At 39.3% G+C, this 71703-nt stretch overlaps 4 protein-coding genes, 1 long non-coding RNA gene and 2 pseudogenes across 7 annotated transcripts in view; 1 reads left to right on the top strand and 6 right to left on the bottom strand.

Annotated features, from left to right (window-relative positions):
* Nucleotides 1-466: 466 nt before the first annotated feature.
* LOC149110798 (polycystin-1-like protein 2) lies at nt 467-10105 on the bottom strand (annotated as a pseudogene).
* A 4360-nt stretch (nt 10106-14465) lies between these two features.
* On the bottom strand, nt 14466-16348 carry LOC149110797 (uncharacterized; the record flags this gene model as incomplete). The annotated part of the gene is made up of 3 exons (XM_089292331.1): nt 14466-14894; nt 15621-15711; nt 16126-16348. Coding segments are annotated over 3 exons (615 nt in total), but the record flags the coding sequence as incomplete, so codon positions are not given.
* Nucleotides 16349-26444: 10096 nt separating this feature from the next.
* On the bottom strand, nt 26445-29043 carry LOC149110796 (polycystin-2-like). The gene is made up of 2 exons (XM_089291161.1): nt 28881-29043; nt 26445-28401 (listed from the first exon to the last, which is right to left on the bottom strand). Exons 1-2 carry the CDS (start codon nt 29017-29019, stop codon nt 26753-26755), a joined length of 1788 nt encoding a protein of 595 aa, XP_089147287.1. The 5' UTR covers nt 29020-29043; the 3' UTR covers nt 26445-26752.
* Nucleotides 29044-29831: 788 nt separating this feature from the next.
* Nucleotides 29832-49988, bottom strand: LOC110063125 (uncharacterized; annotated as a pseudogene). The gene is made up of 17 exons (XR_016208072.1): nt 49641-49988; nt 48724-48848; nt 48473-48534; nt 44515-44663; nt 43587-43891; nt 40858-41157; nt 39974-40270; nt 39122-39415; nt 37019-37600; nt 36455-36639; nt 36207-36344; nt 35577-35732; nt 35196-35447; nt 33658-34392; nt 32812-33048; nt 31333-32405; nt 29832-30171 (listed from the first exon to the last, which is right to left on the bottom strand). The product of XR_016208072.1 is annotated as an uncharacterized LOC110063125 (transcript).
* A 7122-nt stretch (nt 49989-57110) lies between these two features.
* Nucleotides 57111-67098, bottom strand: LOC110063155 (lysophosphatidylserine lipase ABHD12-like). 2 transcript variants are annotated; one of them, XM_089291200.1, is made up of 15 exons: nt 66878-67098; nt 66670-66714; nt 65118-65227; nt 64879-64981; nt 64137-64250; nt 63560-63590; nt 63018-63063; nt 62794-62829; nt 61620-61713; nt 61113-61150; nt 60947-61026; nt 59964-60037; nt 59748-59826; nt 59323-59444; nt 57111-58570 (listed from the first exon to the last, which is right to left on the bottom strand). In XM_089291200.1, exons 1-15 carry the CDS (start codon nt 66976-66978, stop codon nt 58549-58551), a joined length of 1095 nt encoding a protein of 364 aa, XP_089147326.1. In that variant the 5' UTR covers nt 66979-67098; the 3' UTR covers nt 57111-58548. The 2 variants fall into 2 exon arrangements, with proteins under 2 accessions (XP_089147326.1, XP_089147325.1); XM_089291199.1 differs by lacking the exon at nt 57111-58570 and having other exon boundaries at nt 59280-59444.
* A 25-nt stretch (nt 67099-67123) lies between these two features.
* Nucleotides 67124-71703, top strand: part of LOC110063117 (DNA replication complex GINS protein PSF1-like) — a 6607-nt gene continuing 2027 nt past the window's right edge. Inside the window, exons 1-5 of the mRNA XM_089291251.1 lie at nt 67124-67257; nt 67872-67936; nt 68204-68299; nt 69385-69475; nt 70652-70723. Coding sequence (XP_089147377.1) covers nt 67183-67257; nt 67872-67936; nt 68204-68299; nt 69385-69475; nt 70652-70723 — 399 coding nt within the window. The 5' untranslated portion in view covers nt 67124-67182. The remainder of the gene's footprint in view (nt 67258-67871; nt 67937-68203; nt 68300-69384; nt 69476-70651; nt 70724-71703) is intronic.
* The window catches only part of LOC149110795 (uncharacterized), an 11712-nt gene continuing 10757 nt past the window's right edge, over nt 70749-71703 (bottom strand). The window contains exon 3 of the long non-coding RNA XR_016207766.1: nt 70749-70933. This is a non-coding gene — a long non-coding RNA (uncharacterized LOC149110795). The remainder of the gene's footprint in view (nt 70934-71703) is intronic.

Raw genomic sequence — 71703 nt, 5'->3', positions numbered from 1 at the left:
GTACTTTTTGTACCATTCCAACTGCATAGCATCCGGTAAGGCTCCGTTATAAATTTCAGGTGGTACTTCATCCTCGAAAGACTGTTTTTCAGTTCCTGTAAACCTGCAAGAAAATTTTAAAAACATTCTTAAGCAGGTTACTGGATGTTGCACACAACACCAACTAAGTCGTAAGATGATTTTAGTATTTTTTGAACTATAGTAAGCGTACGAGTTACCGTAGCTATATACGTTGTAAGGTGTGTATATTCACCGGAAATGTGACAGTCTTGATATGCAAGATGTATCGAGTGGAAAAGCGGCAGAGAGAAAAAGTGGCACAAGAACCATGAATCCCTAAGACCTTCATTTAACTTATTAGCTCCTGTTGAGTACCACAATTGAAGTCACAAGAAACGTTATATTATGTGACTGGTACTTCACGTTGTCATCTGGATCTTCATCTTTTCAATTTTTTTTTCGTAGATTTTTTTAAATTCTAAACTGTTTGTAAATTTCAAATCCATGCTGAACGCAATATCAAAAAAACTTCAAACTTCTCAAATGTCTATACTAAAAAATGTAGTTCTCTGAATACAGGTTTGTAGCCAGTTTATTTTTTTTAATTGTAGAAAAAAAAAGTTTCAATAATGTCCAGATACATTATTTCTTGCAAACTGAAATGATCAACGTGAAAACGACGATGTTTTAAAGTTTCAGTAACGAAAAATCATTAATTTTTATGTCGCTTTCTGTGTACCTTGTCTTCCCCAAGAGTTTAAGCCCCTTTTTACGTCTTCGAGATTAAGAATAAAACATGTAACAAAGTATGGGTATACCTCTTTTTCGACGAGAGTCTTTCTTTTGTCTGTTTTGCCTTTGTTATAACAATGGCAGCCACAGCTGCTAATATAACATGACGCACAGGTTGAATGGCAAAGAAGTCCATTGTTATTGACATAACGATTGATGAAAGCCATTCATCAGCTGTCTCTTTATGCCACATCAGGCTGTAGAAGAATACAACTGTGGCAGAGGTTATGGCGGTGGCGAAACAAAGAAACCAAGCAACGTAGACAAAGACGTGGTGTAAACGTTTGTCATCATCATCTGAACCCTGTTCTTCTGTTACTTTATATACCTTGCCACAATACCTGCCGACAGTTGGCTTTGAGTTTTTAAAGATTGCAACGATAAGAAAATTGATGGGGGCTATAATCAAACAGCTCTGTAATGTTATTATGACTTGTCTCATCGAAACCTTCAATGGACCAATTTTGATAGCACCCTCGGCCTCGCTACTCAAATTGAAAAACATTGCATTGACAAGCATAGTGGTGGATACAACGCAAAAACAGCACGTGACACGTTGTACACGAGTAAAAGAGCTTCCCGGACGTTTAGTAACTGACGACATCCACAAATGACTCTCATAAAGAGTACCAGAGAGTGTCTTGCGAAACGCCTCTTGGAACGCAGGAAGTGAATTTGTCTTTTCTACTGAGAGCTTGCGGACAATATTCCCATCATCTTTGTCGGAAGAAAACCACTGATTACATATCAACTTCCATTCTCTACTAGTCTCTATTTCCCTGACAATGATATGGTCCAAGAACCAAGAGGGACTTTCTCCAGAGTTGTCATGCCAGATATAAGCGTGGTGCAACGTTCCAAGGGACGTTGAAAGGGGCATAATATACTTGTCAACACTGCCGCGGGCAAGGAGAACTCGTGGAGGATCAAGGTCTCGACACACTGTGATCGGTCCACTATTACCAGAACTGCCATGAAACACCATGGTAACCTTGGCTGTGGTTCCACTGTCTGGCCACACGCCGGTACTAATTGTCAGCTCATATTGATGGGAAATTAGGTTCCCTTCTGTTTCCAGTACAACTTTGGGACCAAGCTGGTTAAAATAAAGGAATATCCTATCAGGAAACAGGTGAAAGAGCCGCACGTTTTGAGTAAATAGATGAAAGCGAATCCGCTGATTCAAACTTTTGCTGATAGACAAAATATATTTACATCGGATAAAGTTTTCTAAGCACTCATATGATCTAAGTATAGTATTTGAACTAGATAAAGAGAAGTTTTTGAAGATTTTTGAGCTTCTCGTTACCTTGGCTTGATCTCTCCTGTCTGCTCTCTTGGCAACGACGATAGCCATAAGATACAACAAAAAGACGAAGATGACAGTAAGAAGAACGCCAAAATTACCAGTCTCATCAAGGCGACTGAGCTCTTTGAAAACCGTGTCCATATCAATGGGGTTCGGTGCTACCAGAAGTCCTCCACCGAATGATGTGAGGTGGTTACACAGACAGAGAAGACGATGTTTGGTAGATTGAGGTCCAACCTGTAACGTCAAAGAACGTGAGTATAACTGTCTACGCTGACCTGTAGAATTTCACCCTAGTTCAAATATACATGTGACATATCTAATTCCATATCTTAATTTTTTAATGGTATATTGCCAAACCACGGTGACCAGTTCCCTATTGGCATTATAGCTTTTTTGGTAAAGTGTATTTTTTCAGGCATTCATTTCACAACTGCTTAAGGTGGCCGACAATAGCTTTCATCACTTTCCATCACTTATAATTTGATGGATCAATACTACCACTCTTTGTCACATGATCTTACAATAATGGCATCACACAAATAAAATTCTAATCAGGCGGTTGAGGGCCACCTTAAATGTTTTGGAAAAGTAAAAGTTTGTCTTTGTTGTATTGTTACATTAAGGACCAGATTATTCCGAAAAAGGCACTTTCTTGTAAGGACAATAACATATGTACCTTGCAACCTTCTGTTATCCATTTCTCTTGATCATGAGACCAAAATCGACAGCTGAGTTCAACCGTTTCAATTGTGTAGTTCATGTCCACAGCCGGATCATAAGGTGGGATGCTGCTCTCTTTGTATACTCCTAAAGGAGGTGGAGGGGTTCTTGTCTCGACACACGACCGTTTCGCTCTGGCAGTACTAAAACAAGACCTCTTCTTACGCAGAGGGTAGTTATCAGCAGAAATATTTCTCGAGTATAGGATCCCCAAGTAATACACTCCAGGTATTTTGAGAATATCACTTGCCAAGAATAGCTGGTGTGGATGACGGGTGCAGTTGTATTCGTCCTCTTCGTCTGTACCGGTGCTTCTTGTGCATGAAGAAAAGTCTGGGACAGTGTAATTCCTGTCATGATCTTCTACTGATGGTTTGCTTCCGAATTTCACAAAAACGTTTAAACTGTCCTTTGTTGTTATTGTTATCTGGTAAGAGGCTTGTACTTCGGTCACGTCTACTCTGTGGTACTGCATATGCTCAGGCTTTACGAAAGAAGCTATCTTGGCGGGGTTGAAGTCAGTTCCAGGCGCTTCTTCACTGAGTTGAATTCTTAACTGTATGTCCGATGTAAGATTTTGTACTTTAAGGACTTCGCCTGACTCCCCTCTCAAGTCAATTTCAAGAACACGCGATGTGATGAGATCTGCACTGGAATCCCAATGGTAAAAGTTAACAAGCGACGAAACTACCTAAAGTGGAAGTACAATATTGCCATTGAGACAAACCTACTCACTTTTCACATATAGGTTTATAAATTAATAGTTAGTTCTTGTTGACCTAGCGGGAGTCTCTATGGGAGAATCGTAACCAAAGTTGTGAGTATGGACCAAAGTATGCATTCAATTCCTTTAACCTCTTTACAATGTTTACAAATGTTTACAAACGTTCAACTCACTCTTCGTCTTGCATTGACTGCTTTTGACTTATGGGCAAGCGAAGACTTCTAATCTCAATTCCATACAGTTTGGCCGGTGTTAGCCGAATCGCACTATGTTTTGCCCTTTATTGCATCTTTTTCTCAGACAATGGGGATTAAAAGTTAAAACAAAACGACCAAAAGAATTCAAGGCTTGTTCAAGGGCCCATTAACCGATCTCTTCGAGCCGTCGCTAGGGAAGATTTATTCTCATGTAACCTCATCGTTTTTGGTTAGTTCAGAGTTATTCCACGGGTTTTAACTTTTTCATGATCAGTAACACTAGTGATGACGTCTCAGGCCACGCCAGGCTCCCAGGCAAATTACTTTATCGGTTTTTTTTTTTTTTCATCGATTTAATATCTTAATTTAAATCCTCATTACGCTATGCATAGATTTTGTTTCATTTCCAAAAGGTCAGATTTTTAGAGAATTTCAAAATTTAAAAAAATTCGTAATTTTCTAAAAAAAAAGCATGATTTCGGAAAGGGAATGCATAACTATGTTTCCAACGTTGGCTTTAATCGAATTCCGTCGAAAAAGACAGGATTTAGTGAAAAACCGAGTTTCCTTTAGCATTTAAAGAGACCGGAAGTGCGCCCGATATATATTGGAAGTTACCCTATCAGCGCGTGCGAAATTTACATTACCAGCGCATTTCGGTAAGATCAAACAAAGCCACACGGAGTTAGTTTTTCTTCTTTCTATTGCTCTTGTTTTTCTGTTTTTCCCTCATTTTGTCTTTGCTTGTACTTTTTCTACTTTGCATTTTGTGAAACATAAAGAAAAAACATCTTAAATGTAAACGAATTTGCTAGTTATTCAGTTGTTTTTATTTTCCGCGCTCAGGCTGACGTAAGTAACCGGAAGTGAAATTTTCACCTCATTAGCAACGCCTGCGAGCGCGCGCATGAATCGGTTTATGGGCCCTTTAAGTAGCCAATCAAATTGCAAGAAAGCCAGTGAGATTTAATTACAAATCGCACAATTTACACTAAGTCATCATCACATCATTTTCTGTTTTGCATATAAAATGAGATGTAAAAGCGTTTCCGTTCTGCTTTTTTAAGAAATCGGCCTCTCGATCAATAAAATATTGTTACTGTATTTCGGCGATTAAATTGTAGGATTTCAAAATGGATGTGATAAAGTGGCACTTGAGCCTTGTGTCTTGCAGTTTTGGTCTGTAATCATACTTGTGATTTCAAATTCAAAATGATTTTAGACCAAATTGCGCTCTACTCAGTTCAATTGCCATTATATATAGGTGGGTCTGGATTGGACTGAGCACCTGCAGGTGCGACCTCAAACTTTCATCAGAATACCTCTACGTCAACGAACTTCTCAAATCCCGACAAAATCCGTTTGAAATCGGCTGAGTCGGGCAACTGAACGGACCCGGATTCCAGAGTCAGCCTGGATCCAGGTACTCCATCAGGATGTAGTCTGGCAACCAATATTTCAATGACTTCAGTATGAATAACAGTAGCTTCTTCGCCGATCAATTTCTCCTCTGCCACGGTCCTCATTACTCTGCGAAGAAGCCTCAACGAAGTGAGCGTCTCAACACTGAGAGCCTACAGCGAAAAAGCTCCCGATAAGTATTTAACAAAGAAGTCAAAGTTAAGTAGGATGAAAGTCTTGTATGTTGTTTCACCCAGCTAGCAAATGTATTCTGGACTTTTGTAAAAGAACTATCACTTACAGTTATATTTGCTCCGCTTCTACTTGAGGAAGCTTGAATGTGTTTACCCAGCGCATAAATAAGATTAGTCTCGGCAGTCTCAAGGTACAACAGGTCCATGACATCTCTCCTTGAGCTAACATTGAGCAACAAATCTGTCAGGTCCTGCAGCATCTCCTTGATAGATTGCTGCCAAAGAAGAACGGAATTAATGTCAGGAAATTCTCATCGCAATTTCAATTGCAATTAAAGAACTGTGCGCGTTGCCAATGCAGTACTACATCAACTATCTTTGAAGGCAGATTCATTGGAGCTTCTCATCCAATGGTGAGGTACTGGATGCTGTCCAATGGCAGTATAATACATAGCATCCGGCATTACTTTTCACAGTCAAGTGAAAACCGTTCTAGTAGTTAGTATATCTAGACTGCCTCGATTCTTCTAAGAAAAGATGATCCATTTTGAGCGCACTATAGATCAGAATCGATATGGAAAACGTTTTGAACGAAAGCAGAGTTTCTTTGGCAGAGTTTCACACACTGCCCTGAATGTCCGAGCCTCTGGCTTGGATATTGAGTGAAACTTCATGTCGCGCATTGAATTAATAAATTGATTGATTGATTAATTGATTGATAGATAGATTGACCGATTGACCGATTGATTGACTAACCATAACTTCCTGTTTTAAGTCTGTTGGATCGTCCATCGCGAGCGACATCACAGAAGAAATCTGGACAAGTTCTGCCAGGTCATAGATTTCAACTTCGCGTAGTTTCGTTATAATCACCTGCTTAATCTGAAACACATCACAACTTGAATTCAAAACGATTTACTCTCAGTACACGCAATGATTGATTTCTGGTGTAAGTGATGTAATGGTTTTGCCAAAATTTTACAAAATCGCCTAAGACAATAATGAAAAGAAAGAAAGAAGTGTTCTTAGATGGATATTATCTAGCGAAGGTGCTAAGAAGGGGTTTCTACCTGGCTTCTCTCCTCTTTGTTAACAATCTCGCTCTCCTGTAGTTCCAAGGATTTCAATACACCAATAGCCAACTGAGTGGCTCGTTTCAGATCTCCTCTGTCAATTTGCGCGCAAAAAGGACCTTCCAGAAGACGAAGTGTTTCAACAGACGCCTCTTGAGTACTTATTGAAGGCCAAGGAAAAACCTGCAAACTCAAAGCAAAGTAGGTTAAAGTCCTAGTCTATTTCATTTGTAGTTAAGATAGCACCCTAAACACCACAAACCTGGACGTCTAACGAAGTGTTTTCCTGAGAACCAGTAGGGCTCGTTGCACCGATATGGATTGTTAGAGAGTTATTTTTCAAAGGATCACCCGGTGGTAACACAACTTCTGCGTGAGAAGAGTATCCATACCACAAAATGGTAGTTAGTCCTTCTGCTGAGAGAAGCATATAATCGTAAAGAAGCGGCATGTTTAGATCATGCCAGTTGGTGCAAGAAAGAGTGAAGGATGTTTCAACAGCTACTCCTGATGATGGGTTTGCATTACATGTGATCGTTTCTGTTCCCCTAGACTTGTCAGTAGTGACATTGACAGGGTTACTCTGTACTCCTCGTCCTTTGACAGTAAATCCTGAAATAGAAACTTGGTAAGTTGTACTTTCCTGTAGGTCTGAGATAACCATATCTCGTGTTTCTGCTGAGGCGATAAGATTGCTTATTATGTTTGAGTTCCGTATCACAATCACACGATATCCCAGAATGATTCCATTTTGAAAGTCAACTGGAATAGATCCCCAGTGAACTTTGATCTCCGTGGAACTTATATTGTATCCCAACACATTATCTGGTGGAGCTCCTGGAACTTAATAATAACCATAGTTATAATTGAAACCAAAACCCGACAGACATCAAAAGATGGTATTTAAACACTAAAATCACAAAGCATCATAAAACCTAACAGCTAGCCCGCATGCAGACGTCAACTATTTGCTGTTACTTTCTGTCAAGCGAGGTAGTTTATCGTGCTGCTGCATCCATTTGTTTCTCTGGAATTCAGAAACCGTGCACTGACTGGTTGCTTGACAATAAAGCATTGTTAGAAGTCGACTGGCTATCACCAGGGGTATCTAATCGATGACATCAATGACATCAATGAGTAATCGATAGGTAATCGATGGGTGACCAGTTGATTAGGCATTGATTATTGGGGATGATAAATGAGTAATCGATGAGTAATCGATAGGCCACAAAATTTTCAGTCATCGATTAGTCATTGATTGCATCGATTAGTCATCGATTGCATTGATTATTGGGGATGATGAATGAGTAATCGAGAGTAATCGATAAGCCACAAAATTTTCAGTCATCGATTAGTCATTGCATCGATTAGTCAATGATTTCATTATAAACTCAGTGATATAATCTCGTGTGTATTTATCGAATATGAACAAAGTAACAATAACTTATTCAATTTAAATAGATGTTTCTTGCTTTATTCTTTGTCATGTTTGGAACTCATGCATTTGAAGCACCGGAAGACGTGTTGCTTGCACTACCTCTATTATTATCTCCGGCCCATTCCTTTTGTTGTTGAACCAAACCTTCACGGTACAAAAAAGCAAGAAATTTGTAATATTAGCGTAGAATGATAGTCGATGAGTAATCGATGGGTAATCGATGAGTAATCAATAAGTCATCAATGAGTAATCAATAATATCAATGGCTGATTAATGTCATCAATGAGTAATCACCGACATCGATGAGTAATCGATAGGCCACCAAATTATTGGCCAGTTGATTACCCATCGATTACTCATCGATTATTCATTGATGTCATTGATCATCGATTAGATACCCCTGGCTATCAACTCGAGACGTTTGACATGATGTATGCGGTTTTATGCAATTTCCAACGTGAAAGAAGGTAGTACACGTCTGCACGTAGAAAACATAAAAGTCAGATTGTTAGTGTAAATATACTTCCCGCACAAGATATCTCGTCAACTCTTAGTTGTAAAGGCCAACAGTCCAAGCCTGCTCACGCTGTCTCGCCCCCAGTCGCGTCTCGTCCACTCCTCGACAATAGTCGAGGGAGACTGAGTAAGACTCCTCGGGGACTCAGGAAGATCACTCCGCGTTTCCGTGTTTTTTTTTTTTTTTTTCATGGAACTCTCAAGAGACGACAGAGTACAAGTCAACTGCGAAGTGAGATTGTTCGCCTAGAAAACAATCTTGCGTTCTTATCGACTTCGTTGTTCAAATAATGATTTGAAATTGTGTCTTACCATCTTGTTGAGTGCGGACAACAACACTACTGCTATTCGTTTCTCCTGCCATTGTAAAGGCGCCTACTGTCACATTATACTCCGTGTACGGTTTGAGATTAGTCAGCGTTACGGACGATTCATTGGCGCCTGTTGTAACCAAAGGAAAGCTTCTACCGTCCTGTCTGACGTAGTAAATGTGAAATCCTTGCAGAACGCCAAACACATTACTGGTGGAGTTATCAAATGTCCACTGGACAGAAATAGAGGTGGAATCGTGAGACTGCCCTGAGACATTGGGAGAGTTGGCAGATGCTGTAATGGAAAACAATTTCAAAAACTCTTTTAAAAATACATACTAGTAAACTGCATATATCAAAACGCTATACACGTGACGATATAGAACAAAAGGAAAACATTTATGGTTACCAAATACCTATCTGTCTCAAGTATTTAAGAATACTCCAACGAGATACATACAAGAACTCCCCTAGGAGCTTCTAAAATTTATCTCTTAATAATAATTGATATCAATTAACTGCATTTAATTGATTGATATCAAATATTGATGGTCACTCAATGACATGTGGTTTTGTTATATCATATTTGATTCCAACAACCAATTTCTTAAGCCAATCAAGTAAAAAAATGTTCCAAAACAAGGCAAAACTACACAAACATTAAAGGTAAGCGATCAGTGAAAACATCACTCTGACACTCAACAGCACTAACTCGGCATATTAAGGAAGATCAAGTTTTATATAAAAAACGCTCAAGTCTATATGTTATAACAATTTTCTACATGCACATACGGTCCAATAATTGTTCACATGGTACTCAGAAACGAACTATGGTCACTTGTTAGATGAGGAGTTTTAAGACAGGCATATGTTTGTATACAGATGTAGATACATCTGTCTGTATTTGCAAAAACGTAGTCACATAATCTGACTTGTCACTGATAATCCTGATTCAATTCTGTCGTAGAGCTAGCTTTCCACAAGGCTTATCGTAGTTCAGGTAAAAGGAAATAACTCTCCTGTATGTCTTTTGAGGGCAGGAAGAATAAATTCACGGTCTTTTCATTGAATCCTGAATTGTATAATTTAATTAAGAGTGCTTTTAACATGAAATTCGAGTCTAAATCAACACAAACGAACACATGACAAAACCGCGGCGGAGAGCTGATCTGTAGCTTCCTACATCGAAAATCGATTGAACTTCAAACAAACTAGGCCACAATAAGAATAAGCGAAGACTCCACATGTTGTCGTTACGTCAATTATCGACCGGAGGCCATGCAAATAAATTTCTTCCGCGTTTGCGAATCAGATTAAGTTCTGATAGTTAATTAGCTAGGCCGAGAACGCTTAAAATGGATAAAAACAAGGTGATGCTACTCACGATCAGCGCTTGACGTGATGTTCTTGACTCCGTTCGTAGCCATGTTTTGCTTAGAAATAACAATGTCCCAGATTCACTTGAATTTCATCGAGTGTTAGCCGCATCAAAGTTCAGGCCAAATAACATCAAAAGCAGCTAGAAATGTCGGGTTCATTGTATTTCTAAGCCCTAACTGATGCGGCTAAAGCTCTTTGCTGTCTAAAGCAAGAACAACATTATCGCCACAGTGCAAACGGCCTACTCATTACGGGACTAAGTGTCGACCCGTTTATAGACATCTCAGGGCCGTTTCATGTACGACAATGGACGACGCTTGCTGGCAAATCGTTAGACTTGCACCTTCATTGGACTTAATGATGTCCTCGAGCAGACTTCCTTTAGACAGCAGTTATAGAAACATAACTGATTGAGCGCCCTCTCCGAATCACCGCGCGAACTAAAATTCAGACAAGTGAAGCCTGGGCTAAACTTAAGAGTGCCTGCCTGTAAAAATCAGACAAATTCTTAATTTCGCGGCAAGGGTCGAAAATTCGATTTCGCTCATATTCTTATAGTAGATAGGCTAGGGCATGACAAAAACTACTGGATAGTTTTTTTGGCAAAATATCCTTTTATTTCAAAGAAATATGCAAATTACCAAATTCCGTTAAAATCGTCATTTGACGCACCATTTTATTAAACAAGTTTGAGAGCCTCGCATGCAAAACCACATCATTCTTCCGTCTTTAAAACACTCAAATATTTTTGTGCAATGCTTAAATGTGTACTGGGTTGATTTTAGGGAATGTTGCGTTGTCTTTTTGGGTGCAAAATAATTAAATTTCGAAGACATGTATTTCATTCACTTAAAAGTACTTCGTGAATATAATTAATTTTCACCATGTGCGAAACCTTCAAATGGATTAAGCTTCTGGTGGTTGAATCGCAGAAGGATGGTCTACAGATTCCTGTAAAAATTTCTTTGGGCAAATGATTGTGAGCGACGCGAGAGCTTTTCAAAGTACGTTAAAAATGCAAATATTTGACCATCAGTCGTCAAATTTCAAGTTACGGGTTAGGCGTATATTTTAACATGCGCCCCATGACTTACCTATAATAAGTTGAAATAGACACAGAACTGATAATTTCGAAATTTTCTAACCTCGTTTGCTGTAAAAGGCAGGTCCATAGACGATTTGACGTGTTTCTCTCACCATTCGTTGCACATAAAGCAGAAGTTTGCTTTTGTTTACATAACGTCCGATGTACATCGCCAGCTGTCAACCTATTATTGGTCGAATACCATGAATCTGTGACCCTCTTTCTGCGCATATGAACATCACTGCCTCTAAGTCAGAAACGACTGAGTCATTTGTAGATAGTTGCTTGCTTTGCACTGCGCCAAAATATTACGTTTGATCGATTGCTGACCATTGCTGAAAAGCGTGTCAGCGCATCACAATCTTACAGCCGTTATTTGTTCGTCACACAATGCTGTCGCGGCATATGCTGCACATTTTGATCTATTTTGTATAGAGCACTCTCAGGATTCAGGGCTCGAAATTGCGACTCACTGGTCGCCAATGCGACCAAAAATTGAGCACTGGCGACTAAATTTTCAGAACTGGTCGCCAGCTGGTGACTCGCGTTTTGTCCGATAACTAAAGAAAACCACGACACAACTTTTGTTTTTAAATCTTTATATTAGGAAATCAATCGGATATGGTAGCTAGTATACAACTCACCTTTCCGTCCCCAGTAAAATAATGTCTGAATATTACACGATAATCGAAAAAATTGAATGTATTTCAACAGGTCGATACTGCGTTCACGGCGCGCCATATTGTTTCAAACTGGCATCGCAGGCGCACTTCAACGCCATGTGCTTTTCATTTGCCGCGAAAATGGCGGCAGATACCAATCAGTTGCAGATTTACGTGAGTGAAACGCGTCGAGGCAAGCAAGTACAAAATAAAGAACGGCATTTCGAAGAAGTAGCAAAGGGAAAATACGCAAGGACCCGTGTTTGTCTCACAATGAAAACCACGCTCTTAAAACGTTTTATACTTCGCTTCATTTAAAATGACTGTGGAGACAACCATCACCTTCGGAGCAGAGACATATCACCTGAGAACAACGGTAGCTTTATAACTAAGTGTTACTTGTGTTGTTTCTAATTGTTTTCGCTCTTCAATTGTGACTTTTCTTGCATGCAAAGTAACGTATAAAATCGAGTTCTTGTGTAAGTTATATATAAAATAAGTTGGCGACCAAAATTTACGATCTGGCGACCAAAATTTTTCCGTTAGTCGCCAGCTGGCTCCCGAACGAAAAAGTTAATTTCGAGCCCTGGGATTAGTGAAACAATTTAATCTTTGTTCATCTGTTTGTTCATATATATAATAATAGGTGTATATTTATATAATCGTCACTGATTCTATAGTGTGCGTGGCCTCGGTCCAAATCACGTTTGTTGTACGGTCTGATGTTTCAGACAACAGCTGCTAAAGCTAGTGCCTGTACTCACTAGAATTTTAAAAAAAATCGCCACAAACAAATTATGGATGAATGAAGCAAGAACGAGCTGAAAAAAAAAAAAGGAAATCACAACGTGTCTAATTCGTGAGAAAAACAGACTAAATTTAATTAGTAATTACGTCAGTAAATAGCCCTGGCCATGCCATTTTATTTGGCGTATTTTGTTTACCTAGTGGTGAGGCATTGGTATGTTTGTAACAGAAAATAGAGGACTGTTGTCAATACAGTCCAAAATTATTGTCAGTAAAATATTGTAAATAAAACACCAATTGACCGGCTACCTCCGCGGCCACCATTTGGTCGTTCCGATAAGGGTTTCATTATTGTCTTTACCCCTATTAAGCGGCCACCCGAAAGTTAAAAACTTTGTTTTGGAAAGGACGATGGCAGATAAGAGTCTGAAATTGAAGGTGCATGACGAGTGATAATTCAAACACACGTCTATCATGATTGCCTTGAATTGACTCCATGTTCACCAAGAAATTTATAACCCGATAGTGAAAAATTAAATATTCAAGGTACACCAACCTCTATTTAAGCGGCTAGCCCCATTAAGCGGTCACCACCCATTTCCCCGAGGGTAGCCCACTGTATTACATGTAAACCAAAAATAATTGCACAGCGCGAAAAGACCTAGGTATGAGTTCAGCGTTACAGTATTACGCCGGGCATGTAGGTAGCGGTGGTCGAGTAAAAGATAACAACAGGGGCAATGGTAAACTATTCATTCTTTTCATTTATTAATTTAGTCTCTTCCTACTCAACACGATTGTGTGCTCCCAGTGGTTCCAAGCCTTACTGAGCCTTACGTATTAGAATAGAAATTGTCCTACCCCTACCCCCTAAAATGAGATGACAGCATTGCGTGACGAACAAGCAAGGAACCGCTGCAAGCAAGGATTCAAGCAGTAATAGATCAAACGTAATATTTTGGTGTAGTGCAAAACAAGCAACTATCCACAAATGACTCAGCCGGTTTTGACTTAGATGCGTTGGTGATCATATGTGTCGAAAGAGGGTCACAGATTCATGGTATTCGACCATTAAATAAGTTGACAGTTGGCGATGTACATCGGACGTTATGTAAACAAAAGCAAACTTCTGCTTTATGTGCAACGAATGGTGAGAGAAACACGTCAAATCGTCTATGGACCTGCCTTTTACAGCAAACGAGGTTAGAAAATTTCGAAATTATCAGTTCTGTGTCTATTTCAACTTATTATACGTCAAGTCATGGGGCGCATGCTAAAATATACGCCTAACCCGTAACTTGAAATTTGACGACTGATGGTCAAATATTTGCATTTTTAACGTACTTTGAAAAGCTCTCGCGTCGCTCACAATCATTTGCCCAAAGAAATTTTTTGCAGGAATCTGTAGACCATCCTTCTGCGATTCAACCACCAGAAGCTTAATTCATTTGAAGGTTTCGCACATGGTGAAAATTAATTATATTCACGAAGTACTTTTAAGTGAATGAAATACATGTCTTCGAAATTTAATTATTTTGCACCCAAAAAGACAACGCAACATTCCCTAAAATCAAACCAGTACACATTTAAGCATTGCACAAAAATATTTGAGTGTTTTAAAGACGGAAGAATGATGTGGTTTTGCATGCGAGGCTCTCAAACTTGTTTAATAAAATGGTGCGTCAAATGACGATTTTAACGGAATTTGGTAATTTGCATATTTCTTTGAAATAAAAGGATATTTTGCCAAAAAAAACTATCCAGTAGTTTTTGTCATGCCCTAGCCTATCTACCATGAAAATATAAGCGGAATCGAATTTTCGACCCTTGCCGAGTTATTTCCCATTTTTATGGACAGGGACTCTTAACACCAATTGCAAAAATGCAGAGGAGGGGGGGGGGGGAGTGGGGGAGGGTTAGCGATAAATAATAGTAATAAAAAATAGTTAAATAAATGAAACATACGGCAAGAAGTTCTCTACATTTTATGCTAGGTAAGCTCTACAAGCCGTCTCCATTAGGAAACCAGACCAAAACAAAAATCACAGGTTACATGGATGAAGGGGTTGAAATCTGCGGACACGTTTTTGGAACATCACGGAGTCATATATATATTTACCTATCAGTGGAACTGTTAAAGAGATCTCGCTGGGTCCCTGGCCCCTGTCTGCCTGTTGCTGAGTAACCCATGACGGTTTGTTAATCCCTGAGTAACCAGCAAGAGCATAAGATACTCGGTAGCCTGTCAAGATGGGATCAGTAGCGCCTAGTCTCTTGAGAGCATCAAATGCTGCATGCCCGTATCTTGAACCTTCATCTTGAACGGCGACCAAAACGATTTTGCTGCAGTAAGGACAAAATTGTATGAATATTAACAGATAATAAGACAAAAACGTCTTAAACTATTACTTATTTACATTAACGAGGACCATACTTGTTCCGAACTAAGGTACATAAGAAGCACTCCTAGCATAAGGGAACTGAGGGGTTTCGGCTTCATAATCATAATTATGGATTCATACTGCGATGAACAGCAGCTTGTGTGAATAGGCCAGTTTGCACAAAATGTACCCCTAAGCATAGTTAGTAGACTATGCTCTAGGCTTCGCATTCTCTATGTTCCCCGCACACCGTTTTCACGTGGATATATTATTCATCTTGTTGCTTTGGGAATTCGTTACTGGCTTTTATTTGTTTTGAATAGCCTTGAATAGGAATGTTTTGACTGCACTTCAAGATGGCGGATCAAGTAACATTTTGAGAGGATCCATCAGTGCTCCCCCAAGTACGGACATGGGAGACTATAAGAATTAACTGCCATGACACGAAAAGATAACATACAACGATAGCAACACCAAATCACTTCCACCCCTAACCCAGCCTCCGCCAACCTGTGTAAACTGAAATATACACCATGTTGTGGGCTAAAACGGAGGTTTGTTATCACAGAAAGACAGCGAAAGAGTTAACAAAGTGGATGAAATTTCATGCCTGCGGCCAATCACCCGATAGAAGCGCAACAGACCTACCTATTGAAAAATAACTTAAGTGTCACAAATTGATACTTACTATCCAAGTATGCCATTAAGGTAATCCCTCAAGCGGTTACCAGCGGAGCCATCCCCATGAGTATCGAAATACCTTGCCTCAAGCACGGCCCCTAAATTGAAATAAATCACTGAGTACTCGCAGTGTTATTGCTTCATTTTGGTTTTTTTCTTTGATACTTTCTTTGGTTATCGCTGTAGACGTAACTAGATGTTTTATGGCTGTAGCTATGGTTTTGTTTTGTTTTGTTTTGTTTTTTCGCGTTTAAAAAGTAATATATTTTCCCACTAAATCGAATGCTATTTGCCATGGTTACATAAAGTTCTTTATTTTTGGCTTGCTGCAGAGAGCTTACGGGCAGGAGAACAACTCATTTATAGTAACTACCGATGCGATTGTCCCTATGACAAACACTTCTCACAGGTTAGGCTGCTGCATTCATTCAGAGTTCCCAGATTGTCAGTGGTACTTCAGATTACTCTAATATAGTAATAAGAATACACTGTACACTTCGTTGTTACATTACCTGTTGCAGCGTCCACAACAGCAACGTTATGCCCCCTCCCGTGGGGAGAGTGATCATGTCCATTCACCTTGATGTAAGCGGTACCACCTCTGTTTGCTATACCCGGATCATCAAAAGCTTCGCTTCGGATGTGAATATCCAAGACGAGACCTGTAGGGAAACAAATGTTTAAAAAATGTTCCCGGTTAATTATCACTGAATGTGATAGGCCATTACCAGTGGTATATTACATTGTTTTGCCGGTCCTACTTGTAATAATGTAAAAATAAAAATAAAAATAAAATAAAAATTATAATAGTAATAATAATAATAATAATAATAATAATAATAATAATAACGATGATAATGATAATGACAATGACAATGACAATGATAATGATAATGATAATGATAATGATAATGATAACGATAACGAATATCTATACAGGTGAAATTTCATTTCAAGGTGCTGGCGTCAGCCTGAGCGCGGAAAATTTACAATTCAACAACTTCCAAATGTTTGATGTTTTTACTTTGTGTTTCACAAAATGCAGAGTAAGAAAGTACAAGCAAAACCAAACTAAGAGAAAAACAGAGAAACAAGCCCAACAGGAAAACGAAAAACCGTCTCTGTGTGGCTGTCGAGTGCTTCGTTTGATGTTATCGAGCCGGTAGTGTGTACTGCACACGCGCTGATAGGGTAACTACTGATAGATATCGCGGGCACTTTCGGTTTCTTTATTGCTAAATGAAATGCGGTTTTTCATCAAATCCAGCTTTTTTCGACGAGTTACGATTTAAGCCAACGTTGGAAACATTCTCTAAACTTCTGTAGAATCATAGCTCTTTCAGAAAATTACGAATTTTTCAATATCGAAAAATCCCACGTTAAAGCCCTGGGCTTATATAACTTCATAAGGAGTTTGGGTGGGCTTATAAACGTAGGGGCGTACATCCAGGGGGAATATAAGCGGAATAAAAAAAAAGTTTCGAAACGACGAGGTGAAACGTATCCGAGAAACGAATTTTAAAGCTAACACACCATTACATTTAGGGCTATTATCTTATTACCCTATTAGCTTATAACTTTCGATTAAAAATTTTGATGTTTGTAAAGAAACGCAAAAGGAACGCACGTACACATTAGATGGGCTTATATCCGGGGGACTTATATCTGGGGGACTTATATCCGGGGGACTTATATCCGGGGGACTGATATCCGGGGGACTGATATCCGGGGGACTTATATCTGGAATAATATCTTTGTTAGCAAATAGAATGGCTTATAACCGGGGAGACTTTAACGTGGGATTTTACGGCATTTTGATATTCTCTCAAAATCTGATCTTTTAGAAATGAAACAAAAGCTATGCATAGCATAATAAAGATTAAAGTTAAAAGATCAAATCGCGGAAAAAATCCGAATGAAGTAATATGCTTGGGGGCCTCTACATGTTTTCAGAATTAGTCACATGACCATGGGCGTGGCCTGATGATGTCATTACTGGTGTTACTGATCATCAAAAAGTTTAAACTCATGAAATAACTCTGAAATAACTTATAATGACAAGGTTATATGAGATTAAATCTTCCTTAGCAACGTCTCAAAAAGATCAGTTACTGGGCCCTTAATACGGCCAACGGCAACATTCTAAAATCCCAACCTGGATAATCCTTTATGTTTTCAGCCCGTTCATACGGGGTAAAATGTTATGTTCCTCTTTCCAATGTTCATATTATATGAGCTAATTGAAGTTGCAATTTTTTAACATTATACCTGCTTTCCCGATGCTTATTAAAGAAGAATTGTTTAGAAGTGTAATTATGATATATCTATGAAAACGTCACTCAATTTAGACCAGTCATGAAATTTCACCTGTTTATGAAAGACAGTTGTTTTTGCTCAGGGATGGGGTTTCTTTGTTTCGTTTTCTCTTGTTCTAAGGGGAATATGTGATTACTATAACTGATTAATGCCTAAACACATCAAAATTATTTCAAATGAAGGGAGCTAATTACGTTCCATAGCGTCCGAATGCAATCGCCATGTATGTGAAACTGCCTACCACAAAGGTCAAAAAATTCTACAAAGAAATGTTTGGCCTCTTCACAAGTGGTAATTAGCACTTCCCAGTAAAGCAATTCTAATTGTGACTATTGTTTAGGATGTGATTATTTGCATTGCGCACAAATTCGAACTGTGGGTGGGCGAATTAAGACCTTGGCGGTGTTAACGCAAACCCTTGATCACGAGATATTTCAATATCTATTTTCAAATGACAAGTAGGCCAATACACATGAACTGAGTCATACATGCGAACTGCGAGTGGAAAAATTAAAAATGAACGTAGGCTCTACAGGCTTCGTTGGAAGACACAGAGTATGAAGAGTATTCATTGCTTGCTTCAGCTCTGTGAAACAACTTGACCCTAGATCTGATACTAAGTCCACTCATAAAAAGGATTTAATTTGATTTTTTTTTCTTTGCTCTAATGTTTACTACCAATAATTTTTTTCATGTTTTAATCGTCTGGACATCGGGCGTGTCATGAATTTTAGAATTCGCTCGAAACATATCTCACTATAATGATCTGACTCTCGTCTTTTTCGCATTATAATGAAATCGGGCATATATGCTGTAGTCATCTAAATACCGAGGAAAAAATAGAAGTTCTGTCTGTCATAACAGTTTAGCAATATGCCCTTGACGTGAGCTGTATCTTTAACCTCAAGTTACAACTAAATATCTAAAGATATACAGGGAATAATGCTAAACTCCTTACAAAACAAAAGTAAAAACGGGAATAATGCTAAACTCCTTGCGAAACAAAAGTAAAAACGGGTACGGTATTCTTTTTAACAAATGCTGTCTCGTGATGGCCGCAGGAAGTTCATAGGTAGATCTGTTTCTGCATTGAACAATTTTACAGACTTCTAGATCAGAGCACAGTTTATTCCAGTTATCTTTTTTAGCAAACGCTGACAATTTTTGCAACAATGCCTGAACGGCAGGTATTGACAATGATTTATGGGACAAATTTGAAAGAGAAAGCTTTTTTGCACCTGTTTGCAAATCACCCGTTTGTTCATCAGTAAAATACCTCTCATTTTACATTATGCAAAACGAAAGCACTATTCTTCGACGGTTTTTTTTACTCTGAAGGAAAAAAATAGTTATTAAAATGTAAAGGATCGAAACCTTCTTACGAAAGTTCACAATGGCAACAAAAGTTCATCTTCAGTGATGTTCAACACGTTGCAAAATTGAAAAACAAAACACCCTGCGAATTATATCGTTACTTCAAACCTTCGCGGGTGTCCTCCAGAAAATTCGTACGCGCGCTGATTTTATGGAAACCTCCTACAAACTATATATCAATAGAAATGTTATAAAATGTTGAATTCGATAAAATTATATCCTTTTTTGCCGACTGCTTTCCAAAGGCGGCAGAAGCCGTTAACACCAAAACGACCGACTGCAATTCCGGCGAATTAATCGGGTATCAAATGCGATCGTTGGTGCAAAATAACTATACAGTGTTAATCACAAAGCATCAATCTCTCAAAGCGTGTCAGCATTTTCTTTCATTTCTATTGGTTATCTTTTTACAGATCTGTCGAGTTCCACTATCGAAAAATTCGCGTAACGTGTAGCGTTAGAGACCGCAACGAGAAAAGTATTTGAAATAAAAGAATTCGCAGACAGCTGTTTGTTCCGTATCTATCAATGAATGTTCTGGCCAAATTTCGAGGAAAACCGTCGATTCGACATACCCTGTTAATTCATTTAAAGAGGAGGGATTCTCTCGAAAAATGAGTGCAAGTTTTCAACTTCTAGAGATTTATAAACATGTCACGCCCTCTCAGAGGGATATGTCAACTCAAAATGCCACCAGCCAATGAAATAACAGAACCCCTAGCGTTCACACCGTGAGGAAAGTTGACCTTCGCGGTAAAGCGATAGTGTTACAGTCACGTTTTAGGCGCATACTTTTTAGGCCGGTGGCCAACAATAAAGGGCAAAACGGAGAAAAGCGATGTGCAACAAAACAAAACGAAACTGAGGAGCAATTGCCGAAGCGTGATGACAAAAAGGCACTCTTGACGGACATGAAATCTCAAATTGAAAGTATTTGATATAGGATCTCTGTATTAAGCCGTTTGCCGCGAAATGGTCGCTGAGGAGTCCATGCCTTTTGGGGATTATGACAGCTTGACGGTTTATTAACTTAAAAAAGCTATTTTTCCCAATAACTCGCGCGCGTTTTAATATTTTATTTTCATTTTTTGGAAAATGTTACCTTGAATAATGAACTTTAATTTGATTGGAAAAAAGAAAATTTGGAAAAAAGTAGCCCCGCGAAGGTTTGGAGCAAGCTTAAGATATCAATTGATAATTTTCTCAAGGGTTAAGCTATGCAGAATTCGTTTAAAAAAGTGCATCAGTTAACAGACTTCGTGTTTTTAAAGAATCAATATTCAAACTTTAAGCTCGCCATAAACGTGACAGCTGAAGACACATTAATTGCTTGAAAACATCTTTTGTACAATTTCAGCCAAACAAAATTCGACGATTTCTCACGGACACAAAAATATTTTCCAAGCACTTCATCCGGTTCATTTAACTGGCTGCCTGGCTCTGCTAGCCCCTATGGTTATTCCAGGCAGCCAGCACTCTAATTTTTACCATTGATATTTTTCGTAAATTTTGTATTATAGTGTGAGAGAGTACAAATAAAGATTGTTGTTGTTGTTGCTGTTGTTGTTGTTGTTGTTGTTGTTGTTGTTGTTGTTCATAATGTCGAAGACGTCAACGCACTAAAGTTACAGGCAAAACCTAATCAAGTGTCACATCAATGGCGTAATAATTATTGCACAACATCAGAAGTCTGTCAAATCATATAACTTTTCAGTTCTTATTAAACTCGTTGATACGCGAAGGGTAGAAACGTGTTTGTTGCGGGGACTCCAATATGCAAATGTTTCACTCACTTACTAACCCACTCACTCACTCAGGTGCAGACACTGTTCGTAATTAGTCGGCCCGAACGAGAGCGCCCGAGCCCGACGCCATGTTGGAATAGTAACCGAGCCCGACGCATTATTGGAATAGTAACCGTCCAGTCAGCGCGAGCCTCGCTATCGTGTTTGCGCGGTTACCATTCAAAGCGTGCATCGTGCCAGCTCGAATTGATGATTTTGTAGCTTTTACACGACCATTAATGTTAGGTGTTGCGCTAAACTGAAGTGGAGTTGACTTCGAATGTTCGAATTAGTACTATTGCCAACTTGAAGGCTGAATTTCATGAGCATTTGACTCGTCCAGGCGTTAAAATGACCAGGAGATGAGCATTTGTTTGCCGGAAAGTGACCTGTCTCATGTTAATGTGGTAAGCTTTGATGAGAATGTGTCTTATGCGACGACCTTAATGAACTTATGAGCGAAACGAACACTTTTCAATGAACGAAACCAGGACTAACATCTGGCACCATTATATAATATTGTAACTTCATTTTTATAATTTAGTAACATCTAAACCTGAGGCTAGCCGAAATATTGTTTAACATATACGACCTTGTGTCAGCCTTGCAGTAGTCATTGACTAGCTTATTATCGTTTTACTTTTCAAGTTTGGTTGATTAGATCTCCTGTGAGATCCAACTTTCAATCAAGCTGGACCTTCATTCACAACTTTGCAGTTTATAGTACTTACGTTTTGTCATGTTGAGTAGTCCACGTTCAACCGACATCGAGTTAAGTTTAGATTAACGTTGTGCTCTCTACACTTGTCTTGTTTATTTTAGTATATTGATCTGAACTCTGGATGGGATGTGAAATGCACATAAACTTGGAAACAAATTCCCAAATACTTGATTTTGATAAGCTTAAACGATTTTTACCCTGTCTTGTGTTTACACTTTTGCGTCCTGATTGAAAAGATAACAAGGGAAAGAAACCCCCTGTGAGTTCGTAGGAGCACATGTTTATGCGTGGACAGACTTTTTGGACCAAAATGCTTGCAGAAGAGGCTACTTATTTTGATGTATTTTACGTGCAATATATACAGAGACAAGCAGTTCCACATTGGAAAAGAAGTGCTGTCTCATAAGAAACCTTACCTATAGCGTTGAGTGAAATGCAATGGAAAAGGTCTGTAAGCTCGTACGACTTGAATACATGCAAATCTTCCCAGCAGGCAGACAAACATCAACATCAAGGTCTGGGTGAGTGTGGGTGTGTGTGTTGCGGGGGGGGGGGGGGGGGGGGGTTAGTTTATTAATTTTTTTGGCAGGAGTATCCTGTGTGACCCAAGACCCCTTAGCCTTTACCATTCCATTTTCAGCTGCAATTTTGCCTCCCTGGCTATTCTGTAATATGTGTGCAACGAAAGCCAACGAAAAAAGCCTACGCTTTCTGAGATAAGTGCGACCTTGCGTGGTACGAACCCCGCTTGTTTTAACAGCCTTTAAAAATACACCAATAATTGCAAGTTCGTCAATATATTTCATCTCTAGATTACTTCAGTAATCCACGAGTTTGACCATAGGTCTCCCTTGATTTTTTCTTCAGTGCCTTTCAGTACAGATTTTTTATCAGTGACCACCCTCCTCAGAGCCGATTAGACTGAGGAAAAAGCTTAAGCCACACAGCTGCTTCGGCAAACATTGACAATGTTTTAAAGACTGTTCAAGGCCAACTAAAAAGATCGTCCAAGACTTTTCAATGAACTAGCACATTCCGAGATGTTTTAAGACAAAAGTCTAAAATTAAAGAGTTTTTCCAAGCTGTTAACTATAAAATGTGTTATGTCAAGGATTCCAACAACATTAGCAATCCTATTTTAGTTTAAAGAACTTTGATCCAAAATAACTTCTCCAAAATGGGAATGTCATAGATAATACATACATGTATGAACTTTTGTACATCAAAGATTAAGTAGTTTGTACGGGGCCAAAGAATATCAAAATAAACACAGACCAAACTAAGCGAATACTTACCGGCAGTCATCACCAAAGCTGTCGACCACAGAGTTCCGCAGAGAACTAAACACACCTGTCAGGATGAAAAAAACTCGCGTTCTTCAATTTAAACGTATCAAGGTTGCTCAGATCAAATATTAAGTTTCAGGAGACTCACCAGCGTTCGTGGAGAAATCATTGTTCAATCAAAGGCCAAAGAGGCCTTAAAAAGATGCACAAGTCATCAAGGCCTTTCGTGTTTGATGAACTGTTGTTTCTCTCGCTCCAGATACAAAAACAAGTGATCCAAGGGGGATGGTATTATATTGTTAAGGTACTTAGTATCCTGTTGAGAAGTTTGTTTGGATTTCGTTTGTAAATTCATTTAAAATACACCTGCGATTACAAGGTTTCAGGCATTCAGGTGTAGTCACGAAATCAAACGCTAACTCTCTCTAGGCTCGGTGTCTCTCCGTCTGGCGGTTTTCAGGCTCTCGCATTTATCTCGTTTATTTCGCTGTTATCAGCACAGAGAACCCGGCTTGCAGAAGGCTGAACCATTGTACAGCAGAATCAGTTTGATGTATCGGAATTCTCCTTTTATCATGCTGTAAGAGTCGGCCAAATGAGTCACTATTCTTGAACGCAGACTTAACCAGGACGCCAATTACATCAAGAAGCCATGAATCCTTTGTTTTCTTTCTTTTCTTGATGTATTATGGACCACAATGGAGCCAACTAAACTTGGCATCAATTCTCTAATTTTACTCAGCACTTTGTGCCTCAGTTCGGCAACGCCCCGAAGATGACTCGCTGCAATCCGAACACATTTTATTGTATAAATAAGATCTGTTTTTTTCAACCGTTGTATTGCAAGAACAAAACCAAAGCAATTATAATAGTCAGTCACAACAAATGGGCTAGGCACAATAAATCAGTGAGAACAAGAAACAAACTGAATGCGTGCGTACGTCGGCAAACACACGGAAAAACAAGCAAGACCAAATTGCAAAACACCTTATAAACGTCGCAATAATCATAAAAGTAACATAGTAAATGGTTTAAATCCAGGACTATCAGTAGTTCGTATAATGTGATCGTCCGGACGATGACACTATACGAACTAATCATGGAAGTGTTTGTTTTAACATTCAATCCAAATTGGGCACTGATTTCTAAAGGGGAAAATAAATTAAGGACGGTGCCTACTAAATACAAAGGTTTTTGTGCCAGGTTAGGACCTTGCGGAAAAAGTAGATCTTTGCCAGGTCTATCGGAATCCACAAAGAAAAAATAGGGTAGCCACGCATTTTTCCCGAGATAATTAGCCTTGAATCTCAAAAAAATGCTGACATCAGCATTTTTCTGAAAAAAGAAGGAGAGGATATTTCTTCACAGCTTTCTTAAGAATTCGCCTTTACATACAGAAAAGCAAACACATTTATAAAGATCGGAAAACTACATGGTAAATGGTAACATAAAAACCATTTTTGGTATGTTTTTAATAACAAAATCGTTGCAACAGCACTTTTAGCGTCTCTGACAGCCTTCCTCTGTTTCAGCTAAAATACAGTCTAAATATCTTTTGCTCACAACCAGAAACTAATCACGTGCTGAATAGGCTTGCCACTTCCACTTCATAACATAAAATATAGGGGTAACCACGCGTTTTTTAAAGTTACTGATCCTTTTTTAAACTTTTTACGGTGCCCGTTACATTTTTTCCTGTCACCTCCCCAGTAAGTAAAACATTTGCGTATCTCACACTTGTTTTGCGCGCGCACTGCGCCATCGGCAGGTACATGTTTACAGTTGGATTTCAGTATAATTTTCGACAGATAACAGCTAGTTTTTCAGCTGGAAGACGTCAACAGATAGTGGTTAGCGATATGCTGCTGTTCTGGTGTTCCTGGTTTAAGTACAGGTTCATTAAACTTGATTTGATCACAGTAGGAAAATTTTGCTTTCAATTTAGTCGTGTACTTGGTAACGTAGTTGATTGCGTCATGTCAACCCAGCACGCGGCGTGGCGCTGAAACCATGACTTCCGTGATGCGCAGAACGTGTGCGCACAAACAAAAGTAGGCACCGTCATTAAAAGAGGCAATTTTAACTGGTTTCTTGTTATCTCTGTTACGTAGCTATGCTATTCTTTCAATATTGTAGTTAATTTAAGATCATTCGGGGTAATGGAAGCCAGCCGCTTAAGAGGGGTCAGCCGCTGAATAGAGTTCCGCAGGAATTAGCATAAAGTTTCGTAGAAACGCCAGTTTATTTAAATGCAAACATGCTTGAAGGCTTGAGACTGCTGTTGCACATAATAGAGACTATCACTGTTTTCCTAATGCACTTGTCGCAAAAATACTGTCCTTTAAAACGTGAACGTGTCTCGAACGTGCGATTGAGTGTTTTCACGAGTGGTCACTTTTCATTTCGGACTCCTATCTGTCATAGCCTTTTCCAAACAAAGCGAAACTACGTGTATTAAACTCTTATCGGGACTACCAAAAGGTGGCAATGGCCGCTTAATAGAGTTGGCTTGTTAAATGGGGGTGTTATTAACAGTATTTTGCAGACAAAAATTTCGGGACTGATAACTAGCCGCGTAATAAGGGGTGGGCGCTTAATACATTGTAGTTCGACTGTAGTCTGAATTTTGGACAGTTTCGGCGCATTTCTGGAATAAAAAATGACTTGCCCATGCAGTGAACAATTCAATATTCCAAAAACCATAAAAAATAAATTTGGCTCTAGAAATGATTAAGGTGCTAAAGCCTCACTATTAAGACGAGCTGTTTTTCCGAGAATTAATCAATCTTCCGTACTTTCTATGTTCAACATGGAGGAAAACACTTATCAGTGCAGCTTTTGTAGATTGTTACTGAACAGCGGATTTATCGCTGTTACTAGCACATTCATGTGCAGTTGCCACAGGTACGAAGCTGCTTCGCAAGCATAAGTGTATCTTTTGGCTGTCAAAAACGGTTTATTCCCCGCTATTCTCTATTTACGTATTTTGATTTTGAGTGTTTCTTCTGTCATTCGAAAGTGGCGTTTGAAATCTTCCAGGAATAACTAACTAATAACCGTTATATGGGTTACATTTCTTCGCATAAAACATGCGTACAACTCGCGGCACTAAATCCGACAAATCTGACCAACAGTGGTAGTACGCCACCACCCGCCATCTTAAATTAGAGTGTGAACTCTTTTTGCGAGGGAAATTGAACGAGATCGTCCGGACGCGTCGCGATCCATTCGCCCCCAAGAAATTTTCGAGCCTCAGCCCGGAAATTTTGGCTGAATGAGTCGCGCCCTTACCAAATCATAACTGCTTCCTTGTTTCTGTTGTACTGAAAATAATAATACTTACACCTCACTGGTATTTAATAACACTTATATTTACCTCCAACTAAACTAGAAATGGTCTTTTAAGTCATGTATTCTTAATCGCATCAATACAATAAAAGAAAATTTCAATTTCTTGTACTTGTTCTTCTCAGTTCATGGTGCCTCCTCGCACTACCGAATGTGAGAATTGCACTAACGGACAAGATCTTCAATTCTAAATTTTTCTGGCTACGTTAAAGCGTGTTTCACACAACAAGTCATACAATAACATTTTGCGAAAACTAAGGGTTTTTTTGTAGAAATGGGACTTGCTAGTCTGTACACAATTCCGTTGCCTCTACAGCCAGCTGTTTAGATCATCAGATTTCAAACTGATTTCGGAGGGCAAAGTGAGGTTATTTCTCTCCTCGTCTGTTTCTTCCATTTCCACAATTGTATATAGTGCCATACAACACGAAGGATTTAACTCATCCTCCATTACGTCTCTTTCAGAGCTGCTTGTAGAGGATACTTCAACAGAGCTCAAGGTTTCCTCCAAGTCCCAGATGACATTGCTGTTCTCAGTTTGCTTTTCGCAATGGTCTGGTTCCGGTTTCTTTATCTTGGGCTTTTTCAAACAAGCAAAAGCTTCTGTTGGGGTGCTTTCAGCCATTATGGACATTCTACGGCTGATCTCATCAAGACGATTCTCCACGTAAGCGCAGTCGTCTTCAAAGGATATGTTTTCACAGTAGAGTTTCGAGTTCTTCCCTTTTTTCCTGCAATATATGTTTGAAATGCCTTGGGTCAAATAGAGAGTCATAAAATTGGCCAAGTCGAGCTCGTCTGTCACAGTATCTACATTGTCCTTGACTTCACCCAGAGCATAGTTTAAAATTGCTATGAATAGATTCAGGAAGAAGACAGTCATGGAACAAATGTAAAGGCTTGAAAACAAGAAAGCTAAAAGAGGGTCAACTTTAGCCATTTGAAAATTGGGCACCGCCTTGCCGAGTAGAAACTCAAACTGGGAGACACAAACTCGAAGAAAGCTGGAATATGACTCTACGAGAGCCCCGAATGCCACCATTCCTGACATGGCAAAAGAGCAAAATATAACAACGAACACTACTGAGAAAGAAGCCAAATATTTTGCAGCTAACCGAACAGTTATAGAGAGGAATATTATCTGCCTGCTGAAGCGCAGAAGGGTCAAAAACTTGAGTGTCGCCAGGAAGATCACAACCGAGAGAACGGTGGTCTCAGTGTCTACCAAGCTCAAAGCTTTGTGGAAGCTTACATTTGCATAAAGATTCTTGTTTAGTTCCCTTACGGAATCGCTGGTTGTCTTCTCTTTGACAATATGCAAGACTGCAGCTGTCACAGATGTAATAATAAGGACAAGGGCTATCCAGTTCCAAACATTTTTAAAATACGATCCTTTTTGACGACACATTTTAACAAGCTCATTGACAAAGTAAGGTATCATCATGACAATAACAAGGAGGCGACAAAACAGGATAAGCTGAACCAAACCCGTTTCTGAACCATGTAAGTCCAGCATTTCTATTCTTACATTACTGTAAACACCACCAGCAGGCAGGAACTCAAAGAAATAGTTTGCTATCACCAGGATATTCATGTTGCTATTAAAAATACTGAATTCCACAATTAGGGCTCGAGTTCGCCGATCCATCCAGTTGTTTTTACTTAAGTCTTCCATGACCCCCCTTGCTGCCTGCAGATCGTACCCAAGATCGGCCACATAACCACCACCTCCATATGCTGCTCGAGGACTTGACCTTGGTAAGTTACCCATGTCATCAGATGACTGGTACCGCCAGGGCTTTGGACATAACTTGTCGAACAAGGACGGGGAAGCATCATATGGGACTTGTTTCCATTTTGGAAGATACATCGGTGTCTTGTCCTCACAACTTACGGAGTAGTACGGGTAGCACTCCTCGGTCACGTTGTACCTTTGCACAAGTCTCTTGGGACAGGAGGCTGTAGGTTAAAAGACAACAACTGGAAATTATCTAACTTGTAACTACAATGACTAGTCTGGGAATGGCCAAATAATCAAATTAGTCCGAAATCAAAAAGTTAAAAAATGCAAAACATACAGAAGTAACTATAAAATCTTTCCAGCGTTCGCATCAGTTCAGTATACTGCTACCAGTATGAACTTCAGGGACAAAAGTTTAAGCAGTAAGAATACGGAAAATATAAAATCGTTTCAAGGTGTGCGGTTGTTCTAAAGTTATCAATATATAGAGACAGCCATGCAAATGTCTGTAAACTGAAACTCAAAAAAGCAAGAAAAGATAAACTTCGATTTTCAACTCATTTCACTCTTACATGTATTTAACACAACTGGTGTCTGACAATTTATGGCCTCGTTATATTTGTCATGTATTTTTTGCATGGTTTATGCTAGTATTGAAATTATGTAAAAGAAAAACATCACTTAAAACGATATTTACCTTGTCGTATTCTCAACTGCCTGATTCGTGGCATGCCAATCAAAATGGAAACTTTGTCACTAATGTACGCTGTGTTGTTTTGGTCGTCACCGTTGTACCAGTTTGTCGTATAGATACCAGGAACGAAAATGTTGGTCATCCAAGTCCAGAATCCTAGGGAGTCTCCAACCTGAAAATATGTAAAAACGAAAGTTGGATGAAATTGAAAATAGGCAGCCATCACTGACTGTGCACTTATGGGTACAAAACCTTGAACATCAATGAAAAGAATCTTAAGGAATCTACAATTATAATGATAATTGAAAGAGATGTGAAAGGGGACTTGACACCATCAATAAAGTCACTTTTGTAAGATGCAAAATCAAAACATCAAAGAGATAACGATTGAACGATTGAAAGATAGCAATTAATAACTTTGGAGTGGGGAAGATTGAGATGGTCTGTATTCAGTAAGTACGAAACATTTAGGCATCCATTGGCATAGGTAAAGTCTGCATACGAGCCAAGTGGCCCATCAGGCCGGAGCTTATCCCGGTTTCTGTAGCATGAAGCGACTAGAAGTATTTCTACTCCCCCCTGGATGGGATGCTAGTCCATCGCAGGGTTACCCCCAGCATTACGTTCGCCGGTACCATTTATACACCTGGGTGGAGAGAGGCACTGTGAGAGTAAAGTGTCTTGCCCAAGAACACAACACAATGTCCCCGGACCACTCGATCCGGAGTCGAGCGTACTAACCATGAGGCCACCGCGCCTCCCCATCCATTGGCATAGCTCCTTTAAAATGGTAAAGGAACTATCAAGAGGAAAAGTCATGCTACTCATCACTATTTTTGTGTATAATTTATTGTACTTGTTCGGACCAATGTGACAATTATCTGCAGCGAATGAGATTTTCCGGTTAAAAACCTCCCAGTTTAAAATAAAATTAGTGCAAAATTTATACCTGGATAATCGTTGGCCAATGAAAGCACAAAAGATTTTAATTATTGAAAAGAGGTCCCGTGTGCGTTGCGATTAAAATTTACTTGCCTCTTCAGCCCGTGGGAAAATGGCCCTTACTTCTTCAACCATCAGGTAGTGATGATAATCACGACTGCCATAGCAAACGATTCCCAGCACCAGCATAAATAATGTAAAGAACGTTAAGGACTTGAATGCTGACAAGGTTCTAGTCTCCTTGTCTTTGTACTTTTTGTACCATTCCAACTGCCGAGCATCCGGTAAAGTTCCGTTATAAATTTCAGGTGGTTCTTCATCCTCAAAAGACTGTTCATCTCTTCCTGTAAACCTGCAAGAAAATTAAAAAAAAAACTCTGAAGCAGGCTCCTGGATGGCGCACACCTCACCAACTACGTCGGAAGACGATTTTAGTTAGTTCAGTTTTAGTTATAGTGAGCCTAAAAGTGACTGCAGCAGGTTGTTAGATGTGTATGTTCAGAGGGAAAGTGGCAGTGTTAATATCTAAGATGTATAGATTGGAACAGCGGCAGAGTAGGACCATGAATCCCTAAGACCTATCTTTTATCTACCTACAAGGTTGAGTACCACAATGGCCAATTCCATCTATGAGGTGTGCCTGCAGGCAATCCTGGTAGTTTTATTCATCATCAAGGCCTTTATATTTTATTTTGATGAATAGAACTACCATGTTTTCCTGCAGGGGCGTCTCAAAGTGGGAATTGGCCATTGAAGCCACAAGAAACGTTATATTATGTGAGTGGTAATTCACGTTGTCAGCTAGATTTTCATCTTTTCACTTTATCTTCGTAGATTCTTTTCTTCTCTGCACTGTGTGTAAAAAGGCGAGTTCACAAGAAGGGAAAGAAAGACACATCTATGAAACTCTGTTGACTTGTATGGTTGGGTAACAGATATAATGCTCACGATTTGGTTGAACAATCATATTTTCTTTGTTCAATTGAAATGTTTGGTTCGCTTAAAGTTCCTCTATAAATTTCAAATCCATTCTGAACATGAAGAATTTGCGAACGGGACTTTGGGCGTGATGCTCAACGAGTTTGCCTTTGAATTCTAAAGGTCTCTGAAGAGTCTCTTGGCCGAGACGAAACGCCGCGTCAGACTAGCCACGAACATTTCACAAGCATTCTGAACATAATATCAAAAAGACTCAAAATTTCTCAATGTCTAGGTCAGTCCAATTACTAAGGAAATATAGTTCTCTGAATTCATGTACAAACGTTCTGGTAATTTTGACAGGTTTGTGGCAAGTTATTTTAATAACACTGAAGAAAACGTAAACATCTTCCATAGACATTAATTCTTGCAAACTTGAATGCTCAACGTTCAAACGACGAAGTTTTAAAGTTTCAGTAACGAAAAACTGGGATCTTTTATCTTGCTTGATGTATCCCTTGCCTCCCCCAAGAATTCATGGTCCCTTTTACGTCTTCGTGTTTAAGATTAAACATGTAACAAAGTATGGGTATACCTCGTTTTCGACGAGAGTCTTTCTTTTGTCTGTTTTGCCTTTGTTATAACAATGGCAGCCACAGCTGCTAATATAACAAGACGTACAGGTTGAATGGCGAGGATGTCCATTGATATTGACATAACGATTGATGAAAGCCATTCATCAGCTGTCTCTTTACCCCATATCAGGCTGTAGAAGAATACAACTGTGGCAGAGGTTATGGCAGTGGCGAAACAGAGAAACCAACCAACGTAGACAAAGACGTGGTGTAACGGTTTGTCATCATCATCTGAACCCTGTTCTTCTGTTACTCTATATACCTTGCCACAACACCTGCCAATAGTTAGCTTTGAGTTTTTGAAGATTGCAACGATAAGGAAATTGATGGGAGCTATAATCAAACAGCTCTGTAGTGTTATTATGATTTGTCTTATCGAAACCTTTAGTGGTCCAATTTTGATGGTACTCACTGTAGTTTCACCGCTCAAGTTGAAAAACATTGCATTTGCAAGCATAGCCGTGAGTGCAAGGCACAAACAACACGTGACACGTTGTACACGAGTAAAAGAGCTTCCCGGACGTTTGGTAACTGACGACATCCATAAATGACTTTCATAAAGAGTGCCAGACAATTTTAATCTAAAAGCTTCTTGGAATTTAGGAAGGGAACTTGTTCTTTTCACTAATAGTTTTCTAACAATTTTCCCACCGTCTCTCTCTGGACAAAACCACTGGTTACAACCAAATTTCCACTCCTCACCATTGTCTTTGCTCCTAACCACAACATAGTCTAAAAACCAAGAGGGACTTTCTCCAGAATTGTCATGCCAAATGTAAGCGTGGTGTAGTGGTCCAAGGGATGTTGATAGAGACATAACGTACTTTTCAACACTGCCGCGGGAAAGGAGAACTCGTGGAGGATCAAGGTCCCGACACACTGTGATTGGTCCACTGTTACCAGAACTGCCATAAAACACCATGGTAATCTTGGCTGTGGTTCCACTGTCTGGCCACACACCAGTACTGATTGTAACCTCATACTGATGAGAAATTAGGTTCCCTTCTGTTTCCAGTGCAATCCTGGGACCAAGCTAGTTAAAACAAAGGAACACGTAGGAGGTATTTAAGGGTTTACTATATATGATCACTGTCTTTTTGTGGAATATCCTACCAGGGAAGAGGTGGAAGAGCCGCACGTTTTGATTAAATAGATGAAAGCGAACCTGGTAATTTCACAATTTTACTGATAAACAAAATATATTTATACATCGGATGAAGTTTTCTAAGCACTCAAATGATCGAAGTATAGACCCCTTTCAGTTAATTCTCAATCTGGAGGACAAACAATAAGATTGTTTTGCAGTTAAAAGGTTTGGTTCTCTCAGGGGAAAGAACAACCATTGTTTTGTTCTCCAGATTGGGAATTAACTGAAAGAGGTCTCTAGTATTTGAACTAGACAAAGAGAAGTTTTTGAAGATTTTTGAGCTTCTCGTTACCTTGGCTTGATCTCTCCTGTCTGCTCTCTTGGCGAGGACGATAGCGATAATATAGAACAAAAAGACGAAGATGATTGTAAGAAGAACACCAAAATTACCAGTCTTATCAAGGCGGTTGAGCTCTTTGAATACAGTGTCCATATCAATGGGGTTTGGTGCCACCAAAAGTCCTCCACCGAACGATGTAAGGTGGTTACACAGACAAAGAAGACGATGTTTGGTAGATTGAGGACCAACCTGTAACGTCAAAGAACGTGAGTATAGCTGTTTATGCTGACCTGTTAAGATTTCACCCCAGTCCAAATATATGATATGTCATATGTTTAATTCCTTATCTTTATCTTTATTTTTCTCGAAGATATTGGCTCAATAGAGCTACTCTGATAATTCGAGTTGAAATAAAGTGTATATATGTATGTATGTATGTTCATTTTGTAAAAATAGAGAAGCTTATCTCGACGTAAAATTTTCGAAAAATTTTATAACTTGCATGGCACGGTATGAATTTTTTTTAACAACAACAGAAAAACTTTTATTCCTTTTTCATTAATTTCCCACACCTCCAGCGGACAGAGGTGTCGGGAAATACTCAAAAACATAGCCATTAATGTTATGAAGCGTTGAATCGACCGGGACCTGTTCCCTATTGAGTTGGGAGCTCTTTTGCTGGAGTGGATTCTTTCAGGTTTTCATTTCACAGCTGCTTAAGGTGGCTGACAATAGCTTCCTGCTCTTTCCATCACTTGTAATTTGTCATATAGTCTTACAATAATGGCATTGCAAAAATACTAACTCGCTGGTGAACAAGCTGTGGTCATTGGCTATTCTGAAAGATAACATCTGTACCTTGCAGCCTTCTGTTATCCATTTCCCCTCATCATGAGACCAAAATCGACAGCTGAGTTCATCCGTTTCAATTGTGTAGTTCATGTCCACGGCCGGATCATAAGGTGGGATTCTGCTCTCTTCGTATACTCCTAAAGGAGGTGGAGGGGTTCTTGTCTCGACACACGACCGTTTCGCTCTGGTAGTACTAAAACAAGACCTCTTCTTACGCAGAGGGTAGTTATCAGCAGAAATATTTCTCGAGTATAGGATCCCCAAGTAATACACTCCAGGTATTTTGAGAATATCACTTGCCAAGAATAGCTGGTGTGGATGACGGGTGCAGTTGTACTCGTCCTCTTCGTCTGTACCGGTGCCTCTTGTGCATGAAGAAAAGTCTGGGATAGTGTAATTCCTGTCATGATCTTCTACTGATGGTTTGCTTCCAAATTTCACAAAAACGTTTAAACTGTCCTTTGTTGTTATTGTTATCTGGTAAGAGGCTTGTACTTCCGTCACTTCTATTATGTGGTACTGCAAACGCCCAGGCTTTACGAAAGATGCTGTCTTGGCAGGGTTGGAGTCAGTTTCGGGCGCTTCTTCACTGAACTGAATTTCTAACTGTATGTCCGATGTAAGGTTTTGCACTTGAAGGACTTCGCCTGACTTCCCTCTCAAGTCAATTTCAAGAACACGTGATGTGATGAGATCTGCACTGGAATCCCAGTGATAAAAATTTACAAGCGACGAAATGACCTGAAGTGGAAGTACAATATTGCCATTGAGACAAACCTACTTACTTTTTTACAAGATGATCAATAAATAGTAAGTTCGTATTGGCCCAGCGGGAGTCTGTATGGGAGAATCTTGACCAAAGTTCTGAATCCGGACGAATGTTGAATTTCGCAGAGTTTGCTTGTTTCATTTACTTCTTTTCTCGTCAGGTCTTTTGTCTACTCCATTTAGCATTTCTAGAAGAAATAGCAATATGCTTTGGCAAATTTTGTTTTTAACTTCCTCATGGTGAATGCAACAGCTCGCCAGTCTAGATCAGACGTAGATGGGAGAATCTAGACCTCAGTCAATGCTGAGTTCAGCCGATCAATGAGAATGGAACACAAACAAAACAACCAACGGATTTCAAGGCAGACAATAAAATTGCAGGATAGCCAGTGAGATTTAATTAAAAACCGCACTATTTCTAGCCCTAAGTCGCATCACTTCCTGTTTTGCATACAAATTGAGATGTCAAAGGTTTCCATTTCTGCTTTTTGACACACTGGTTACCATATCAACAACATATTGTAACTGACCAAAATCATGTATTGTGTCGATTAAACTGTACGATTTCAAAATGGATGTGATAGAGTGGCAATTGAACTTCGTGTCTTGCAATTTTTGTCTGAAATCATGCGCGTGATGTCAAGTTTAAAATTTTGAAATCACGCGTATGATTTCAGACCAAACTGCGCCCCACTCAGTTCAATTACCATTATATATAGTTGGTTCTGGAGTGCATGAAGCATCTGAAGGTGCAACTCCAACTTTCATAAGAATACCTCTACGTCAACGAAGTTCTCAACTCCCGACAAAACCTGTGCTACATCGGCTGAATCGGGCAACTGAACGGACCCGGTTTCCAGAGTCAGCCTGGATCCAGGTAATCCATCAGGATGTACTCTCGCAACCAATATTTCAATGACTTCAGTATGAATAACAGTAGCTTCTTCGCCGATCAATTTCTCCTCTGCCAAGGTCCTCATCACTCTTCGAAGAAGCTTCAAGGAGGTGAGCGTGTCAATAATGAGAGCCTGCGGCCAAAAAAGGTTTCCCATAAGTATTAACCAAAGAAGTGAAAGTTAAGTAAGATGAAAGTCTTAATGTTGTTTCACCCAGCTAGCAAATGTATTGTCGACCTTTCTAAAAGAACTATTACTCACAGTTATATTTGCTCCACTTCTACTTGAGGATGCCTGAATGTGTTTACCAAGGGCGTAAATAAGGTTAGTCTCGGCTGTCCCAAGGTACAGCAGCTCCATGACATCTCTCCTCGAGCTAATATTGACTAACAAATCTGTCATGTCCTGCAGCATCTCCTTGATAGATTGCCGCCAAAAAAGAACGGAATTAACGTCAAGAAATTGATATCGTATTTTCCTTTACAATAAGAGAACCCTTCGCGGTGCTAAGGCGATACTATACCAACTAACTTTGAAGGCAGATTCAATGGAGGAGGCTCATCGAATGTGAGATATTGAATGCTGTCCAAAGGCAGAACGTAGCGTCCGGCATTACTTTCCACAGTCAAGTGAAAACCGTTCTAGTATTTAGTACACCTAGTCTACCTCAATTCTTCTTAGAGAAGATGATCTTCGTTAAGCACACTATTGATCAGACGGTTTGAATAAAAGCAGAGTTTGTTGACCTCTGGCTCGGATATTGAGAGCAACTTCATCTCACGCATTGAAATTAAGAAATTGATTGATTGATTGATTGATTGATTGATTGATTGATTGATTGATTGATTGATTGACTGATTGATTGATTGATTGACTGATTGACTGACTGACTGATTGACTAACCATAACTTCCTGTTTCAAGTATGTTGGATCGTCCATCGAGAGCGATATCACAGAAGAAATCTGGACAAGTTCTGCTAGGTCATGGATTTCAACTTCGCGTAGTTTCGTTATAATCACCTTCTTAATCTGAAAAAATAGCACAACTTGAATTTATAAGGCTTTACTTTCAGTGCACGTAAATAATTGATTTCTGGTGTAATTGAAAAGAAAGAAGCGTGTTTAAAAGTGATTCCTGCCTGGCTTGTATCCTCTTTGCTAACAATCGGGCTCTCTTGTAGTTCCAAGGATTTTAATACACCAATAGCCAACTGAGTGGCTCGTTTCAGATCTCCTCTGTCAATTTGCGCCGAAAAAGGACCTTCCAAAAGACGAAGTGTTTTAACAGAGGCCTCTTGAGTGCTTATTGAAGGCCAAGGAAAAAACCTGCAAGTCAAAGCAAAGCAGCTCTGTTCTAATTCATGCCTAATTAGTGTCAGAGAGAGAGAGGGAGACACTTTCTACTGTGTTGTAAGGTGGAGTGAGTTTTGAACTTCGCCTTGCCTTTGTTACAGAAGAACCTCGTTAATAAAAGCACCGAAGGCCGTAGGGATAACTATGAGAGAGCAATGCTCTATTATAGGAAATTTTAGTGGCTCGTTAAAAAGCCTCTGTGGGCTCCGATATCCGTGACAAAAAGCTCTAATGGCAGGTCAGTCTACAGTTTAATAGAAATCAGGTTTGTATTCGCACTTATCCTACTTTTACTCAACATTGTTAAATGTATGCTTTCCCATTGTAGACAGTATCCCAAATATCACAAACCTGGACGTCTAACGAAGTGTTTTCCCTAGAACCAGTAAGGCTCGTTGCACCGATATGGATTGTTAGAGAGTTATTTTTCAAAGGATCACCCGGTGGTAACACAACTTCTGCGTGAGAAGAGTATCCGTGCCACAAAATGGTAGTTAGTCCTTCTGCTAAGGGAAGCATGTAATCGTAAAGAAGCGGCGTTTTTAGATCGTACCAGTTATTGCAAGAAAGAGTGAAAGATGTTTCAACAGCTACTCCTGATGATGGGTTTGCATTACATGTGATCGTTTCTGTTCCCCTAGACTTGTCAGTAGTGACATTGACAGAGTTACTCTGTACTCCACCTCCTTTTACAGTAAATCCTGATATAGAAACCTGGTAAGTTGTACTTTCCTGTAGGTTTGAAACAGCCATTTCTCGTGTGTCTGCTAAAGCGGTAAGATTGCGTTTCACACTTGAGTTCAGCATCACAATCACGTGATATCCTAGAATGATTCCGTTTTGAAAGTCAACTGGAATGGCTCCCCAGTGAACTTTGATCTCAGTGGAACTTATATTGTATGCCAACACAATATCTGGTGGAGCTCCTGGAACTTAATGATCATAGTAATAATTGAAACCAAAACCCCACAGACATAAAAAGATGGAATTTAATCCTTAAAATAACAAAACTTCACAAAACTTAAAAGCTATAAAAATACCATAGTTGTAGTCAGGCAGGATAAAAATAAGAATTAAAATTTGTTGTCACTGACTAAAAAACTCTTGTGTGGACGTTTCTATACTATAACCTTCTTCAGCATAAATGGCTACGAATGAAAATGAGTGCTTTAAAAGAGCCGCGGAAACGTCACTTGGGATTTCCAAGGGCCTTGTAAATGTCAGGAATGTAAATGTGTTCATTAATGGCATTCGGTTGGCGAATTGAGTGCCACGCTTCTAAAAATAATCTTTTTGACCATTGGGAACAGCGGTCAACGATCTTGACGTCGTCAAGGTCAAATTCATGATTGTTTTGTATGCAATTTTGGGCTAATAAAGAACTCCTGTCTCCCGTGAAAATCGCTCTCTTGTGTTCTCTAGTCCTGGATCTTAGGGCTCTCGATGTTTGACCGATATAGACTTTGTCACAGTCTTTACAATTGATTTTATAGATCACTCCTGTTGATAGGTCTTTACTAAATTTGTCTTAAGGTTTTTTTAAAATGGAGCAAACGGTCATTACTAGTTTGTGGGCAACATTGATACTGAACTGATTTAAAGTTCTTGCCATTCTCTCTGAAGTTCCTTGAATGTACGGCAAAGTAACAAAACCTCTCTTGGTTTGAGACTGGTTTGTAGAAACAATGGTACTTTGACAGGTTCTAATAAATTGATCGGTGTAACCATTGATCTTTAGAGCGTCGACCACGTGTTGTACTTCGGATAACTTGTCTGCGTCAGTAAAAGGGATGTTCTTCTTGGACATACAAAAACTAGCGTCTAGAGGAAAGCCACACACACTGACAAATACCTCCAATTCAACTCTCACCACCCTTCTCAACACAAACGCTCAGTAGCAGTTGTTCGACATAATTTATGCGAAGTATACATTTTTCAACCTGAAATTAGATAGTAAGACGTCTGCACGTAGGATACCCAAAAAAGTCTGAATGTAGTTCCTGCTCACGCTGTCTCGGCCCCAGTCGCGTGTCGTCCCCTCCTCGACAATAGTCGAGGGAGACTCAGTATGACTCCTCAGGGCCACGGATGATCATCCCTAAAGCTCGCACTAGCGTTTCCTTCGTTTTTTTTGTTTTGTTTGTTTGTTTGTTTGTTTTTGAGGGGGGGTTGTTCTTTTTTTGTTTTTTTGTTTTTTTTTCCAGTAGAACTCTTGAGAACCAAACTTGCAAAACTCATACACATTCACACACATTCTGTTTATTTGCCTTTTTACTTAAAGTACAGTATTTATAAATATTTTAATGTGAGGCGAGGTGACCTCTAGAAACCATCAGGCTTTTAGTTGAGGCCACCTCGTACTTAACAATACGATTACAATAAATAGTGCATGGGTAAAGTTTACTTCTAATCAACTTCGTTGTTGAATTAAACTATGTGAAATTTTGCCTTACCATCTTGTTGAGTGCGGACGACAACACTACTGCTATTCGTTTCACCTGCCATTGTAAAGGCGCCCACTGTCACATTGTACTCAGTATACGGTTTGAGATCAATCAGCCTTAACGACGATTCATCCGGGCCTGTTGTGACCAAAGGAAAGCCTCTATCGTCCTGTCTAACGTAGTAAATGTGAAATCCTTGCAGAACGCCTAACACATTTCTGGTGGATTTATCGAATGTCCACTCGACAGAAACAGAGGTGGAATCGTGAGACTGCCCTGAGACAATGGGAGGGTTGGCAGGTGCTGTGATAAAAAACAATTTAAAAAGACTCTTTAACAAAATACATACTAGGGAACCGCATAATGAATTTCTATACACGTGACGATATGAAACAGAAAAAGGAAAACACTTATGTCTGCCAAATAGACATCTCAAGTCTGTAAACATACTCCAGCGAGATACAATACATGTACATATAAGCACTGCACTTGGAGCTTCTAAAATAATGACTGTTATGTGAGTGAAACAAGGGTTGTCATCGGAAGGAGCTCTAAATTCTAAGAGATTATTTGCGGGAGGGGGAGGGGTTGACTGTTATCAAAATTGTGTGCTAATGCTGGAGCTTTATGATTCTCTTAACTGATAGGAAAAGAAAGAGTACAACATTTGACGAACGCCACATTTGCGGTCACTGTCGTTGAGTGCACGATTTTCAAAAAGTTTTTATTTCCGTCAAACCTCAAAGCTTTGAAGCAAGTGACCACGCCCTTTGGATTTCTGGCATTGTTATCAAAAGTTGAGCTCATCGTCTAAGGATCACAGGCCACGCGATCAATAAGTGCTAAGGCTTATTAACATACCTGCTTCACCCGTTACAGTTCCATTTTCAGAAGCAACACCACTTCCTTTTATAGTGAAGGCAGCCACTGATACGTCATAAGCATAAAAAGTCAGCAGACTGTGAAACTCAAACGATAGTGTGGATTCACTAACAGCCACGTTCGTTACAACTTCTCTACTCTCGTGGTCTAGAAGGAGAACTTGGTATCCTCTAATAATCCCATATCTACAGCACAACGGAACCACTCCCCATTCTGCCCGTAAGCTCGAACTACCAGTTGCATGGACAATCAGTTTTGTAGGACCTTTTGTAGGAACTAAAGGGGAAAATGCAGATACTTTAAACTCGTTGTATGGGTTATTGACCAAGTGTGAGGTCAAGATGGCTGGATATTGGCCAAGTTCTTTTTTCGCGTGTTTATGGACCGAGACGGAGTCGAGGTCCATAAACTCGCAAAAAAAGAACGAGGCCAATATCCAGCCATCTTGACCGAACAAGCTTGGTCAATAAAGGATTTATTATATGGCTTTCTACGAAGTTTTTCTTGCGGGACACGGCGGGTAGTCCCGAGCGGGCAAGATAGGCCCATCTTGCCCGCTCGGGTAGCCAATCACAGCGCAGGATTTGATTCATCTTGCCCGCTCACGGAGCTAGCCATATAATAAATTGGGTTATTGACCTTGAGAAGGAAGCCTCAATAACAATGCTATAATTAGGTCCTTTGGTAGAGTTGACATGAAATGAATTTTCGTAATATGATATTGTTTTGAAACTAAAATTGTTCATTCGGCAAAACAGTCTTCCTCAATGATGAGCAAGATAAAACGACGAACTTGAAAGTTTTAGGCGAAATTTTTGAAGATGCACGAGTAGAAGCTCCCCAAATTTTTCATTTTTACTTACCGTCTTCATCTGTCATGGCTTCTTCGTAATTTTCAACTCCAACTCCACCATGGGAGCGTCCAGCCACGTAAACTCTGTAAGACTGATATCTTTTCAAGTCTATTATATTGTAGCTGTTTACTTCAGTTCCAAACTCCATGGATCCTAAATCATTAGTATGTGGTTCCTCAGTCCATCTTACCCGGTAACCAAGAAATATACCATTGTAATGTTCAGGTGGAATATTGTGAAGCCAGGTCACAAGCAGACTAGTTGAACTAGTGTTGAGAAGTTTCGTTATGTTTGGTGCAGCACTGGGCTCTATGAAAGTGTGAAGAAAAATCACAGAAGCGAACAATTAATTGTAATAGGTGACGATAACATTTTCTAAATGTGAAGATGGCTAGCGGTGAATTCGTGTAGCTAATTCAATACAAAAACGTTACTTCACAAGCAACTGCAGATTTTTCAAAGGTGTGTTCTTTCATGTCAGTAACTACTTTTCAGCACGCAATGTGTCTCTGCATAACAACCCACAACTGGCACTGAAATATATTCTTGCTTCCCTCACCCTTAACTAGCGAATGCCAACTAACACTTTTCTTTTAAGCCTCTTGGCCGTCTTTCATCAAATATAATAAGAATTCTAGGCCAGAAGCGACATTATCAGCATCGACCATGAGGAAAAGGTTGTTGTTATTCATCGTGGTAGATGCAATAATAAAGTGTATTATCGTTTGTCTCACGATGTAGTCACTTGAGATGTAGATCACGACGTTTCGACTGCTTACTGCTAGTCTTCTTCAGGCGATAAGGTCGACTGGTTGCACGGTATCATTTATATAACAAAGGTCGGCTGTGATTGGTGCATTTCGATCCTCCTATTGTTCCATCGTTCCGGCGAGTAGCTGTTCCCTCAGTGGTCCGCTGTTGTACCGTTCTCCTGTTGTTGTGTTTCTTGATTGTGGGCATCCATGCTTCAGGAATTTCAATTCCACTATCCCTGTTGATGTTATTAGGGGGAAGTCTTATGTGAATAGCTTCCTTGACCCTACGTGTGTACCAGTGAGGATCTCGATCAATAAACTTGACCTCATTCCAGATAGGATAGTGGCCGGTCTCGTGGGTGTGTTCAGAAACGGCGGAGGTCTGGGTACGGGCGAGTCGTATATCCCTGTCGTGTTCTTTGATCTTCTCCTGCATAGGTCTCCCTGTTTCCCCGATGTAGACTTTGCCGCACTCACAGGGAATCCTGTAGACACCACCATCTTGTTTAGCCGGGTTGACGGTGTCCTTTGGTCGCACTAAGTGTGACGAAGTGTCGTGTCGGACTTAAAGACGGTGCGAATGCCTTGTTGTTCTAGGCAGCGGCGGAGAGACTCCAGGATGGTGAAAGTATCATCTACGTAGCGTTTCCAGATCTTAGGCTTGCAAGGTGCGGACTCTATTGCTTGTTCTTCAAATATCTCCATGTAGAGATTAGCAATAACCGCGGATACAGGGCTCCCCATGGCTGCGCCGTCTCTAACTAATCTGCGCATGCGTTTAGAGCAAATCGGCTTTGTTCTTAAGAGAATAGTACCACAAAGAGAGCAAGGGGTTTTCTAAAACAAATATATAGCTTTGTGATGTTGTCCATGAAATAAGGTAGGTGAGAAACGTTTTTACCTAGTGCACACAGCCACCTACCCCACCCCGACTACTTCCTTGCCTTAAGACTAATTAATTAATTGATATTATTGATTAATTGAACAAACATTAAAGTTTACACCTTATTGCCTTAGTACCTTATTGCCTAAGTAGTTGAGCGGACGTCAGCCCCCAAACCATCCTAATAATGCACTCTGCACTAAAAATGTATGGTCCCTAAGGCCCCGTCCACAATACGCCGAAAAAAATTGAAAAAAGCAGTTTTATTTCTACGGTTACGCCCATTCTCCTAACTAATCCGTCACGAAAACGACAGGGCGAATTTGAAAACGCCGTCTTAGCGTTTTGGTGTGGGCGGAAAACTTTTCGAAAACGGTGCCATCACGATAATCATGTGATTTCCCCACCCGAGTTTTCCTCCAGCACAAATCCAAAATGACCGGTGATTGTTGCGTTTTCAAATTTTTTCGGTGTAGTGTGGACGAAAAACATTTGCGTTTTTGGGGTGAAAACTTGGTTTTCAAAATTTCTCCGGCGTACTGTGGATGGGGCCCAACTTAAGGACGTTTGGGCTTATTGTTACTGCACATCCGTTCTGCGCACGAAATTCATGTCGCGCCACCTCATACATTAGGCGCACGCGCTAAGGAAGAAATGTATGGAAGTATAGGGTTTGGTATCGGGTGCGCTAATTTCGCCTGCAATTTACTTTCTTGGATACTAGGTGACCCCCAATCTTCTTTTGCAGATCAATTCCTTTCCCAATTCTATCCATTTTAAGAAAACAAAAACAACAACAGAAAACAGGAGAACCTATTCTCGAGAAGTTACAAATATTTCGCTTTTTCTGCTCTCGCGGTGAGCGCAGTTTTCTTTAAATGTGGACTGGCAAGGCTAATATGTATTCCTTTTCTAGGCCTATTCAACCTCAAGGAACGACATCAGCCGGCTTTCGAGGTCTGCATATTCCCAAGAGCATTTCACGACATAAGTTGATTTGGGGAGCAAACAGAGTGAATTCTGGGAAAATGGAGAATAGAGTGACTAAGTAGATGTACATTATGACTGAATAATACAATTTAAAAAAACTCCTTGCTCACCTTTCTCTGTGGTTTGAAACATTCTGAGCTTGCTTCCGAGTCTGTCCCCGAGAAGACTGTAAGGAAATACTCGCACCGTATAATTTCTGTACGGTTTAAGGAAACTCATGATGAGATTAATTCTTGGCGAAAACAAACTTCTTCGACTAATTTTAACGTTCCAGGACGGGCTCCCCAGTTGGCGATAGATGATCTTGTAGGCGAATAAAATACTGGTGTCTTCTATGTCAAGGTGGGTGACTTGTAGGCGAAGTCTGTAAGGCCCGCTAGTTGCTGCTTCAATAGTGGGGGTACATGACAGAATGCTGCAAAAAAACAAAACAAAAACACGCTTGTGACAAATTGGGTTCAAGAGCAATTAAGTGTAAGACAAACAAATGCTGTGTAAATTTCAATAACAAGCTCCAAGGTTATGTTCGTTCAAAAGACTCTTTGGTGGGCTCCTTGTCGGATATGTTTCTCCCGGCGGGCTTTTTACAGGAAGGCTTATATTTGGAAAGGGATAACCTGGATAAGGGAAGGTTGCTGAGGACGGATTAGTTACAACGAACTTGAAGTACATCTTTGTTCTCAAGTAGTTAAAACTGAGCTTTCTCGTTGTCGCACCCAAATTGTAGACCTAAGCGCCAGAAGATATTACGAGGATATAAAGAATAACAAAAACCCCAAAAGGAAGCAATTATTTATAGCCTTTTAAATTTACTTCTGTACAGATTAAGATATATGGACATGCACGGCATGCAATACATGACTTCTACCAATGTTGCTCAAAACTCCGTAAGTTCGATACTGAATGCATACGAGCAAGTTGGTTCTCAACCGAAGACCAAATTAACACGGAGATGACCTTACAGAGACACTGACTGCAAGCGATAACAGGTTACTGCTCGATCACCTACTGTAGGAAGATATCTTTATAGACACTTACAATCATCATTGGCTGAGCAGTCGAGAATTTCAATGCGCGATTTCAACAAAGTTCCATTTTCAAAAGCTTCCTGTAACTGCAGCAGTGTTTCCCAAGAACTTCTGTAGAGTCTGAGGTACATTTGAGCGGTCGTCGTGCTATTACGTTCTCTGCAAAACGAATTATAGTACAGTGAGAGGCTACCAAAACGGCTACCTCTGAGCGATGAAATTCGGGACTGGTACTTTTAAAGCTGAGTTCTTAAAATAATAAAATGATTGACTAAGCGTTTTCTTTGGGCCAAAAAAGCGCGGTTAATACTAGGTAAGAACAGGACTGTTGTAAGGCGTGGTTCCACTGAACTTCTACAATCGTTTTAGTTGGTCATAGATCGGTTTTCAATAGTGTCGTAGAATCAAACCCAAAGAATTGACTCTAGCTATCACAAGGGACACAGACAATCCAATGAACCAATTAAAACTCGAGGCAAGTTTGTTGAGCGTGCGAAGGGCAAGAAAACGTTTGTGAATGAGTCACGATTGGTTTTAGTTTTACTTCTGATTGGATGAGAACGTGGCGCGAGTCTGACCTATCAGATAGCACTGATATTAATGTAAAATCAAACCAAATGCGAATTATTTCAACAATCAACTGAAAAACCGCTCTCCGTTAACGATGCATTGCTGACTGCCCAGGCTATAACTAACATGGATATAAAAATACTGTAGTTGTAGTCAGGCATAGTAATAAAATCTTAAAAGTTGTTGTCACTGACTTAAAAATCTTAAAATAGACGTTTCGGCTAAAATACTATAACCTTCTTCAGTGATGAAATGAATGTTAATGGCGTCTAAATGTAAATGAGATGTTTATAAGAATGTGAGGAACTCGCTAGGGATTAATTTAGCATTTTGTAAATGTCTGGAATATGCGCGTGGTCATTAATTGAGTTCGGTTCGCGAATGGAATGCCACGCTTCCAAGAACAATCTACGCGACCACAAGGGACAGCGATCTATGACCTTGACATTATTAAAATCAAATTCGTGGTTGTTTTTCATACAGTGTTGCGCCAAAAGAGAGTTCTTGTCACATGTGAGGACGGCTCTTTTATGTTCTTTTGTTCTGGATCTCAGTGCTCTGGATGTTTGACCGATGTAAAGTTTTTCACAGTTTTTACAATTGTTTTTATACACGACACCAGTTGACAGGTCTTGATCAAATTTGTCCTTCGGTTTCTTCAGGATCGAAGCAACCGTCTTGACGGGTTTATGAGCAACATTTACGTCGAATTGTCCCAAAGTTCTTGCAATTTTTTCAGAGATTCCTTGAAAATATGGCAAAGTAACAAAGCCTCTGTGGCTTTGAAGCTGATTATTTTGGGGCTGATTTAATGCTTTAGGTGGTTTGGTTCTTTGGCAGCTTTTTAAGAATTGGTCCGTGTAACCATTGGTTTTGAGTGCGTCCACCACGTGTTGTACTTCGGATTTTTTGTCTTCGTCAGTCGACGGAATATTCTTTGCTCTGTCAAGAAGGGTTCTGGCCACTGAGCGTTTGTGTTGCAAAGGGTGGTGAGAGTTGAAATGGAGATACTTGTCGGTATGGGTTGCTTTTCTGTAAACACTGGTTTTAATTGATCCATCAGTATTTCTAGTTGTCTTCGTGTCGAGGAATGCGATGGATCTATCACTCTCTTCTTCGACTGTGAATTTGATGTGCTGGTTGATCGAGTTAAGATGGGCGTGAAATTCAGTGAGATGCTCACGGGCGAGGCAAACATGGCTATCGTCGACATATCTATACCACCACTTAGGGTGGTGCGGTGCAGTACTTAACACTCTCTCTTCGACGTGTTCCATCACCAAATTTGCCAAGATGGCGCTTTCAGGTGAACCCATGGGACATCCGAATATTTGTTTGTAGAAAACGCCACCAAAGACAAAGTAGTTGTTGTCAAGCACGAATTCAAGCAACTTCATGATGTTGTCCACGGACATATTGGTTCTTTCGGGGATGGTCGAGTCGGACTCAAGTCTGGTCTTAGTCACCTCGAGTGCCAGTGCCGTGGGGATAGATGTGAAAAGCGATACAACATCAAAAGACACCATGATCTCATGCGGTTCGATTGTGCAGTTAGAGATTTTTCTCACGAAGTCGTTGCTGTTCGTAACAGTGAATTGGTTGCGTTGTAACGGAGACAAAATAGAAGCTAGGTATTTGGAAGCCTGATAGGTGGGGCAGTTGATGGACCTGGTGATGGGTCTCAGTGGGACCTCGGGTTTATGTATCTTTGGTAATCCATAGAAAGTAGCTGGTGTGGCATCAGTGCTTCGGAGTTTGTAGTACAATTTGTCGTCGAGTTGTTGCGCACTGGGATCATGGATTGATTTTTGATCTTTGATTTGTTTGAGCAGAGCGTTCAGAGATTTCTCTGTGTTCGACGTGGGATTTTGCGCTGGTCTGAAATCTTTGTGTAAGTGTTTTCATCTTGTAGCAGGCCATATATCTTTTGTTGATAGTCGCGGCTATCCATCACTACTACTGCGCGGCCTTAATCTGCGGGAAGGATGGTGACTGATGGATCTTTCGATAGTGCTTTCAATGTTTCAAGCTGGTCTTTCTTTATGTTAGATTGACGTGAAGGTTTGCTTCCCTTTAAGATTGAGACTTTCTTTGCGCGGATAAGATTAGCTGATGCAGGTGGTAGATGTTTTATCCCAGATTCAACAGATGATAGGATCTCTGCGATGGGCAACTTCGTTGGTGTAATCGCGAAGTTGAAACCATAGCTCAGTGCTGTTTTATCTAACTCGCTCAGGGGCTTGTTAGATATATTCACCACCCATCTCTCTATTGGGTCATTCCCACGGTTATCCGAGCGGTTATCTGGGCGGTTATCGGGGAGGTTGTATAGAAGTCTTTGAAGTTTGTCTTGATGGATCGAAACCGTGTGTTCGGATTCAACGGTTGCTTTGTGTTCGACGGTACTTGTCAGTGTGGCCATGCTGTGTTCATCCAGGGATTGCTTGAGATCAGAGGGAAGTCTCTACTTTACGGCAACGTTTGCAGATTTGGATGTGGCAATTATTAATGCGGAGTCTCAGGTGCGCGAGACCTACTTTCTTGGCAATATTGTACCCTTCTTTACATTTGATAGGAGGGTTGAAACGAAGACTTTTTGGAAGGACTCTGTTCTCCTTGAGTCTGTGGTTGAAGTTCAGGTGGTTCTTGAATCTGAAGAAACCGTAGGACAAATTTGATCAAGACCTGTCAACTGGTGTCGTGTATAAAATCAATTGTAAAAACTGTGAAAAACTTTACATCGGTCAAACATCCAGAGCACTGAGATCCAGAACAAAAGAACATAAAAGAGCCGTCCTCACATGTGACAAGAACTCTCTTTTGGCGCAACACTGTATGAAAAACAACCACGAATTTGATTTTAATAATGTCAAGGTCATAGATCGCTGTCCCTTGTGGTCGCGTAGATTGTTCTTGGAAGCGTGGCATTCCATTCGCGAACCGAACTCAATTAATGACCACGCGCATATTCCAGACATTTACAAAATGCTAAATTAATCCCTAGCGAGTTCCTCACATTCTTATAAACATCTCATTTACATTTAGACGCCATTAACATTCATTTCATCACTGAAGGTTATAGTATTTTAGCCGAAACGTCTATTTTAAGATTTTTAAGTCAGTGACAACAACTTTTAAGATTTTTTTAACATGGATATAGTTTGGTTGTTTGATTTGTTTTTGATTATCGGTGGCCCAAAAATACCGCTAGTAAACTTGCGTAGCACGCGGAAAGAAACCGCATTCGCTTAGTAGCATAACGGAACATACCTCTCTTTGCAACATTTTCTTGATAACCAAGCATGCACTTAAGTAACCCTTACTTAGGTCTGCCTCAGTCTTAGCCCTTGTTGTAAATTAAAACGAAATCGGCAAGAAACTACAAGTCTTCAGCTTACCCGAAACTAGATATTTCAGCCTTCAAAACATTTCCATAGACTGAGTCGTTCAGGTTTCCCATCTATTAAATAGAGAAAGTACATGTAGCTTGAGCAATGAAATCGTACTATGAGGTGAAAATAGAGTATAAAGTAAAAGAAATTAATGATCGTCGCTGGGCTTATACAGAAGCGAAACGTAAGCTAGCTGAACTGTAAAGCAACACACACCTGAATGAAAGTAGACACTCTTAACAAAATCCAAAACCTACCTGGTTTTTAAATACATCCACTAAGTCATTGTATTCGTTGGATCCTTCCACTGCTAAATTGGGATCCCATGGTAGGTCGATAAGTGCAACATCCAAGTGAGCATCAATTGAAATGCGACTGTTTTCTGCAATAATCATAACCTGTTATTACAAGTAATTTTGGTAACGAGTTTCATTTAGTAATAAATATCTATTACAGGCGAACATTCCGTAAGGTGGCACCCTTGGAGCCAAATAAGCGTCCACTTTGGAGTGAAGTCCTCTGGTGGAAGTACAAAATGTAGTGTTTGTATGTCACCTGGACCATGGCCAAGTGCCTCTCAGAAGAGGTGTCCATCTACGTCGTCTATGGGAGGTACTGTCACAGTAAGCTTGACTTTAAGAAAACAAATCCCAGTAAATGAACCGGAAAAGTGAGAAAAAAAAAACTCATCAAAATTGAGACATTTTCAAATGCTGAACGTCTTGACTGCATGCTAGTAATTTTATTCCTAGCATGCAGATCAAGACAATTTAGTCTCTGTTGTAAAGAACCTTTTCATGAGATGGTTTCGTGCTGATCAAGTCAAGCAGACGTTGTTCCATGGGCCTTTTTCATGCAGTAGTTCTTTGACAATTCCCTTAAATGAAGTGTGAGGTGGGGAGGCCCGTCATGGTTAGAGCGCTCGAGTACGGATTGGGCGGCCCGAGTTCGAGTCCTGGCTGTATAAATGGGTACCTTCGAATTTATTGCTGGGGGTAACCCTGCGATGGACTAGAATCCCGTCCAGGAAGGAGTAGAAATACTCCTTGTCGCTTCGTGCTTCAGAAACCGGCCAGCCACAGGTATATTATGACAATTTGGCGGCTATGCAGACTTCACCTACCTAAACAAAGTACCCGTTTTAGACCATTCAAGAATAATAAGAAACATTTACCTGTCACGTAATACCAAGGCGCTGCGATCCTGTTTAGTTTTTGATACCAAATTGCTAGGTTGTCAAATCCAACAGCTGGGTTGCTCTCCCCATGTGACCCCAGTTCGATTTTTGTGAATGCAGATCTCATTCCTGGACTCCTCTCGCATCTTACGTAATCAGCCCCTACTTTTTTTCTGTCTATGTAGACTGTAAGGCCACCATCAGGTAAATCAGGATCTTTCCAACTGAATCCCAGATAAAACCACACATTTGCCATGGCTGGCACGTCGAAGCACGAACAGACGTAGTCATCGGTCTTAACAAATATTTTTAATTCTCTTTCAGAAATTCCAACAAAAAATCCATTCTTTTGCTCATTTACAGCATTTCCTAAAAGAAACCTGTGATCTTCAAACTGAGCGAAAGTTCCAACGACTTTGAGAAACACGGAGACAGTAAGACCATTGGTACATTTAGAAGGTTCTACAGGACATTCTGCCCCAGGCTCGAGAATAATCTGACTTGAATCTTCCGTCCGTAGTCCTGTTCCGGTTAGAGAGCGCGTGACTTCCACGCCACGCTTAAATTTGCCTTGCTTCGAAGTTATGTTGTCCACTATTTTGTCTGGAAGACTGAAGTCCCAGTAATGGTTCGCGTGCTGATAAAAGGAATATAGCGCTGCAAAACAAAGGAACAGTGGTTGAACATTGGTTGTTGGTTTACTACAATACTTTGCACTCAAAGGAGAGCATTGGCTTGCACTCAAGAGGATTGCATTGGCAGTAAACTGATTAAATTTGGTGGAAGGAAAATAATCCAAAAATATCCAAACATTAATCAATGAGAACTGTTAATGTAATGATGCCTTTTTTAGATAACAGTTCTTACAAAACGCATGGTAAATATTAATGTAAAAACTGCGGTCATGTGTAATCATTGTGGTGTAGTGCTGGCAAAAACCGAAGATTGGCTCCGACCAAGCTTTGTTTTCAAACCCCTACCCTAAAATTAAAACAAAAACTACATCAAGCTTACCATGTCTGAGCTTTGAAAGTTTGCTTACCCTTACTCAGTTCACAGACAACCGGATTAACAAATCGTAGGCGAGAAGAAAGTAATAAACCGGAGAAATTTTACACACAACACAGTCAACTTGTAATATTTGCTTTGCTCAAATTTAATTTTGGGAATATTTGTTTTCCTCAACGAGAACGTTGCCAAACAAAAGATTTAATGAGCCAGATAATGGCGCTACACATGCGTTACAAATCTTGGCACATTTCTTGACTATTCTCTACAAAATTCGACGGAAACAATTAACCACGCCTTGCTATTTCAGTCTGGAATTGCCCCTTTATTTTAAATCTTCATTTCGAACTTGTTTTAAAACTGGCATACTCATACACTGAATAAATTTAGATACTTGCGAGTCTTGTGTACAAGATATCATGTGTCATTGTACTATCCCTATAAATTCAGCGTAACCATGGTAACCTATCTGAACGTCGTGGGAATGATGTCAGGTTTTGAATAAAGTCTGCAAAACGATTCTAAACAGAATAGCAGCATCTGCGATGAAAAAAGCTGAAAGAAATGGTAACAACATTGCACTTAAAGTTTTAAAAAAATGGTCATAATATGCCTCGACGTCACATAATGCTTTAATACATTTGCTTCCAGTGAGGTCTTTTGTTCATTAATCTATTCAGATTAATATCAATTGGGCTAAATTTTGGTCAACCTGCTCGTAATAAGGCGTTTCATTAAGGCAGTCTTTAAGCGCTACCCCGCAGAGAGAGCGGAGGAAAAAAATCGACCTGATCGACGGTTTCATTATGCATTCAAACTAGAAATTTCATAAAAATAAAGAAAATCGATCTTCGTTCTCCACTAAATTTGAATAAATCCAAAAGATGTGTTCGTTGTACTGTGGGAACTAGTGGTATATATAATAGTAATTCGTTTTATCAAAGTTCAGTGTAGGTCCATTAGGAAATGGCCCAGGGCAAATCACATTAGTCTTCCTCGCATGCAAAGTTCTAAAATGAAACTTTGACCCGTTGTAACGCCGTTACAATAGTAAATATACACCCCTTTATCAGTATCCGCCTCTTACCTTCAACCTAACAATACGAGTCTTTTCTTGTTGCAGTTTGCGAAATCAAAGGAAAATACGTTGTTTATTTTGGTTTTCTTCAGAACAGCCATATATTGTTACTTCACAAAGACTCTCCTAATTTTTTCGCGCTCATTTTCATAGCAAAGGAAAGCTCATTTCCAAAAAGGCCTCCGTGTTTTTCAAATCGACAAAAAACAATCTACTGTTATCTCTTTGCAGCAAGCCTGAGCATGGTTTAAAAGGGCTAAACTGAAAAGAAAAATGCGGCGGTACTTTTATTAAGATAGTGGAACATTGTGTCGCACACGTACCGTTTGTATCTAGTGCTGAAACCCACGAGTTCATGCCAAGTACCGCAAATACCTGTCAAGAAGACAAAGTAAAGGTAGTCAAGTCTCTCAATACGTCTCATCTGCTATGGAGGTAGATTGCAGACACTTACCCAGGTTATTACATAAATCATTCTCCTCATCAAAGTGCTGTAAGACATCATATGAAGATGAAGAAAAGATTAGGAGGAACCGGTGAGCTTGAAATCCACTTGCGAAGCTCACAACAAGTTCCCCCAATAAAAACCGCTTTGTTTCGTTTTGGCAAGTTGCTAACAATGAAACTTGGATCAACAAAAGTTATCCCGTTGTGCATTTTGTTTTTTGCTTATTTTACGTCTGTAACAAATCGCTTTAATTCACCGCAGACAAATAAGAAGGATCATAAATTTTTAAGTACCTTTCTGAAAAACTAATTTGGCTTTTTCATGGAAAACTCCAACGCATTTGGTACCACCCACCGTTTGTTGTTTTCACGGCAAGCTGGTTAAAATCTTCAAATTAATAAAGAATGAACCGAAAATACATAAGGAAGCAAGTCTTGACATGTAATGATCAAACCTCTTGGAACCAGCCGTTTACACAGAAATCTAAATCTATCTTCAAGCACGGGGCTATTATTTTCCGCTTAATCGTATATATTAATAACAAGCTGCTTGTTTCTGATTGGTTCTCCGGACGGTGTCCAATTAATAAAATTAACTCTTTGCATTTAGGACACCTACGTTGCTTCCACAACGTCAACACTCACTGTAGGGAGGAATTTGGCCATGTCTGTTTCACTGTCAAAAAAATACTGAGAAGATTCTTGTGTTCGTTTTGTTTCTCTTTCTCCTTGTCTTCATTTTCATTTTAATTTGCTTTTCTTCTTGGCATGCGCAAAATGTTATAAACATTTGGTGAACTTGATACACAGTCAGCCTTTTTTCTACCGTTTTTCCCACATATAGACTTGATTTTTAAGGAAATCTCCATGAACTATTTTAAATCACCCCTGATGGAGACTGAGGGTCTAGAAATAGTCAAGCCACTTTGCATGTAATTTCAGCCTCCATGAAAACATCCACTCATCGCGGTGGTAATATCATCCACCGGAGAACTGGAAACTATCTCTGAAAATAACTTGGAAGGGGGGGGGGGGTGGGAATTACCTTATAAGGTCTATATGGGGGACTAAATTTAATACAAGACATTCTCCCTTGGGAAAACTAATTCACTAAGATGTAACTCAGTGCAGTTAGGTACCACTTGCGGTTGCTAGTTTTAAGCCAAACCGTTTAAAATGGCATGAACACAAAATGCAAAACTAAGTCTGGATAGTGATCAAACAAATCTCTGGGAACCGTTATTTGCACAGACAATTTATTATATCGCTGACGAGCGCCGCCACCCTTTTTCATTCAGCCGTATTCATATACAACATTCTCGTTTGTGATTGGTTGTCTGCAGACCCACGCTGCTGCTTGTTTTGTAAAGCCTTATTTCAAACAAGCACACCGCAGTGCCAAATTTGGCAATTCCTGAAAACTGGTGAACGCTGTAATGATTAAGTGCTCCATTTAATTTGTTTGTATATTTTACTTTTGTTTCTGTTTGTTTTCCCCTCTGGCTTCTATAGTATCTACGTACACAGACTAGGCAGCCCAGACATGTACTTCAAGATAACCATATAAATGAAGGAAGACTCCTTTAAGTGTCGTCATGGCAACTAATTTGGACGTCAGGGAGATCTCAACGTGTTTACTTGACAAACTAAAAGCCTGTCAAAATCTGTTCCCTCAGCATTGCTTTTCTTGTTGTGATAGAAAACCGAAAACGGTATTCCCCCACGATAAATGGCGAGTTAAAATTGCCAGACTCCTTAGAAAATTATGTCGGAGTAATGCGGTCGATAGGTTGTAAAAGCGTAAATTAGCTAATATATTCACACAAAAAGTAGACGCGCCACCTGAGAAGACAGAGCTGAGATCTGTAAACCTGATGAAAGCTAAGAATTTGCCAAAGCAGTTTGTTTATATTCTGTTAACAAAACAAAGGAGAACCTATATCGCTGTGGGAATGCCTTTTCCGATATTAAACAAAGGAGCCTTGACACTCGCTAGGTTTTAAGACATTCTGGAACTTTTATACGAGTATGAATATGAGATAGACGACCCAGCCCAAACAGTAAGAAGTCCTTTCGCAATTTCCTTACTCTTCAAATCTTTCCTTCATTTTTTCCACTTTTGATTTTCCATTTTTCTTTTCCTGTAAGCAATTGATAATTGACTTAGCGTTGTTTATTAAGCTTATATAGGGTAAACATTCTACTCAATCTTACATAGTGAGCTGACTACAACAAAACTGGAAACAGCGCTGAAAAAGCAAAAATATCGCCCCGTTCTCATCAGGAACTCAGAACGACTACATGGCCAATAGGTTTAGGTGGGTAATTTGAAACAAGACGCAGAGAAATCGATAAGAACTGAGATTCTAGCACCCCTATTCAGGCCCTCTAATTCTAGACCAAACACCGCACTTTAAAACATAACCTAAAAATGACCAAATTCAAAGTATTTCGGAGAACGTGAACCACGACGGCTAAGTTTTCGATTTCTATTTGGAATTGAATGCCTTCTTGACATGATCATTTTTCGACAACTGTTAAGAATTCAGCTTACCTTACTCACAGAGCATGTCTGCTGACGCCCGTTTTATCACAAGCACTTGATGGCAAACACTCAAGACCAACGCCAGCCAGTTTTTCCCAGTTTGCCGCTCACCTCCTTCGAGTTTTAGGTCCAGCAACAGCAAAACCTTTCCCGTAATTCTGTTTCTTGTGAAGGAACGACCGAAGACCAGGGAGCGATAAAATCGCTAAATGTGTGATCTTTGAATAGCGCGAAGAAAACGAGAAAAGTAGAATTCTTCGTCGAGTTTATAACTCCCCTAAAACTGCTCTCACTGAAGTCTGCTGAATAAGTGTGTCCGTCCATATAGATCCATATACGTTGCTTTTACGCAACGATAAAGGCTAAACCAGCGATGAAGATGTCTGTTTTTTTTTTGTTTGTTTTTTTTAGGCAAAGAGGACCTTTCAAAATAATTGCTACTTTGTAGCAAAGAAAATCTTTCCAGGTTTGTTTGTCGCGCCGCTCACGCCAACTTTTCCCGCCGAAACCGTCTCGTTTCCAAGGTGGCAAACGACGCGTGACTACCCTCCTCGTTCATTGTTAATTTTAAATAAAACGTCACGAAAAGTCTAACCTGGTTCTACTCGGTTCCACACTTTGTTATGTACTAGGTTCCACTCATTGTTACTTTATTTGTCTAAAGTCATAACATCCTAACCTAAGTGCTATGCTCTGTCTAAGGAAGACCTCCCGGGGTTTTTAAGGAACAAGGGAACATGATCATTCATTTCAAGGAAGCAAGGGATTAATCTGAGGGACAAGGGATATCTTTACTATTTAAGGAGTCAAGGGAACATGCAAGCCCCCCCCCCCCCGGAGAGTTTCTCTCAGATTCTCCCCCTAACCATTGGTCTTGTTTAGGTCATTCTTAGCTTTGCACCGACGAAGGGCTATGGCGGTTACTTGAACTTCAAGTTGATAAAATCAATAGCTAAGTCCCTATCTTTAAGGTCATTCCTCACATTTGCATTGCGCATCCTTACTGCGCATAATTTATGGCGTCATTAGCGTCATATTAGGGAGCTTACGAATCGACGACTTTCGGACGACGGCGCCGTTGGGTCACCTTATAGTCTCGCGTCGCCGTCCTGTAGAAATTTGAATTTACGATTCGCAGTAAAGGCGACGACGTTTATGCGCGACCGGCAATTTTTTTTTGTCTCAGGAGCTCGAGAAATAAAATACTCAAGACAGACCAACAAAATGTGCTAGCATGGAAGAAAAGAAAGCGCAGCTGTACGTCGAGAAAAATTTGGGTTCTAAAAGATTAGGCTGGCTAAAAGACCACTCAAAACAACAGAGGAAAAATCGCCTAGCTCTCTAGTTGAGCTATCTAGTCCTTGTTTCTAACTGTCGACACGAATGCTAAAACCTTTTAGTCCTTTCAAATTCATTGTACACCAAAAAATGTCTTATATTTCAGTGAAGCGTGATTAAAATGAAAGATTTTTCATACAGCAATTTGCTTTTCATTCACACCGTGTCGTACTTTGACCGCTTTCAGTGTTGGTTGATCTCATAGCGTTCGCCATGGCACTGTAGAAGGTCGTTTCTTGAACGAAAACAGGCAAATAAAATTAAAATCAAACATCAAGGACATGCCCCAAATGTGATACTTAAATTATCTGGCAAAAATACCTGAAGTATCGAGGGAAAACTTTGAAAACTAACCTCACGGCCTCCTGTTTCCAAGACGCCGGCAAATCGCTCTCACCAACGTCGTCGACTTTGGCGCGAAGCTGGGAAGTGCTCAGAAACGCATGCGCAGTGAGCATGTCACGCAATCTAACGGCGGCGTCGTGCAAAAGTCGTCGATTCGTAAGCTCCCTATTGAAAACATGACGGATTTGCCTTGATATTGAGCTCTTTCAGTTGAAAAATGGCTCTAGCTCACCAACGAGCTCGGGCACCCCAATTTTTTTTCCAGTCATTGTAATCAATTAATCATAAGCTTCGCGTGAGGAAAGACTGATCTAATTTCTATTGCTGAAAATTTAATAAATAAGAAAAATAGCAGATACACTGTGGTCTTTTCTATTTTACAGTCGGTAACCACGTCAAGAAATTTAGTTCAAATTTTTAATCAAGGATTTAGCTTTCTGTCTGAATCAAACTTAAAATGTTTATTTGTGTCCGACACAATGTATTGACTGTAGTTTAATGCGTATTCTTTTGAGTCTGGGTTCACAAAGATTTTACAATTACTGGGAATGCGTTTTTATAATAAGCATTAAATAATGCCAAAATGGGGGATTTTTATTGTCACTTTTATTTCAGAGGAATTACCTTAAGTAAGGAACGCGATTACGTCACTGACAAAAAAGCCTCACACATCCACAATATATATTCCAGTTAAAAACACAGTATATCAATGAAAACTTGAACTTTAATTGATTACATAACACCTTCAGAAATTAGAAATTATATTGTGTAATTATAATAATTAGTTTTAAAAATAGTATGGGGTCGGAAAAATATAGTATTTTCTGGTCATTTAGTTAGAAAGCAGAAAATTATTTTTAGCACCTAAACAACACCGTATACAATTGCAATCAACTGACACATCCCACAACTCACACAGAGAAACACACCATGTTAGAAGAACTACAATGACAAAACTTACTAGCAATACATCCTGTGATGAATCATGAACTTAATTGCCCTGCATCGAGTCATGGAAAACGATTTGGCCCAGTAACACCACGCGCAAACCGATACATAATTCACTGAATCCCTGAGTTTTGTAAGTTAAAGATTAAAATTCTCCTAACACTGAGAAGTTTGCAACCTGACTATAGAATTCTGTAACCAACTAATCTATGTTAGTCTCCCTGGATTAAAATGTTCATCATGCTCTCAGGGGTAACTATACTGGTATCTGCCTTTACAGACAGCTCTGTCACTGTTACACCACGGGCAGATTAAACCGTCCGTTTGAATTGTGTGTTGAAAAAAGCTTAATGGAGTCATGTGTAGTTTATTATTGTCTTCTTCGAACAATTCATATTTCTTTGAGCAGTATATGGCGTCATTTTGCGAGTTCAAAAGGATAAGCTTGATCAAGCTCGGGTTGAAGACTGAGGGAGGAGAACAAGGCGATTAACATGTCATTCGTTGGCCGCTACCTCCCCAAATGTCCAAACTTCAATCCCGGTAAGCATGCAAGTCAATTTAAATCCATCGAACAGCGGATCTAGGGAGTTCGCCTGGGCTTTCCAACTGCTAACGGAGTCAGTCAGGTGAGAAATTTAACTGCGTCAATCGTCAATCCGAGTTTGTACGTAAGGAGATAACTGAGGCCAGATTGTATATAGCCTGCCCTGTTCTCCTTACTTCATTCTTCACGCGCAGTTTAATGGAGCTCGGATCAAAATGACCCCTTATATGCAGCCCAAGAAGACGGAGAACGCCACGCATGACTCAGCTAAATTTTCCTTTTAAATTTCATCAAACATTTACATTTAAATCTTAAATAGCGGGTTAATCAAGTTATACACCTAGCCAGTCAATCAAAGGGTAGCCCACTTGTGCCTGTACTGCTTTAGTTCATACAAAATCTTGCTCCATTCCATACTACTCTACCAATTTTTGCTGGCCGTTGCTAGCCAGATAAATGGAGTTGACTTCTTAGTTCTAGAAATTTATATCCTTGATGGCAAAATTAAAATTTTCTCAACTTCCATTCCACACCTGTTCTGTAAGTATTTTAACCTTAATATTTTGCAAATTACATTTAATGAGTCCTAATTCTACGTGCTTGTGATTAAATAGAAACACCGTCTTTAGAAGTCTAACTCTTGCAAGTGTCACTTTGTCTTGACAAAATCCCTGAATGAAAATATTAGAGAAACGATTACAGAGAACAGGTTGTATCAAGGTCTATCTATGGGGTTGTAAGAGCATATAAAGATAGTAGGGTGAGAAATGATGCATAATAATCCACAGGTACGTTAGAATGAAAAAGTTTAAGAAAGGAAAGAATTATATTAGTAATTATGTTAAGTTAGTAGTCTACAAGTCCACAAATGATTATTTTCCTGACTCAGTAATCAGTGAGAAATTCTCAAAAACGCCGTGTTCTAAATTTGCTGTTTGGCTCTACCAGGGAATTCAATACACAAAATTAAACACTTGTGATAAAATGTCGTACGTTGGGCTCTGAGTGATTCTCAAAGGAGCATTCAAACGAACAAAATTACATTCAAGAACCCAACAGCATTTTATATAATGATTTATGACTGAAATTTCAATTTCAAAACCTTTGACCTTCTTTCCCATTACAATTTTAAAACCTACAATACAATTAGCACCAATATTAACTAGCTCCACTGTGGAGGTCTGTAGAGGAGGAAAAAATCGAACAGGAAGAAATAAAAATAGTTCTAAGCAAGGAATGTGAAGGATGTTGAGTCCCCCTAAAGCCTTATTGTATCTCTCCTCAGCCTCTCCAAGGCATATTTTACCTCTCCCCATTCGCCACTCAATTATACACATACAGCAGAGTTAAATTCTCAGAACCAGAAAGGGAGTTGTAAGCTTGACCCTCACTGGGCTACCAACTATATGTTTGAATAATGTACCTTAAGAGTCCTGGAAGTTTTTCAGATTGATAAATCATCTTGTGGCCATGACGCCCATTTAATTCGACAAATTTAATAGGATCTGCATCAGGTTTCCTGGAATTCTTAGCAGTCTCATATAACTAGAATGGAAGATGTACAAGAAAAGTATCATTAAACTGAGCGCACAGGAACAATGGGAGTTTTGAATTAATAAGTAAAACGTGCATGTTTGTGATGGACTAACATCCCATCTAGAGGGGAGTAGAAATACTCTTAGTCGCTTCATGCTACAGAAATCAGAGATAAGTGCTAGCCTGATGGGTCACTTGGCTTGAATGGAGACTTAACCTTACCTTTATCCACAACATGCATGTAGCACGTAGAATCTAAAAGTTCTTAAATGCAAATTAATGTGAAATGGGATAGGCAACTCCAATACTTACCTTTTCCCCCAGTTCAAATGATATAATTTCATCATCATGGTCATGAAGTATTAATATTGGACAATACACATCCGCTAACCTAAATGACAATGCAACAATACATACAGTGTGAATGAAGGGTCCATACCTTGTGGCAAAATATTATTCACAGAAAGATGTCACAAGTCACCATGAAAGCAATCATTTTCATTCTTTAACTAACATAAAGTTACCCACCTCTTATCAGTGCGAAACACTTCCTTAACTTCATCCAGAACAGTCTCATTGTAATATGGAAGAAATCTAAAAGGCTGCAATACGAAAGTCAAAGCAATGTCAACAAGGCAATGCAGCTCAAGGAATTAAATTATTGCATCAAAATCCAGGCCTTATGGCTGTCACAGTTATCATTATCATTAAATGATTGAGGCTTCAGAAGAAGATGAAATTTGAGAAAATCTACTGAGGTATTTTTTGTTAAAGAGTTCTCAAGGTTTGCACATTTCCAAAGTTATGAAACAAAGAACTAAACACCCTCTGTTCTTAGTCGATAAAAGTGCTGCTTTTTTTTTTACTGTATATTTTAGCAAGACGTTTCGGCTAACTCTTAAGCCTTCATCAGTTGAAAAAACTGCTTGATGTTACACGTGATTTAAAAACTTTTTAATATTGAAACGTTGCACGTGCTGTATGCACATGACTCAAGAGAATTCTAAGTGCGTGCTAAGCACTTGTAAACTTCTGGGATGACCGTGTGAGTTTGGAGTTATGATAGAACATCAAGACAGCCTCTTTGTGCTCAGAAACCTGCTTCTTCAGTGATCTTTCGGTCTGGCCATAGTATACAAAATCGCACTGACTGCAAGTGATTAATTTTACTCAATTTTTAAACCCTCTGTTCTTCCACTGAGTAGTCTGAGATTCAATGCTAAGGGTTCCTATACTAATGATTCAGCATAACGGGGATGGTATTAATAGTGTCGGTCAATGACCATTTCAAGGTTAAACATTTCATGTGGGTAGTGCAGAGTGTGTTAAGAACTAAGCAAATGTATGTCTCTGATTGACAACCAATAAGTCAGACACTGTGCACCTGATTTCACCCAGAGGTCCTAGAGCAGAGGTCCTGAATGTTGGTAATGACCAAAAACATTATTACACTTGGGAAAAAAGATTGCCACAAATCAAATTTTAAACCAAGTCAAATGAAGTCTACTTACCACAGTTATTGGATGTTTGATTGCTCCTTCCCACACATTATTGAAGGGCGCTTCCAGGATCACTCCCGAGGGAGGGGAGCCTATCAAAAATGTAAACTTAACATCAACTGAAGTGGTTGTAATGGTAAGTTAAAAAATTCATGGCTTCATGTGTTTAAAAAATTACCTTCATCGCATAATGCTTTTGCAACACCACCAGCTACCCTGAAAAGCAACCACAAGTAAACACAAAGCAAACCTAAACCTAAACAAATAATTGCAACCAGTAATAAGCACAAACAAAGTGAGCTGGTTAGTGAAAAACAGCCGCTACTATTCTTAAAACCTTTGATGAAAATCAAACTTGGCATACACTACAGTTGTCATTTGTGACTGGAATGGCAAAAGCTGAACACAGTGGAAATGACAAAAAGGTAGTAGATATCTCAAATATTTACTTTTAATACCATTTAGCCTAATACCGACAGTTCTAAGAGTTTCAATTCCAGACCTTGCAAGTTGTAGTGGGGCTCACACAAAAAAGAAAAATAGTGGACCAAAACATAATTTGGCTAATTAATGGGAAATCTAGTTTGTTAAGAAATGTTTTGGCTACCCAAGGACACTTGTGAGTTACTGGCAATGAGGACAGTCTTGAGTCCTGAAGAGCCATAATTAATAAGCCCCTACTTACCCTGAACCTAATGAGTGGCCCCAGATATACAGAGGTGCTTCAGGGCTTTGAGACCTAATCCATTGCCATGCAGATAAACCATCCTGGATAAGTCCTATAAAATAAAAAAACTTACAATGGTACATACAATGTATATTAACATCAACATTAAAAGTTCTCTTAAGGAAGCTGACAAAATTGACATAATTAATATCAAGTGAATGCTTTCCAGAATGTAACAGGTCAGACAAAACTACAATGCTGAATGAAACCCATGGATCATGAAATCAAACACAATGAATCAACTGAATGATGAAAAACTGCCAGCTGAGGGTCGTACATAGCCAGAAAGAAATTATGACTGATACAAGGCCCATGAGAAAAGTACATGTATGACTGAGGGTGCTTTTCTTTACGAAAATTCAAGCTTGGATTCTTAAATCCGAAAGAATTCAAAAACGGATTTTGTGTTTCTGTACTAAACAGATCAATCCAAGATCTCTCGGATCATAGGGCATCAAAGGAACTGAAGAATCCACACTGGGAGTGGATTCTTCTGTTCCTTTGACGCACCATGATCCGAGAGATCTTGGATTGCTCTGTTTAGTGAAGAAATGCAAAATCCGTTTTCGGATTCTTTCAGATTTAAGAATCCAATCTTGGATTTTCTTAAAGAAAAGCACCCTGAGGCAATCTCTGGACATGGTTAAATTCTCTTTCCAATAAAAGCTGTTTATGATGACTTGTAAATAATAAGAACAAAAATAATGACTGAAGCAAGTGCATCTGTTAAAATTGAGGGGTTTCATGCAAAAAGGGTGTATGTGACATTTTGGGCCGATTTTTAATTTTTGCAGGATTGAGCTAATTTTTGGCAGACTGACTTGTTTTGACATGAAAAGCATTGCTGTGTAATTGTTTTTGTTGATTTATCCTTTTGCACGAAACTCTTCAATTCCTATTACTAGCTAAAGCCCCAACTGCTGATGCCTATTTACTAATGACAAAAAGGTCACCACATGCTTTTGATGTGATCACATTTACGGCATTCCTAAGTTCTCTTTTAATACTTCCCTGGACAAATTTTATTAATTAAAGTTCTTCAAGTTAAGTCAGCTTAACTAAATAACTTGAATGTGGCATGTTAATAAAAACAACAGCTACTTTTAAATGTTTGGACCCACATGATAATTACCAAGTTCAGATGGCTTCCCTTCAGAGTCCCCAAAACCTGACAAAGAAAATCAACAGAATTGTAAATCAAAATAAAGTTTTCAACAAAGGCTTAAATCAATCAATGAGTTTACAAAATTGAGGGATAACTGTGTTTGGTTTTTGATGAATTCAAGTAAGTCTTTTTTTATTCACAGTGTACAGGAAAAGCATGTAGTAAAGATTAGAAACATGAATCTGCCCTACCTCGATAATCAACAGTTATCACGTGATAACCCATAGACGACAAAAGCTGCAAGGCATAAAAAAATTAAAATTAATCTTCATATCAGTCTGATTATTAGTTAAGCTGAATGCACTAAGTTGGAAAAAAGCATCTACAATACAGTGTACATGTAAGGGAGGGAAAAAACTTGGCCAAAAAAATGATTTTAAGACAAACTGCAACATACATGAAGGGTCGCAGACAGCGTCATCCAGGCATATTCCAAATATTAAAATAAATCACTCCTTATGTTATCTGTTATAATTTCTTGTAAGCTGATTAATGTAAATAAATTAAAATAATGTAGCAAAAATTAGTACCCGGCCAGTGCTGTCATAAAGGGCCGTAACCTGTAACACCTGTTACAGCCGAGTATGCTTGATTTTCCCTAATTGATGCTACGGGTGAAACTGCCTGTCTTATGATAAGATATCGTGTTTAAATAAAGATTGATGACTGATGATGATCAAAATACACCTTAGACAACATTAATTTGTTGTTTATCATTTATATTGTTTCAAACCTTGTAGAGTCCAGTTCTGTGGCCAGTCCCTCTAGATTAGGCATGAAATAGAATCCACAAAATAATTAATTCATGTTATGGTAGCAGACACCTACACATGTATATTAATGTGAATATAATTAATTAGCATGAGTGTTCATTAATCTTAGGAAAATTTACATTCGATTAGAACTACAGTTGAACCTCCATTACCTGCCACTGCTCTACAGTGGCACTTCTATATACACCTCTATCCACCTTCATCTTGACAAAACAAGCTTGGTCAATCAAGGATTTATTATAGGACAAAAATACAGCTCAACCCCTATTATAAATGGCAACCCTCGGGAAATTTAAAAATAGTGGCCACTTTATGGGGGTTGGCTGCTAAACAGAGGTAAAGACAATTATAGAAGAGGGGTGGCCTCTTAATAGGGTTTTGACTGTACATAACACCATTTTCTTGTGGATACAGCAGGCAATCCCATGCAAAGTGTGCAATATTAGCCCTATTTTGCTTGCTCAAGTAGCTAATCATAACACAGAATTTGGCACATGGCATCTTGCCCTCAAATGGGTAGTCATATGGTACCATTACCTGGTGTAAGCATTGCCATGAAAATACAAGAATATTGGACTTCCATCTTTGAGGTGGGAATGCTTGTGAGTCATTGGGTCTTGCATCTTGGTAACATGCTGGCCAGGAATGTCCCTGGATGGTGGAAGTTACAAAGTAGAAAAGTAGCTTTGGTGTAACTTAACAACCTATAGTAGACCACTAGACCCAAATTTTTTTCATGCTTTTTACAGAGAATAGCAAGCATTTTTGCACACAGTAATGTAAGTAGACTGAATTGAATCTTAATCAAATAAGTTTCATTATGACCATTTGAATTGTCACTTGAAACATGGTTTAATCACTAGCACTGATGACAGATTCTTGCAAATTAAATACTTGCAGAAGACAATGAGAAAAAAACCATGTGAACCTTTGTATACTGAAACGAATGCTTGACCAATTTTTGATGTTAATGCTGGCTAAGACCTGCCTCTCTTCTTACTCTCTGATGGGTGCTGCCCCAGGGTAGCCACCTACTTCAAATCATTTTTTGTAAAAAAAAAAAAAAAAAAAAAAAGAAAAAAAAAATGCGTATAACATGACTCTGACATTTGACTCAGACTCAGTTTTGGATTTGACTTGGCCAACTGTTACTTTATCAATGATCGTCGCAAAACTAAAACTGCCTACAACTATTTCTCGCTTTCCTTAAAACTAGCCCTGCTTGAGATAACAACCCTTTTTATTATAACCCTAACGTAAAACAGACCAAAAGACCTACCACGCTCCCAGTTTCCCAGCCTGACCAGAAATATAAAAATTGACAGTATCTTCTGGCAAACCAAAGGAACCAGGATTGGACAAATCTTCAAATGGATTCTTCACTTGGTAAGATATAAACAACAAAACAAACAGTAACTAGTATTGAACTTCACACATTTCCCCTTGAAAGTTATTACATTTTAAGTTGTATTAGAATTGATCTAAAGGTCACTTTGAATAGCCTTATTACGCACTTACATGGATGTAAATATATCACTAGTTCTCTTGCTGCTGGTGAGGTGTACATTATTATCACTAATACAACATAAAGCAGCAGAATTGTACCCAATGCAGTCTTGAACAATGACCTGACAAATGAAATACCACAAATTAGCAGGCCCACCCCTCACATGATTCTGGGTGTTACGGGGGGAGGGGAGTGGTGAGTGTGGTGATGGTGGGATTGGGATTGTGACCAATCACAATAAAGCTCAGGACATGCAAGCAAACAGCACAAACCAAATTACTGCTGCTGTTTGTGGTTTGTTTCTCATGCCTAATTGGCTTTTTATTTGCCATACAATAAAAGTCTATTAATCAACAGCTGACTGACTGTCAACCGAGATGTTGATTGACTGTTGACCTAGTCTCGATGGAGGAATTGATTGAGTGTTGATTGAGATGTTGATGGTGTCGATGTAGGGTCGATCAAGGGTATCGATCAAAACTCAACTGTGGATGTCTTAAGTACACATGATCCAATAGTGTTGTAGCAGAAATCCATACTCAGTTGACACTAAATTGATACTCATCGACACTCGATCATCAGTTGGTCGATAGTTGGCATGACTCACACAAGTATGTATCGATCAACACTTGATGGTGTGTCTGTGAAAATTACTCAATTGTCAACCAACTGTTGAACCGAGATGTCAATCAAGTGTTGACCGAGTATCCATGAAGATGTTGATTGAGTGTTGATTGAGTGTTGATTGAGATGTAGAGGTGACGATGGAGGATCGACCAAGGGTATCAGTCAACACTGAACTGTGGATGTCTTTCGTGCACATGATCCAATTGTGTTGTAGCAGAAATCTATACCCCTTCCAAGGAGGGTTTCTTAGAAGCTCTGGAAATTCCAGAAATTCCAGGCTTCTTTTTCTCTAAAAAAATCGGGCATATTTTAAGACTCCCCAGCCCCCCAGTAACCCTCCTTGAGGACAACTTATTGTAGATGAGTGTTACGTTTGTTTCAGTGGATAACACATCCTTGGACTGGGACCAGTCAGTTTGAAAATTTTGGAAATGGGAACAGCCTGGGTCAAAGGTCTTCAGAGATCTTCAGTGATGGATGATGGGGATTTCTTTGGAAGACCTTGCACTCCAAAGATAGGCGAAGGATAAAAATCTCACATGAGACTTACAGATTCTCAGCAGCATTGTTAATCAAACTTCTTTGGCTACCCCAGAGAAAAGGCCCAAAATGATTCTCCACACAGCAGGGAATTTGTCAGTTTTTGTAACGTATTCAGAACCAATATCCACTTGTTTAGGAGGGGGAGGTAAAAAAAATTTGAAGTCTACATACGAGCCAAGTGGCCCATCAGGTATGAAGCTACTAGTAGTATTTTTACTCTCCTTGGATGGAATGCTAGTCCATCGCAAGGTTACCCCCAACATTAAATTCTCTGGTACCCATTTGTGCAATGTCTGAATCTCAACCAGGGCTAGAACCCAGACCTCTCGATTCAGTGTCGGGCGCTCCAGGGGTTATTTTTAAGCTTTAGAAATAAACTTTTTACTGACTTACCAAATCAATGAAATGATTCCAAACACCAGCGAAGATGACAGACTCCTACATAGCAACAAAAGATAACTATATTTAATTCTTTATTCCTTAATTCTACATTTAAGAACGATGAAAGAACTGCAGATGATGGACTTTGCCTAGTGAATCGGTGAAGAAGTGACAACGTTAACTAAAGTTGCATCTCAACGGATCTCGTTTACATTGTTACCTTTGCCGCTCTTTCTCGTCAAAGCCAACCTTTGCTTCTTTTTCTCTACTTTCTTGATTAGCTGCTGTCTTCTTAGCTCGTCGCTTCACGCCTTCAGACATACCGTCCGTATTTCCCGCCTTGATCGAGCCTTCCAAAATGTAAGTTGCGCTTTGATAACTTTCCTTAATTCATGTAAGATATCATGAAAATATCGCTGGGAAACTGGTAACTAAAGAAAGAAAATGGCGGCCACTTGTTGATCTGCACATACAGAAGTTGTTCTTCGTCAAAATCGTGTCAAGTTTACCAATTTTCTTTGGAGAATGTTTGGTGATAAAGCACTTGAGCTTGTAAAGGAACTGAAAAGATCTATGGATGGCACTCTGCCACCTTATAATGTAAGATATTGGTTTCTTCTCATTCAACAAATTTTGGCGGGAAACTTTCCGTCTAAGTTTCTGGTGAGATTATTGTCAAATCAACGTCCTGATGATCGCTTCCAAAGCCGGCAGGGTTTTTTTGCATATTGAGGGTTGCAAGTTGTAGGTATGCTCGAGTTGAAGTGGAGTAATCCCCAATATAAAGGCTAACTGCCAGCAGCTTAGGCTTATTAACGTGACTACTGTATACTAACTTGCCAGCAACTCAGCCAATCAGTGTAGCATTTTTCCACTCATTTAACCGGGATTTAAATATCACTTTCCCGAAGACTGATACATTGTTGCAAATCAAATGCATGGAAAATACCCAATGGAAAATGGAAATGTATTTCTTTTTTTCAGAAGACCTCCAAAGTGTTTGAGATATTATTCCACTTTGGGGCAAAAAAGCTCAAAATGCATAAAATTTGCAGATAAGATCGAAGCGACAGGTATCTAAAACCTTAATAATAGTGCTGGCAACGCGATCTCTAGTTTCCCAGCCCCTCTATCTAAAAGTTCCCCCTTCTTGTTTCATAGTATTAACCGACATCTCTTCACAACTTTAATTTTGTGAATAATCTCTCTTAAAGGAGGATCTCGTGAGGCAGGTCTTGGAGGAGATGAAGATACTGTTTGAGCAAAATCAGAAAGAAGTGTAAGTGTATACGACTCCTACTTGGTGATTTTCCAACAAAAAAATGAAAGTTCTGGTATAGAAGGGGTCTGGCTTGGATACTCTCTTACATACAGTGTAATTTTATTTGATAAGCAAGTGAGATGCTTGTTGTCCACAATTTGTGCACGATGACTGATAGAGCACTATTTGTATTTTGAATAATCTCAGTTGATTTTCTAAATAATCTGGAGCAATGAAGTTTATTGAGAAGGACCAACATCATTATCCAATCTATTCTTTGTGTAGGGCATTAACTGTTGAAGGAGAAACTGGTTTATTCTCTGGAGTGCATCTGAGACATGCTAGTTTGGAGAGAAATAAAAGATGTCTACTCTCCTACATGTAAGTTACAATGAATAACCAACACATCAATGGTCTAGTGTGTGCTAAAGGCATTCACAGTCAGGTGTCCATTGATAGCCTCAATTGACCTGTGAGCAACATCTCCATTGACACTCAATTGACACTCAATCGATATGCAGTCAAAACTTGATCGACAGTCAATTGACATCTCGATTGACACTAGATCAACACTCAATCAACAGTGGGTTGATATCCAGCCAATTACTGACCAACTCATATGCATTGGCTGAAAATAAGATCCAGCTTCTTTAGGAGTCCTGGACTACAACTGCAACAATTTTTTGTTTGATGAGAAAGAAGCAAATTAGGAATGTTCTGTTTAGTAGCTTTTATTTGAATTGTCACACACTACTGGAGTGTCATGTACACAGGCTCAAATGATAGTACCATAACACACTGGCTCAAGTTGTACTATTGAGCAGTACTTAAAATACTGCTTAATAGAGGTAGCTTCCATTTGAATGGTAAGTTGACAGACTTAAAATGTTAAACCACCTTGTTCAAGTGACCATGCACTATCTACAATTAGTAGAATTCTACTAGTACACTAATGCAAATGCTGTAATCTGATTGGCTGAGCCATTGAACACTATCAGCCATTAGTGTGCAGTGGCTGGGGGTCGTCTAGGAAATGACTACATTTTTTCGTTCTTCCAAAGTTTTGGACGAAAATTTTGATGCAAATGGATAATTAAATTCCCGAGAAGTCTAAACAACGGACATTTACAGTTTATTGACTTTTAAAAAAGTTGAAATTGTTGAAAAAACTGATGCACACGAGCACACAACTTCAATTTCAAATGACAAGTCAATCCGAGCAATCTTTTTCAGGTGCAAAGTTTAATAATACGTCAAGAAAATAATTGGAAACCGTTATTTGAAGTAAATTTTAGTAAGAATTCTACTAAAACAATTAGATTATTTGCTCTTGATTTCTATGAGGTGATCGTGGATTCGGCCTTCGGCCTCATCAACTATCACCTCATAGAAATTTCAAGCTCATAATGTAATAATATTATTGTTAATTAGTTAAGACTGTTTACATATTTTTGTTAAACAAACAGCTATAACAGGATGCTGAGAATAAAGGGTCTCCGATGGGAGTTTGGAACAGTTTTACCTGATGAAATCAAGTATAATTTATGTGAACAAGAGGTTGGTGAACTTAATAATTATCATAACCATTTTCTCAGATGAAGAATATTCCATTGACAGCATTTTTGCATAAGAAGTGGAGTTTGCATCAGGCAAGTGTCCCAAAGAAGCTATTCCAATTGCTATGTTCCCTCCTTGAAAAGGTACTAATTTATTGCAAAGTTACCCCCAGTTACCCATGTATTCAGATGGGTGTAGTAGCAGTGAGGGGACACAGAGAGACAAAGCATCTTTCCTAACCACACATTGCATTTTGTCCCTGAAGACAGCTTGGAGTCCAACATGCTACCCAATAGCCCTACAGCATCTACATTGTATGCCCAGCTTTGCTTGTCCAGTGATGGTAGTCTCAGACACACTATATGTCAGTTACATTTAGAAATTGTGAGACTGATCTGCTACTAGCATTAGGCTAATCCATAGTTAATAGAGGGGAATGGTTATGAAACTTGACAAAGTTCTTTGTTGTGTGTTTTTGTTCCCTTTTTAGGCCTTGCACAAAACACAATAGTAGTTTACTCCGTATTGAGGAACTAACCAATAGAAATGTGTTGGTTATGTAATTCATGCATAGTGTATGAGTGCAAAACAAAAGATAGTGCACGATCGTGGACCTTCCAACAAAATTTGTGGCATCTTCGTTTGCTCCTTTGATATTTGCCGGGCTTCACAACCAGTCCCCTCTATTAACTATGGCTAATCTAGACAGATCAGTTATTATCAGATTACTTATATTAGATTACTTAAAATAATAATGCATAACAAACAACTAGAGAGACAAAGAAAACAGAAAATATTAACATTACTTTTAAATTAGCTCTACGCTAGGCAACTTAAAGAGTATATGTGAAAAGTGGGTATCAACCATTTTATCAAGTTGCGTCAGTAGAGAAAAACAAGTCATAAGACAAGTTTAACATTTGTATTTCTTTAACAAAGGAATGAAGTTTACGAATGTAGCCTTAAACTGGTTTTTAGGAAGCTCTCTTAAAGATGCTGGTATCTCATTCCATACTCTTGCTCCAAATTTGCTGTCACTGTTTAGTTTTCTTTTCCCCGGCTGGCACTGATATTAGTTATCAAGCTTAGAGCAGACTGTACTGTCCTTCTTTGTGCCTCTTCCCATGTGAGTTGTCTAAAAGCATGATAATATTAAATGAATTTTATTACAAACAGATTCAGTGGTTTACAAAATACAACAAATCGTTGGCAACCTACATGAGAACTGTTGGTCTGGACTTGACCCAGGTGAAGGGACTTTATACTCTTCCAATTTACTTTTACTTCTTTGTAATCTTTATTAACTTTTATGAGTTAAATTAATAGTTATTACAATAAGACAAATCGCGTGTACAGAAGTTCAGATTGAATCTGCTGATTTACGTGTCATGACTGCCAGGACATCTAAGCAAGCTCTAGTAAGCTTTCCTAAAAAGAATCCCCGGGTTACAATTCAATCTGTTGAAAGATGCAGATGGATTCACATTAATGTACAGTTGAATCCTGCTAATTGGGAACCCTAAAGGGAAATGAAAAAATGGGAGTTTGAAATAACTGATAGTAAATGACTGAAAAGTATATTCAGAGGAAATCATTTGAGTTCAAGATAGTGGGGAGATTGAGATAATCAAGTTCGAGATAAGGAGGTTCTACAGCTGTAACTGTATTTTAACCCTAACCCTTACAGAGATTTTGTCCCATATTTACAAACTTTGATCTTTATTAATGATTACAGTAAACCTACAATGGGCAACAAAAGTATTGAGACACTTGGCAGTAAAATTTGATTTTTGAGCTTCTTGGAAACAGTTTTCCCCCCTCTCTCTCTTCCCCCCCCCCCCTCCCCCCAAAAAAACAATGTTGATTTTTCTATTAATTTCTTAGACTGCACAGACCACAGCACCTCCACAACATTGAATTGGGGGGCCAGAGGTATTAGAGAATTAATGCTAGATGCAAATAGAATCGAATAAGTGCTTAAATATCGAAAAGTGTCATTTTCTAAAAGTATCTCAACTACTTTTGTCGTCCATTGTAGTTTTGTCTCTAGCAGGAAAAGGGATTAATAGAGGAAGAGTGGGACCCAGCCCATTTTCCTTTTGCTCATCTCATCTTTTCCTTCACTCCTGAAATGCTATGGCAAATGCAAAATTTTTGAAACGTTAAAATGATGCAAATTAGGGATAGAAACACCCCTCTCGCTACTAGGTCGTTCTTCTTTGCGTATA

This window comes from Orbicella faveolata, unplaced genomic scaffold (assembly GCF_042242905.1).
Source record: "Orbicella faveolata isolate gen_17 unplaced genomic scaffold, um_ofav_v1 contig_24, whole genome shotgun sequence".
Taxonomy (NCBI): domain Eukaryota; kingdom Metazoa; phylum Cnidaria; class Anthozoa; order Scleractinia; family Merulinidae; genus Orbicella; species Orbicella faveolata.
This window is presented reverse-complemented; position numbering and strand designations above follow the sequence as displayed.

What these genes read in the sequence shown, in the direction of transcription:
- LOC149110796 (XM_089291161.1), bottom strand. Translation starts at nt 29,019, where the DNA reads ATGACCAACATTTTCGTTCCTGGTATCTATACGACAAACTGGTACAAC. An exon ending in GCAGTTGAGAATACGACAAG is followed by an intron (nt 28,402 to 28,880) that starts GTAAATATCGTT and finishes TTTAACCTACAG; the next exon opens with CCTCCTGTCCCAAGAGACTT.
- LOC110063155 (XM_089291199.1), bottom strand. Translation starts at nt 66,978, where the DNA reads ATGTCTGAAGGCGTGAAGCGACGAGCTAAGAAGACAGCAGCTAATCAA. An exon ending in GCTGGGAAACTGGGAGCGTG is followed by an intron (nt 64,251 to 64,878) that starts GTAGGTCTTTTG and finishes TCCACCATCCAG; the next exon opens with GGACATTCCTGGCCAGCATG. An exon ending in CATTTGAACTGGGGGAAAAG is followed by an intron (nt 59,445 to 59,747) that starts GTAAGTATTGGA and finishes CTTCCATTCTAG; the next exon opens with TTATATGAGACTGCTAAGAA.